At 34.6% G+C, this 68,618-nt stretch overlaps 6 protein-coding genes, 1 long non-coding RNA gene and 2 pseudogenes across 12 annotated transcripts; 4 read left to right on the top strand and 5 right to left on the bottom strand.

Annotated features, from left to right (window-relative positions):
* The first annotated feature begins 2,052 nt into the window (after positions 1-2,052).
* LOC120130894 (U-box domain-containing protein 4-like) lies at positions 2,053-7,360 on the top strand. 2 transcript variants are annotated; one of them, XM_039148045.1, is made up of 6 exons: positions 2,053-2,197; positions 3,265-3,449; positions 3,789-4,069; positions 4,575-4,691; positions 4,973-7,003; positions 7,083-7,360. In XM_039148045.1, exons 2-6 carry the CDS (start codon positions 3,440-3,442, stop codon positions 7,140-7,142), a joined length of 2,499 nt encoding a protein of 832 aa, XP_039003976.1. In that variant the 5' UTR covers positions 2,053-2,197; positions 3,265-3,439; the 3' UTR covers positions 7,143-7,360. The 2 variants fall into 2 exon arrangements, with proteins under 2 accessions (XP_039003976.1, XP_039003977.1); XM_039148046.1 differs by lacking the exon at positions 3,265-3,449.
* Positions 7,361-9,390: 2,030 nt separating this feature from the next.
* LOC120130896 (protein CONSERVED IN THE GREEN LINEAGE AND DIATOMS 27, chloroplastic-like) lies at positions 9,391-11,433 on the bottom strand. The gene is made up of 7 exons (XM_039148047.1): positions 11,028-11,433; positions 10,797-10,949; positions 10,658-10,735; positions 10,228-10,323; positions 10,049-10,084; positions 9,782-9,963; positions 9,391-9,687 (listed from the first exon to the last, which is right to left on the bottom strand). Exons 1-7 carry the CDS (start codon positions 11,256-11,258, stop codon positions 9,525-9,527), a joined length of 939 nt encoding a protein of 312 aa, XP_039003978.1. The 5' UTR covers positions 11,259-11,433; the 3' UTR covers positions 9,391-9,524.
* A 1,028-nt stretch (positions 11,434-12,461) lies between these two features.
* On the bottom strand, positions 12,462-15,370 carry LOC120130779. Of its 4 annotated transcripts, none has more exons than XR_005516862.1 (5): positions 15,159-15,370; positions 14,637-14,863; positions 13,605-14,185; positions 13,218-13,493; positions 12,462-13,103 (listed from the first exon to the last, which is right to left on the bottom strand). It is a non-coding gene; the product is annotated as an uncharacterized LOC120130779 (long non-coding RNA). The 4 variants fall into 4 exon arrangements; XR_005516864.1 differs by having other exon boundaries at positions 12,462-13,493; positions 13,605-13,929; positions 14,097-14,185; XR_005516861.1 differs by having other exon boundaries at positions 12,462-13,493.
* A 1,949-nt stretch (positions 15,371-17,319) lies between these two features.
* LOC120131026 lies at positions 17,320-18,449 on the bottom strand (annotated as a pseudogene).
* A 1,623-nt stretch (positions 18,450-20,072) lies between these two features.
* Positions 20,073-23,758, bottom strand: LOC120130778 (casein kinase II subunit alpha-2-like). The gene is made up of 10 exons (XM_039147937.1): positions 23,432-23,758; positions 23,064-23,193; positions 22,730-22,924; positions 22,382-22,539; positions 21,863-21,953; positions 21,676-21,741; positions 20,954-21,036; positions 20,705-20,768; positions 20,522-20,590; positions 20,073-20,352 (listed from the first exon to the last, which is right to left on the bottom strand). The coding sequence occupies exons 1-10, from the start codon at positions 23,668-23,670 to the stop codon at positions 20,293-20,295; spliced, it is 1,155 nt and encodes a 384-aa protein (XP_039003868.1). The 5' UTR covers positions 23,671-23,758; the 3' UTR covers positions 20,073-20,292.
* Positions 23,759-28,467: 4,709 nt separating this feature from the next.
* Positions 28,468-29,793, top strand: LOC120131024 (putative pectinesterase 11). The gene is made up of 4 exons (XM_039148136.1): positions 28,468-28,875; positions 28,960-29,148; positions 29,261-29,496; positions 29,607-29,793. The coding sequence occupies exons 1-4, from the start codon at positions 28,489-28,491 to the stop codon at positions 29,791-29,793; spliced, it is 999 nt and encodes a 332-aa protein (XP_039004067.1). The 5' UTR covers positions 28,468-28,488.
* Positions 29,794-41,598: 11,805 nt separating this feature from the next.
* LOC120130777 (BTB/POZ domain-containing protein SR1IP1-like) lies at positions 41,599-44,028 on the top strand. 2 transcript variants are annotated; one of them, XM_039147935.1, is made up of 5 exons: positions 41,599-41,858; positions 41,951-42,020; positions 42,118-42,732; positions 42,816-43,355; positions 43,430-44,028. In XM_039147935.1, the coding sequence occupies exons 1-5, from the start codon at positions 41,761-41,763 to the stop codon at positions 43,967-43,969; spliced, it is 1,863 nt and encodes a 620-aa protein (XP_039003866.1). In that variant the 5' UTR covers positions 41,599-41,760; the 3' UTR covers positions 43,970-44,028. The 2 variants fall into 2 exon arrangements, with proteins under 2 accessions (XP_039003866.1, XP_039003867.1); XM_039147936.1 differs by having other exon boundaries at positions 43,474-43,802.
* Positions 44,029-45,333: 1,305 nt separating this feature from the next.
* On the top strand, positions 45,334-46,583 carry LOC120131023 (annotated as a pseudogene).
* A 758-nt stretch (positions 46,584-47,341) lies between these two features.
* Positions 47,342-49,290, bottom strand: LOC120130823. The gene is made up of 2 exons (XM_039147979.1): positions 49,167-49,290; positions 47,342-48,750 (listed from the first exon to the last, which is right to left on the bottom strand). The coding sequence occupies exon 2, from the start codon at positions 48,741-48,743 to the stop codon at positions 47,661-47,663; it is 1,083 nt and encodes a 360-aa protein (XP_039003910.1). The 5' UTR covers positions 48,744-48,750; positions 49,167-49,290; the 3' UTR covers positions 47,342-47,660.
* Between the last annotated feature and the right edge of the window lie 19,328 nt (positions 49,291-68,618).

The following is a 68,618-nucleotide window of genomic DNA, read 5'->3' as shown; positions in this document are numbered from 1 at the left end:
GGTATCAATACTCCCTTGAGTACCGATACCAAAATTACTTTCGATGTTTTGAAAAATACCTCGGTATTGATACCCCTATTGGGAGTATCAATATTCTACCCTCAGTATCGAATACTCCCATGAGTACCGATACTAAATTTGCATTATAGAATCTGATCAAAACCTCAAATATCGATACTAGGCCCCGAGTGTCGATACTACCCGAGAAATATCGATACTCCTTGATGTGGAATCGATACTCTCCTTACAAACTCCTTTAAATTTTACCTTTGCACGACTAACAGTATCGGTACTATTCTTACAGCATCGATACCCTCTACCTAGAACATTCTGTTTCACTCATCTAAAACTCCTCATAACATGAAAGGTCTTTACTTTACACATAACTAACAATAAATCCCCATTTTGATGCTTTAAACCCCCAAGTGTACACAATTGACTCATACATACATACATACAAGCAATCAAACTACACATGCTGATCTACAAGCAGTAGAGGAATGTTAGAAGTGTCTTACCTTACACATAGGAGTTGTAAGAACAACCTCAAACTCACCCAATAACCTCTTTCTCCTTGTCATTTACCTTTGATCTTTCACCCACTTCTCTCACTAAAACAATCCATGAAATGAGTTACTAACCCAATTAGAAGCTTAAGAATGTTATAAACATGCTTCCTAGTCCTTAAAACGAATTGGAAATACTAAAGAAACCTAAAACCCAAAACCCACCTTAAACCCATACTTATGATTTTCCATGGCTAAAGCTTGCAAAAGAATACTTGGATGAAAGCTCAAAGGGTGAGGATTTCAATTCTTACCTTGGACTTCTTAGACAATGGATGAAACTCACAAAGTCCTCACTTTTGCTCAAGTTATGAAGAGGAAGAAGAAATAAAGTTTGAATGGAGGAAGGAAGAAGAAAAAGTGTTGTGAAAAAAAATATATGAGGAGTTTTCAGTCATGACATCACCAATCTTAATTGGAAATTAGCCTTTGAATAAATTTAGGGGTTATTTGCTCTCCTAGTCCTCCTTCTTTCTTACACACTTCAAAAACACCATTTTTTAAGCTTTAATGGGCTCAAGGTCAAACTTAAGCAAGCCAAACTTAACCCAACACATCTAAATGGTTCCTTGGCCTATTTTAACTCGTCGGAGTTTACCCGAAACTACTAACCCAAAAATTGTGGTGTTACACCTCTCCTCTCCAAAAAGAAAATTTCATCTTCGAAATTTACCTGAGTAGAACATATGTAGGTATTGAGGTTACATGTCCTCCTTAGTCTCTCAAGTTGTTTCTTCGGTTCAATGGTTCCTCCATAAGACCTTCACCAAAGGAATCTGCTTGTTTCTCAACTCCTAGACCTCTTGGTCTAAAATCCCCATCGGCTCTTCTTCGAAGGTCATGTCTTGACTTACTTCGATGTGCTCTTTGCTCTTATTTGATGCTAAGTATCAGTATATCACCCAGGCCTCTCTATAATCCAATGCCTTGAAAACCATTTATAGCGTTAGACCGTCTGTGCTTGCTAATTTTGTTATTTTCTTAACGGGCAACCGATGAGATAATTCTAGTTCAGGGCATGTATTTTGATTTTATAGAAAAGCTATTGATTTTCATGGCGTGTAAGAAATTGCATTATTTGAAAATGCTGGTTAATCTAAATAACCGAATGAGCAGATTTTTGCTTGCTTGTATTTCCCTCTAAAGTTCTATCATATGTTTTGTGGTGGTTCTTTAAATTAATAAATTCAAAACATGAAAGTGATAATTTAATTTGTATAAAGCATGCTATTAATTGTAATTTTATGATTATTTAATTGAGTACTTACGATGATTTAAAAATGAAATTAGAATATATAACTTACATATGAATATTCTCATTGGAAATGTTTTTGTTGAATTAGTAAAAAAAATGTGAGGATGTTTAATTATTTACTACGATTACTACTTGTGGCCGATCACAAAGGTATAATTAAAATAAATTCCGAAAATTCAAGTCAATATATTCATAAAGAAATTAAATAGTAAAAGAATTAACTAATCCCGAAATTAAAAAAAAAACCTGGAAAAGGGGTAAAATGTCTGAAGACCCAGCAACAGAATAACGAAATCTGGGACTTATTTATTAACATTCTTGGAAAGATTAGCGGACCACCGAAGAGAAAGAACCCAGAATTCAAAGCTGCATTAAGGTTCCGTTTCTTTTTTTCTTTTTCCTGTGGCTTTGGAATTTTTCTTTTTATTTTGTTAAGTTCAATTATCTTTTGTTGTCTATATACGAATTTGGGTTCTTGTTTACTTCTTTGGAGTTAGATAGTTTTGAAATGATAAGGAAACCCATTTGATCTAGTTACTTTCTTTACGATCATGTTGTTTCATGGTATGGGGTTGAAAGGTTAAAGGGTTTTTTGGATAATTGAGATTTTAAGGAGGAATTATGGAGTTGTAGGTTTAATTAATTACTTGTTTTTCGTTGCTGTTGGGAAATTCTGAAAAACAGCAGAAGTTTGTTATAAAAGAATTTGACTTAGGTGTGATGTTACTATACTGTTGGTAGGAACTTGGAAAGCACATAAATTATACGCTGTGCCATATAAATGATATAAGAAGCCACTTGAAGATGAGTTTTGGAAGTAATGATTCGGGTTAATTTGTCGGCTTCATTACTGCTGCACTAGTTTTAATCTAGTAGCATGTGGAATTTGAACATGGCTGCTGTAACGTTTTATGTTTGTTTTTGTAATTCTTGTTAAGGTCTTTATATCTTCGATTTGAAGCATGCTAATACTGGGTTTATATCATCGTATGGTGGTTCTACATCCTATTATTTTTGTTCCAATGGTGTCCTTTTTTATTCCAAAAGGTACATCTGATGTGCATTAACTTTTGATAGAAGTGCAAATGCTTACCCAAAATAAAAAATATATATATCAAAATAAAAAAAAATACTTTAGTGAAGAGGGACTCTGCCTGTAGTACTGAAGTTTATGAGGCATTGGAGTTTAGATGAATCCATTGAAGGAACAGTTACTTTCAATTATTCCCTAACCTTCATATATTTCATATAACCTTTGACAAGAATTTGGCTTCTTTAGTCAACTAACTCTCTCCTTGATGGTGGGGTGGGATGGCATCGTGTTATGTTTACTGCGGAGAGGTGGTTACTTTTTACTTTTTCTTTTAGGTTTGCATTTTGGTGGTCAATATTATATTTGACGGTTTAAATGTCGATTTATTTATTGTTTTTGTTCTTTATTAGGATTTCTAGTTGGTGAATATGAGATTTCAAATACTTGTCTGGTTCTTGTTATCAAGATAGTGTTCTACATAGGCTATCGTACTGGTGTTCAAAGGGTTTTCTTCAGTTTTATGGAATAATATGGTTTCCAAAGGATCCATAATCCATCATTGAGATTTTTGTTCTGTTGGAATTTATGAAACACGGTACGTGCTATGTCCTGAATTTATGTAGACTTTCCTGTTTCACTTTTTTCTTTTCATTTTGTCCTTATATCAGTTTTGTTATGAAAAATAGCTGTAGTATTGGTGGTGTTGCTGGCATATGCTCGAGTTCACTGATGATTTTGCTTTAGGTTAAATTGAAGGCTGAGAAAGAAATTATTTGTTGAACCAAAGTAATAAGGCTCCAACCTTCCTGTGTTTTCATGACAAAGAGATATCATATTGCTTTTTTGCTATGCATGATAGTTATTATTATTGCTGTTTTTGCCCTTCTCCTCTTTCTTACTTGTGATCTCTCTGACTTCTCTTTTGGTTACCCAGATCATATGCAGATATCTTTGTTAAACGCGCTTCTCAGTAACATTTCCTCATTTTTAGATTTGTCATCTTCTGAGAACATAAACTCGGAACCAGTTCAGAAGTATTACCAGGGAGCAGAAGAGATACTTAAGTTGTTGAAGCCAATTCTTAGCTCTATCCTTGATTCAGAAATATCTTCCGATGAAGTGCTTAGTAAGGCATTTGAAGGATTAAGTCTCAATATAGAAGAATTGAGGGAGCAATTCGAAAGCAGGCAACCCCTTTCGAGTAAAGTTTACTTTGTAAGTTACTAGTTACTTTAAGTTCACAACTTCACTTGGCAATTTCAGTCAGCTTACGGCTGGAAGAAGTGCCTAAGCTAACCTTTTAGCACTGGCATACCCCTGATATCATGAAGCTTTGATCAATTACTTGTCTGAAAGTTAATATTTTCTTATGAAATGTGTGTCGTAGATTATTGCTGTAAAATTAATGTTAATTCTCCTGTCAGACATTTTCTGCCCATATGGTCTACGGATGTCTGCATTTTCTTCTTACTTCTTATGGTTATCAGAACATAATCATGTTGGAATGAATAGCTTTTGGAATATATCTAGTCCCTTAAGCCCTGATTCTTGAATGTTTGCTCATATCTAGGTGGAAAATTGCTATAGGTGGGCGCTTTTTCTGAAAATAATATTATATATAAGAATAGATTTTTCTTATTAGCTAGTAGTCAAGTCAATTAGTGTTGGGCTTTAAGTAAATGCACTTGGATAACCATATTCTGTTCCACTTGGTCTCTAGGTTCTGCAAGTTGAGTCAGTAATATCAAAGATTCGGAATTCTAGCCTGGATGTATTCCAGTTCTTGAAGTCTTCCCATCAGCATCTGCCTGATGAATTGCGTTCAGAATCCGTTGAGGTAATTTATAACCCAAATTACTTGAGGTTTTATACTTTTATTTGAAGTTGTACTCTTCATGTTGTGTTGAAGTTTTATAAATACAGCATAATTATTGTATTCTCACAATTATTACCATATACCAAAAAAGCCATCTATTGGAGAGTGAATGTCATGTAAGTACACAGTTTTGAGATGTAAGAAAATATTTAGCTTTCATTTTGATTTGATTTCTTAGTTCAAAAAATGCTAAAGGACAATCCACATTTCAGGATGTTTTAACTATTGGCAATTGATTGCAGGAATGTGTACAGAAAATTAAGCATGTAGCATATGAGCAAGCATCATCTGTCATCAGGGAAGCCATACTGGATCAAGTGGATAGTGTTGGACCATCCTCGGACATGATAGTGAAAATTGCAGAGAACTTGAGCTTGAGGTCAAACCAGGAGATTCTGATAGAAGCTGTAGCCCTTGAAAAGTTGAAGGAGAATGCAGAACAAGCTGAAAATACTGCAGAAGCTGAGTTTATTGATAAAATAATTGTTCTTGTAACTCGCATGCATGATCGTTTTGTATTAATGAAACAATCTGCAACCAGTAGCCCGGTCCCAATACCTGCTGATTTCTGCTGCCCCCTTTCCCTAGAGCTAATGACTGATCCAGTGATTGTGGCATCTGGACAAACCTATGAACGGGCTTTCATTAAGAACTGGATTGGTCTTGGGCTCACTGTCTGCCCCAAGACACGGCAAACTTTGACTCATACCAATCTTATTCCTAATTATACAGTAAAGGCACTAATTGCAAACTGGTGTGAGTCAAACAATGTGAAGTTGCCTAATCGCATGAAGTCCATCAGTGTAAACCAGTCCTATCCACTTCTTGTGGCTGCAGAGTCTGGCTTGCCAAGGGATTCAAATAGTTTTGCTCCTAGAAGCAGCCAACCATTTTCACCTGAGTTATGGTCTAGAGGTCAAGCTGGTAAGAACCTAGTCACATCCAGTGGAATTCATCAGGAGGGAACCTCCCCACTGCATCCTCGTTCTGCCTCGGAGGGTTCCATGCCAGGTATAGCTGGAAATGGAGAGGGTCTGGATGTTGCAAGAACATCACCAAATAGTTCTGTAGACAGTTCAGAGTTGGAAAAAAGGTATAACAATTTCGTTGGAGAACCACCTGTGTCAGCTTCTAACAATGCAGGACAGTCATCTCAGAACCATACAAGATCTGTTTCAGCTTCTAGTGCACTTTCTAATTCAGATTCTCCTCGAGGAGCAGTTGGAGAGACCAATGAGACTTCTGAAACTCATCTCACAGCCTACAATAGTGATGTTTCTGGGGAGGTTAAATCTGACCCACAGCCTACAGTCAGCTCAGTCGTCCCACAGAGAGAACTTGAGTTTCCTCCTCGATTGGTAGAAGCACGATCTCGAAGCCAAACAATCTGGCATAGGCCATCAGAGAGGTTCATTCCAAGGATAGTTTCTTCATCTGGTGTTGAGAACAGGGCTGACCTTTCTGTCATTGAATCCCAGGTTAAGAAGTTGGTAGAGGACTTGAAGAGCACTTCAGTTGATAATCAAAGAGAGGCCACAACTCAACTCAGGTTACTTGCTAAACACAATATGGATAATCGGATTATAATATCAAACTTTGGGGCCATTACCTTGCTAGTTGATTTGCTTCGTTCACCGGATACAAAGATTCAGGAAAATGCTGTTACAGCACTTCTTAACTTATCAATTAATGATAACAACAAAACAGCTATTGCTGATGCCAATGCAATTGAGCCTCTGATTCATGTCCTTGAGACAGGAAGCCCTGAAGCCAAAGAAAACTCAGCTGCTACTCTCTTTAGCCTTTCGGTCATTGAGGATAACAAAGTCAAGATTGGAAGGTCTGGGGCAATCGAGCCTCTTGTTGATTTATTGGGGAATGGTACTCCTAGGGGAAAGAAAGATGCAGCTACCGCCTTGTTTAATCTGTCAATATTTCATGAAAACAAGGCCCGAATTGTGCAAGCCGGTGCTGTAAGACACCTTGTAGACTTGATGGACCCAGCAGCTGGAATGGTTGATAAGGCAGTTGCTGTTTTGGCTAATCTTGCTACAATTCCTGAAGGGAGGAATGCTATTGGGCAGGAGGGTGGGATTCCTGTGCTGGTCGAGGTGGTTGAGTTGGGTTCGGTGAGAGGGAAGGAAAATGCTGCTGCTGCTCTTTTACAACTCTGCACAACTAGTGGTAGGTTTTGCAGTATGGTGCTCCAAGAAGGAGCTGTTCCTCCACTAGTGGCCTTGTCCCAGTCCGGCACCCCAAGAGCTAGAGAGAAGGTATACTCTTGTCATTTCTGATAAAGCCATCTTTCTTTTACCTTTCTTGAAAGTTATCATAAGCTGCTGTTGGTTGCAGGCACAGGCACTTCTGACCTACTTCAGAAGCCAACGACATGGTGGTGCTGGGAGAGGCTGAAAGTAGGAAAACAGCATTCACGGCATTGGATCTAATATACAGGTTGCATACATTTGATGTTCCAAATATTGCATTTGGAAGGTTTGCTCCTTGGATTTACATTTTACAGGGTTTGTGTAGGAAATAAAAAAATTTAGTTTGTAGAGGATTTGATGGAGTCCTCTTGTGAAATGCTTCTTTTTTATATGTGCATTTGTGATTGTAAGAAGGGAATTTCATGAATGTCAGTCTCTGTCTGGTCTTCACAACGAGCATGGGGGGGGGGGGTAACAATACGAATGGACGAATAATGTCCTGGTTTATGCCCCATGGCTATTTATTTTTTTCGACTCCACTGTTTTTCAGCTTAAACTAGATATTCAGATTGATTCATAAGTCATGCATTTGCAGGCAGCCAACCAAGAAGCAGTCATTTTATGCCTCTCTGGAGTTCCATTTTGTTTGACGTATATGTTTCGAAAGTTATTTGACTGTGCAATATTTCAATGATCAATTTGACAAACAGCGTTAATTAATGTTCTTTAAGCAGTCTGAATTTTGTTTCCTTATTGTTTCATTTTGATTTCAGTTCAGATTCTTTAAAGCTTTTAAAATAGGTTTCATGTAATATTATCAAGTTTTCTTTCAATAATTTAGATTTTTTTTTTTATAATTTGAGAATGAAAAACGAATCCTCCAATCTTTATAATTTCCTCCAGGTTTCATGTAATATTATCAAGTTTTTATAATTTGAGAATGAAATGAAAAAGAGGGTGAGTATAAAGCCGGTGGGGTATTTTCCCCCAATGTAACAAACCAATAGGACGTGGCCACATCAGACGAGGAGATCGGGATGATGTTTTTCTAGGGGTCACCGGAAAGAAGTGAGGACTGAGGACCATTCAGTAATGCAATTAAAAATTATTTTTGGATTGAAGTTAACTTTGGAGTAATAAATAATGTTAAAAAATGGAGTATAACTTTCTAAAAATCTGTGTGAAAAATAAATTTCAATCCAAATATAAAAATTACAAACTTCATCATAAGATAAATATGAAAGGAATACGAATTTGCATTAATTAGAAATAATTTCTTGAAGTACATTAACAGATAGATTTCGAAAACTCATAAATAAAGGAAAATGAGATCAATTAGGACGATGACCATTTGGCTAATGCATGAGAGTCGAATGTATCGCACATCAACGAGGTGAACAACTTATTCAGAAGTTGTCACGCCTCAAGAAAAAACACACCACACCACAGAAATATCTATGTGACAATTAAGCGCTTATCAAACCAAATTAGAGGAATCACTCGCAATTGTCACATGTGGAAGTTGCAGATCAATTGTGAGTAGGATGCTAGCTGTGATTGCATTCGCCTCAACAATGGCAAGGTCACCGTGATCAAACGCAACATGTGCGTGACCAGCAAGAGCGAACCTAGTTGAATCTCGTGCGATTGCACTAATAATATTAAAAACTTTTATCCTTTTTAGTAGATTTAATTTATTATTATTTTCTATAGTTTTTTTTATATCAAATTAGCCCTCAAAATTGCTTAGGGATGTCATCTTAGCCCTCAAAGTCTAATTTGACTAATAAAACCGTTAGTATTCTACGTTGTTCGATACCAACAATCTACATGTCAACCAATATTACTGAAGTTACTTGATAATGACATGATATTCATAAAAAATTAATAATAAAATATTTACTAAATACAACAATTAGAAAAAATTCTAAAATTTTTATCTAATTTTTTAACCTCACTGAAATAAATAATAAAATTTTCAGAATTTTTTCATTGTAGTGTTTAGTAATTATTTTATCATAATCCTTTCACCCATGTACATAGAAGACTCACAATTCTTATAGTCAAAACGGTTGATGGACATCAAAGGCTAGGATGATGCCCTTAAATAACTTCGAAGACTAGAATGATACCATTAAATAACTTCGAGGGCTAGGATGATACAAAAAAACCGTAGAGACAAAAATGATAAATTGGATATATTACATGAGCAAAAATAACCCTTAAGTCAATATTAAATAATTAAATCATAAACTTTAACTTTTTAAAAATATTTTTTTCAATATAATTTTGAAAAGTAATGTTAAACTGTTCATAAGTTTGCATGTAAAAGTTGTCAACGTGATGTGTATAATCCTTGGAATTTTAAACTGGTTATAAGTTCACATGTTATAAACTTTATATACAGTAAAATCATGAATGGTCATGATGTTTGTGGATTTGTTTCTTTAAACTTTCTAAAAAGCATGAATAATTGCAGAAAATTTTGGCATTTACATGTTCTTTAGCTACAATGTTCAAAGCAAATTGACCATATAAAAATTCCAAGAACAACAAGTTCTCCATTCCCAGAATTCAACCAAGCCAACTACTTCATTAGATCTTCCCATTTGCAGTACTGCCCACCCGCTAACGCACGATAAAATCTATCCCTGCAGTACACTGGTCTTCCATCAGCAGCCTCTGCCGCTGCCGCTGCTAGATCGTCATCATCCTTAACCTCTATCGGCAGGCTAAGCAATTCTTCTTTCCTACAATACATATACATGGAAAGTGGTGTTGTAACATACCATGACAGTTTTAGAACTTAAGTTGAATCTTCATGTGTGACATCCATATACATACCTTAGATTGAACTTTGTGTTGGTTTTCAAAGCAAGAACACTTGATGATACATCCTTTGTGACAAATGCTGTTTTAAAGAAATCCTCCACCGGTGTAGCGAAGATAAATAGAAACACCGAGGTAACGAGTAAGGCCCCTGTTCCGACTAGTGTCTGTTTCAACAACTTGATAACTGGTTTAACCTGGAGGCCATCATGCATTTTCTCATGTCAAGCTTCCATGGCCTTGTTTTCATTCATAAAAATATGAATATGATATATATACTACCTTATAAGAGCCCAGCAACCGGTCACGAGCCAGGACCTGGAAAATGAAAAGGGATTTAAGATAGCATTAGTGGATAAAATTGTATCTGCGAAAGCTTTTGACGGTGTAATCTTAAAGTGTATGTTGAAAGAATTTTCTTTCTTTAGAAACCAAGAGCCGCCATTGACTTATGTACTAACCTCGGGTGGTTTTACCCACATTTGACCATCATACCAGCCAGTCTCTTCATATGGTATTACCGCTGATAGAAGCCTATCGCCAACATAACTCCATCCCTGCAACATGCTGAATAATACATCATTCATGTTTTCAAGATCACCGAAACTGATACCCGGAGGAGCTTTGTGGTTATGTGAGTTAAGTCGATTGTTTCGTTGTGTCATTTCCAAGAAGTTTTGTGGTGTTAAGATTGATGAAACTATCCGTATAGATTTTTAGTTAAATGGAATCGTGCTTTGGTTGTTTAAGCTAATTGACATATTAAATGTTTTTTAGATATGCATGGCACACACAATAATTCCCTGGAATGATTAACAAATGGTCATGGCTGAATCATTCTTAAGCACAACAGAAACAAAGAAGGTTAAAACTTAAAGAAGGCGATCATACCAGATAAATTCTTAATACAATCAGTGACACCAGGAAGAGAGTTCCTGTTCCAGCAGCAAGCACAAATCTTAAAGGTTCCTGCAAGGTGTGAATCAGAAAAGGGTCCGAATAAAATAAACAGTAATATTTTTGGACTTACCCTCGAAGGATTGAAGCTTGCAGCTGCTATTGGGGCTCCAAGAACCGTGAAAGTTACTAGCCACAGCCCTCCCAGACGAAGGAAAAATTGGCCTGGTCCCAGCTCTCCCCATGAATACAGAGGACCGTCTTTCAGAGACGAGTACTCATTCACCTATTTTCACCAAACAGATGATTGCATGTTCATATAAGAAATGCAATTTTGAAGAGTATATTAAGTTTGTGAACATACCGGCCTTTGCTCAAAAGGGACTTCGATCTCTAAGCCAGGTTCCCAGCTCCGGCCTTCAAAGCCACCGCTCATACCACCGTCCATCTCATCTTTTAAGGCCCTGACTGGAACCCCACGAGGCAGCTTCGGCCCTCCGTTGAACTTAGCTAAGGCAGAACCATAAATACTCCCAAGCTTAACATGCGCCGGAGTAGGAATATTTAGAGAACAATGAACATTTAATCTAAGCATCTATCTATCTATCTTTCTCAACCGAGTTCGATCCAGGGAGGCGAAGAGAAGAGCTCGCTCCAATAGATAATTGAGTTCATTTAAACAACTTTTAGTTCTACATAATTTGCGTGGAGCAGATGCAACCAGAGAATTACTTTGTTTTTTTTATGTTGTTTCTTTGATGGATTCTGAACAATAGGACCTATCTGAGAGTTACGTGGATGAAATCGGTAAATCGCCATTAAAAGTTCCAATATTTTTTGTGGCTGGAGACGTGAGAGTTGGGAAGGGTTGCTTCATACAACAAAACTGTGGCAGAAATTGACTTGCACGATGATCTTTCGTATATAGCTCGTGCCTCCACGAGCTAGAGTGTATTAAAATTGAGGCCATAGATCGAGAGGATGGCTTGGGCCCTTTCAAGAAAGAATAACTTTGGGTTGGGTTTTGCTCGAGCTGTAGCTTCGGCTCAGTCAGTTGAATTCTGGCATCAACACTCGTTCAAATCCAAATTGAATTTTCTGAAGTGGCTCAATGGAGAAATTATTTAATGGACATGTCATGCATGGTCCTAATCCATTAATACAACTCACATCAATATTTATTTACATATAAAATATCAATTAATTAAAACACTATATCTAAATAATCCGTCAAATTTACCAACATTCATATACTAGTAAAAGTGAAAATATTTCTATTTGAGTATTTTATCTTGATATAATTTTTACTATGATTTTTCTAAGCAATACTAGTAAAAGTCAAGTCTGTTCATGGCGGTTTCCATGAAGAAGCAATATCGAGATCTCGCAAAACTTGGGTAGCCTTATGAATTTAAGTCAATTCCTTCTTCAAGTGCACTGCTCTAACATTTCATTATTTTTTACTTTTTGGAGCCTCGAATCAGTTAAAAACATGTATCCAAAACAAAGCAAATAGAAAAAGGAAATTTTTAGAGAAATATTTATTACAAAGACGAGACACTGAAAAAGAAAAATACATGAATATTGGTAAATTTAACACATTACTTTTAGTTAGTGTTTTAATTAATTGATATTATGTGTAAATGACATGAAAATAAATATTGATGTGGATTGTTTTAATTACTTGGGACCATTAATAACATGATAGCAAAGGTTCACGAAATAATTTTTCGACTCATTGGTAATAGAGACAAATAACTACATTTACGTGGTGTTTGTGCATATTATCTTGTAATACTTTAAAAAAATCGGGATAACATAACAGACAATAAAACAAAGTTATGATTCTCTCAGTGAATCTTTCAAGCCCGAGGCTTTTGCAACTCTATTAATATAAATTCCTGTAAAAAAAATTTACCTTAACAATCAGAGGCCAACTGATGCATTGAGTCACCTTTAAGCTGCTGCTGCATCCTCTTATACTTCGAAGCTGAACTTGCAGAGCAGAACAAAATTTGTTTGTAAAACACATTCACTTTATTGAATAATACTTGCAATGGTATTCAAAAGCCATTGATACCAGCTGAATTCTCTTTGCTTGTATTTCTCATGTTAATATCTTGGGAGGTTATCGCTTTACCTTGGTTAATCTGCAACTTGACAACAAGTTCTTCCTTTTTAGCCTTTTGGCATACCATGCAAGTAGTAATTTGAAAGTCAAAGGTAACTTCTCTTTAAGCCTTCAGTTTAATCAGCGACTATTGACAGACTCCAGGAAAACCATCAACACTGGGATACGAAACATTCATAATTTGTGCCTGTTTTGATAAGGTTGCTTTCCACCCCGTTTCAAAACATACATGCAACCAGCCACCATGAATAATCCAACTGCAGTAAAAACTATCATTGTTGAGTTCTCAATGGTCCGGTAATATCCTCTCTGCAACATGAAGAACCTAGCCAGTAAGTTCATCAGAAAAAAATAGTATCATATATCATACTCCAAAATTTTCCACAAGATTTATTGAGGGGATCCCCAAGCTTGTTTTCCTACCCTCAAGTGATCCAAACTAGGGGCAAGCATAGCCGCATAGGCCCCAGGGAAAACACAATGCCTAAGTCATTCTTAGCTAATTTAAGACAGCAGCAGATGAAAGCAGGCTGCAGAGGTGTATTTTGTTTCATACTTCCATTTCCCATCTGCATGCAGATGAACACGGATGCATAAATTACTCAGGGACACACCTGTATTATAAGAAACAGAACTGCTGCATTTGCAGGAGTCAGAGAAAGGCTTATCATACCTCCACGCAACTCATTTGACACATACCTACGTAAACATGATCAAAGCAGAGTATTGAAACTAATTTCTACAAATAGAAGGCACTAAGAAAGAAAAAGTTACTCCTAAAACTTGTTAAAAGTAAAACATTTGTCGTACATGGTCCTCAATCTTGCAAGTGAAGGCACAATTAGGCCAATGCAGGCATGGAATAAAGAAAAATGGGTCACCAGAACTCCAATGTACAAGAACACTGAGGCCATGGCTGGAATAAATACTAGGGTCCCTAATTTATAAATTCACAAATAATTACAGGGGCAGCACAAACATATCTGATAATCATAAGCTATAATTGACAAAAGAAGAGACTGTGTGACAAATGCATACATTAGGCAATCCTCAGTCCAAAACGAAGCATCAATAAGCCAGGGAAACACTGTGCTTCCTAACATCCTTGCCCCCAGCACGCATGGATATATCAAACCTAGATACACTTGTCGATCATCAGACTAACCCACATATAAAAATCACCTTCAAACATTATACTTCAAAGAATCAAGCTTCCAAGAAGATAATTTGGAAACCTAAAGGGAAGAAACACAAAAACTGAGTACTAATCATATGCTGTTGAAACAACAGATACAATCTTACCACCAGTGTTGGGGCCCAAAGAATCCAGAAAACTGTAATGGAGAAATGAAGGCGAGCTTGTGCACATGTTAGTAGCAATATCCTTCTATCTGCAGAAGACAAGCACTTAATGACGTTCTTTTTCTTTTTTGGTAAGAGATGAAAACTAAGAGTCAATGGTAGGGTTTTCAGCAAAACCCAATCATCAACAATGTAGCACTCATATTAGTCAAGACAGAAAAAAAATGAACTTAAAGGAGAGGGAGATTCAGGAAAAACTCTAATCTACCACAAATGATTACGAGAATTTGATGATGTGACGCGCATCTATACTTATATCTTTAAGTGTTCGGTTACAAATAGGCTGATATCGAAAAGATGCTAAAATTGTGATTTTTAGAAAGTTCTACCGCTATGTGTTTGATGGATAAGACAAGAGACTTAATGGAACTATAAAATGCTTACTGTAGACACCTGTTAATGTCCGGCCTAAAAAATATTATTAATGTTATTATTATTATTATTATTAATATTTATTTACATTTATTTTGTAGGCCCAACCTGTTTTAAGCCCCAGACCCAGATTACATCAGCAATCCAATTGGGACCCGATCCAATAGCTCAACCCGACCCAAAGGGGATCCGACTCGAGCCCATGTGACAACCTAGTAGTTGTAGGGTTTTCGAAACCCTATTTCATACCAAATTAGTCGCTGCCGACTCTTCAACTCCCCAGCCGCCGAGTGCTGTCTGTGTCGATCATAGCCCATCTCTCGAACAATGACCACCTACAGTGCAAAACATCAAACCCAAAAACAAAAATTATCTAAATCCCACCAAATCCGGAATAATGTCAGAAAACCACTCCCTTCTTGTTATAGGTTTCATCATCTCACAGAAAAAAAATCAACCAAACACATATTATAAAACAAGGAGAGAAAAGAAAGGGGGAAGAGGATATCAAGGGGGTAACCAGATTCGAAAAAGAACAAAAAAATAGAAAAACAAAAAACAAAGAGCGGAGAGCGGAGAGATTCGAAAGAAACAGAAAAAGAAAGAAAAAAGAGGAGAGGAGAATCTTACCGGGGGTTCAAAGTCAGCCGGGAACACCAAAGGTCACCGGAGTCATCTTTTCCCGAGAGGTATTATCTTAGATCTAGGGTTTTCTGGTTGGTTTTCGGGGAATGGAACTTTAGATTAGGGCTCAGAGTGAAAGGGGAGGCCATTCCATCCCCAATGAAAGATTTGAGAGAACTAATCTCTCATTCTCTCTCTTCTCTCGGTTTTAAAGCAAACAAAATGAGGAAATGGCCTGGTTTTTTTTTATATATATACTAATCGAAACGCCGTCGTATATGGGGAGGGTTCAACGTGTTTTAGGATAAGGGCTAATAGCAACATTAGTCCTCATATCTTTGTAATTTCGCACACGTGTTTTAGTGTTTGAGGGTAAATCACAGTTTGGTCCTTGCCCTTTGTAATATCATGCGTGCTTTTCATAGTTTTGGGGAAAATCATAGTTCAGGCCCCTTTCTTTGTAATTATTATGCTTTAGTCACTGAATGTAACTTTACATTATTTATATTTTGTACCTTAAATTTTATTTTGTTTGTATTTTTGTCATTGTATGCTTACTGTTAGATTTCAGTTAAATATCAGTTATGAATGGTTGATTTATGGATTATTTCATTTTAGTCCCCAGCTGTAAATTATCTGTAAGTGATTATATTTAGACTTTAAGTTTTGAATTTTAGTCTTATTTCCATTATGGTCACTATTTCAGTTTTTTTTTCAAAATTTTATGGAGTAATATCATGCATGCCCCTTGTTATTTGATGTTCGATCCAATGCAAACCCATTTAATTATTAGTTTATTCGTTAATTGTTGTTTATTTTTCTTTAAGTATTGCTCTTACGTACGTGTTTTTAATTTATTTATTTATAGAATAATTATATTGTTCCATAATTTATAATTTATGTCTTCTTTTTTAATGTCTTTGTAGTAATTTTTATGACTTCTACTTTTTATACGTTACTGTCATTGAAATTTATGAAGGCTTAGAACTAGGGTAACGGAGTAGTGTTGTCTTAGTTTAGGTGTTAACCCATTTGACTTTATTCTTTCCCGTAGCTTGTTATCGTTGACTTCTGTGTATCATTCTCTTCAGGTTACCTCTTTTTTAAAATTTAATCGGGTCTTACTTTTTTGTCTTTATGCAGAGATTTTTACGCAATGATTTATTTGCAGGGATTACTTCCTATTACAGACGCGCATATAAAGACTGCATATAAAGTCTGTTCAACTATGTATTTATTTATTTATTTATTTATACATGCATTGCATTTTATCTTTATTTTTAAGTTTCTAATTGCCGGAGGTCTCCCACGGAAGCTGCTCTCAACTTGACGTTAGGGGCAACCTACTACCCTACCTCCCCCTTAACTCATTACATATGAGAATATGATTTTGTTGTTGTTGTTTCTTGTATCTTATTCTAGTATACTTACTTGGTGTATCTCATTAGAAGTAAAATTTTTCATATACTATTTTCAAGAACAACGATTTGTAGAATGGGCGTGGAAAGCACTGCTTGATCGAAGTAGTGCGATCTGATATGACATTCGAACAAAATATGAACTTGAAGTAAATCAATTTTATTTTTGCTAATTAATTCAATTTTTTCGAACAATGCGATGCATGTATCTAAATAGCAATTTATTTTATTTTATGCAAACGCCAATTTCCATTTATATTTAATCGTGTTTTTTAAATCAATGAGGAGGGAATATTTTTTATTGATAAGAAATAGACGAGATTGTTTTTCCGACGGATGTTGCAAATTTCGAGGTTTCTTTTTTAGTTAAAGAATTTTCCTAACAATATAAATAATTCGAAGCAACTCAATAAATATATCATATTTTAACTTTATATTCGATTCATGATTACCACTATTACGACAACGTGTAAGCGATCAAGTACCGATTTTCAGGCGTTGTGGGGTGCTTATCCTTCCCCACACGTAACCGACTCCCAAACCAATTAAAATGGATCTTTGACAACGCAAACCAATTTTTGTCTTAAAAAATGATTTTTTCTTAAAATTATTTTAAAATACGTTTTTAGGTATTCGACCTACCTAGCTCAAAGGTCGATGGCGACTCATTTTCAATATAATTTCAAATAATCCAAAATCATCAATTTTTCTAAATAAAAGTCATAATCGTTTTTTAAAATAATATTAAATTATTTTTTCGAAAAATGGTTATGAAACTTACCACCAAGGATATGCACATAAAAGGACAGCCGATAATCCTTAAATGTCATTGTCTTTGGAGTTCCATAATGATCTCGACATACAGATGATACCCACAATGGTGAGTAATGAAGCTGCAATGGAAGGAGATCCGATCCCTTTCTCCAAATTTCCATTCACCATCCAATTACAAATCACCTGACTTCCAATCAAAGATGCTGACTCGAAAAAAATCATCAACCGAAATGTTTCAATCAAAATATCTTGCCTATGACCCATCTGCAAAGGATAAAAGAAAATTTTCCATGCCATCATGTTCAATATTCCTTTTTTTTTCATCTTAGCAACCAAAGAAACTTTGCAAGAAAGAACCAAATCTTAGAGTCAACCTTGTCATGTTCAACAACAGCCCATGTCTCGAAACTGAAGGTAAATATTGATGTTGCCAAAGAAAAACATACATTTGCTATCCAAAAGCTAGGACTTGATGCAATCATCTTCCATATCCCAACAATAAGGTGCAAGATAAAAAAACACCAAACAAATTTTCTTTCGAACTCTGCATAAATATAGATTAAAAAAAGCTATAAAATTTTTCACAATTTATACAACCCATAAGTAACCCATAAATAACAATGGTTAATTCATTCAACAAAGGCATTAAAGTGGTTCAATAAACATGGAAACGTTTTACTCACACTAAATCAAAGACAGGACCTAAGAAGCTGCCGACGAAAAGAGCAGCTCCAAATCCAATAAGCAAAAACATCACCGTATCTTCCTTGCTTATTCCATAGTAAACCAGCTCAAACTCTCCGTACACCGACCATAATCTTTCAAACGCTAGAAATACGAAGACAGAGAGATCAAATCAACTCTCCTTTTTTTGCTTAAAATTAAAACACACACAATTAAAAAAAATTGATTCTTTATGTTTACCTGAAGCGAAGGAATAGATAAGGAGAAAGTAAAGTTGGAAGCGAAAAGTAGGGGAGGAGGATGAGGAGGAGGAGGTTGGGTGGTCGGAGAAAGGAAGAGATTTGGTAGGGGCGTGTTTGGAGAGATAGAAAGGGAAGAGAGAAAGTGAGAGGAAACCAGAAATGATTTCACAATTTTTCATAATTTTTTAACAGTATAAGTTATTAAGATAATATTTATTTATAATTTTTCTTAATTTATGTAACGTATAAACACATTATATATATATATAAATAATTGTTTGAACTCGAATCTTCTAAAAAAATAACATTTTCCTTTATCACTTAGATCAAACATAATATTTATAGAGATAAAAATGGAGGAACATGAGAAAATTATAAGAAAACAACTCCATCAAGGAAAATGAATTCACATGTCCAAATTCAACCAAAAACCACGAAGCTGAAAGCTGTACAAATGCAATGGTTTTATTGTTCTTATCTTTCTCTTCGCCCTAAATGTGAATCAGGAATGATTGTTTATGTTATTTTACTGATAAATGGAGTTCTTTTGTTTATGAAGAAGACGATGAGTGGAATAAAAATTAGATGACCGGATTTTTTACCGGATTAAAAACCGATTTTTTTAAAAAAATCGGTTTTTTTCCAACTGAAACCGGTTACATCATTCGGCCCTCCAAACCGTTTATGATTCGAATCGATTTTTTATAAACCGGTTTTTGGCTTAGTGATAAAACCGGATCGGTTTTTATCCTATCCAGATCAATTTTTATCCGATCTGGATCGGATTTAAATCCGACTATGTGCATCTCTACCTAGGTCCATCATAAATAAGTCATTTCTACTTTGGGGAATACGATAACCTTTAAGTTGAGCTATTAAGCCATTTCTACCCTGGAAAATCCTGTAACCTTTGTGTTGTCTGTTGTGTGACATAATGGAGGAATTAAAGCATTAGATGTTTGGAGGCCTGAGGTCAAGTGGCGATATATGCTCTTCGGGTACCGTAATGAGCATCGATATTAGTACTTGATAGATAAGGAAAAATTTGATCAATTTTTAGAACTTTTGTATATTAAAAAATTGGTTGAAAGGTACAGAAACCTCACCTTTTAACTAGGCCTGTAAATTAACTTAACGTTCTGCGAACCGTTCATGAATCGTGCGATGGGAAGTTCGTTTATGTGCGTTTATTTATTAAATGAACGAACATGAACAAGATTTTGTATTCGTTTAATTAAATGAATGAACATGAACATAGGTCTCGTTCGTTCATTTACGTTCGTGAACGTTCGGTTATGTTCGTTCGGTTATTTCGTTCAGTTATGTTCGTGTTCATTTATGTTCGAGTTCATTTATGTTCGTGTTCGTTTATGTTCGTTTATTTATTAAATGAACGAACATGAACATACTCCCGTTTGTGTGCGTTCTGTTCGTTTACATGTCTATTTTAACTTGAACAAATTTTAGGCTATTTTTATCATGTAATGTAACATAGTGCTTTCGGACTTTTAAAAAAAATTCTTAAAAGTTCTAAGTAATTTTTAAAAATATCATAACCATTAAAAATTATGCTTTAAGCCTGAAATTATAATAATTATTAATAACTATTAAAGTTCCAAGTAATTTTTAAAACTATAACCTTTATTAATGTAATTTTTCTACCTTAAGCCTAAAAGAGTTGATACTTTCATACTTGTATGTATCTGTATATGTAGAATATATAAGTGTTTTGACATTCTGTCATTTGAACTTTTAATTTACAGTAATATCTGAAACTAACATTTTTAAATAATGATACCATGTTTCAAATACATGAAATTCTGAAATAAACTGAATATATTTATGTTGCACATATGTTCATGTTCATGGACAAATACTATGACGAAAATCAAAAGTTAGAAGCCAAAAAAAAAAATTTATGCTCTCAAACAAAATAGGCTACTTTATGTAACATGAAGTAGGATAATTTTCCCAGCTGAGTCCGGGCTCTGCAGATATACAAATAAACCCAAAGAGAATGGGTTATTGCGTACGCATCCTGCAACTCTCAGCTGCCCTCACTTGAGAAAAGTAGGGATGGGCCTACACATAACCAAAGAATAAATATGATCAAGCAAAATGTAGAACCAAATTGATCATTCATGAAACACTATAGGCTTTGCCTGGCAGATTGCTACAATCTTAGTTTCAGTAATCATGGGTCAAACCCCGCAATCTTAACCACATATAATAAGCTTGTATTGATCTATACCATGGCTTCTTTTGCAGTTAGCCTTTCCTGATGATCATATCGAAGCAACTTATCCAGAAAATCAATAGCCTGCAAATCAAATGAGCTTAAAAATGAATATCGATTACTATTAGGTACCTAGGCAATGTAACGGAGTTTATTATATTCAATTGCAAGTCTCTTGCCTAAGGAAGAAAAAATTACCTCTGGCGAAACCAGATGCTGATTATCTGCATTAATGAATTTGGACCAGGGTTTTCGGCTGTGCCTGAACAACGTATCAATACGATAATGAGAAACCCATTCCACACTATAAATCTCAACCAGATGGATGTAATCTGTGTGGGAAACTGCATCACCTCGGACTGTGTCTCTATTGTTTACTGTAACCCATAGCTTTAGTTTATAATTTAATGCAAACTTGAATATCTGATAAGTTCATGCTTAATGTACCTTCCAACAAGAGCCTCGAGTTGAGGATCAAGCTCTAAATGATATTTGTTCAGATATGCATTCAATTCGTCAGTTCCTACCACCTGAAGTTACATTAATAGCAGTCAAAAGCTCTGTAGCATTCCCGGTAAACTGGTGATATAGTGTTCAGAAAACCCCCTCGGGGGGCGGGGGTGAAAATAGAACTTCCTGTTTGATAGTTAATGTAAAGTATTCCCTCGCTACCTATCTCCCATCAAGTGATAGTCGCAGAGAATAAATGTTTAAATCAAAACCTACAAAGAGTAGTGAATAAACCTATGTTGCTCCAACTCTTCATTTTTTCTTGAAGTACCCATGTCTGACATCTGCATCCAATTTATATCCGGACATGGATAATGGAGATATGATCCTTCAAATACACGATAATCTTGAAAAAACTTGAACACACCCATCTGTAACTGTAACACCCATACCCGAGTCCAAGAAACATAGAAATAAACAACCCTAGCAGGTGCTGAAAACGTTACAAAGTGATGCTCCAGATGTAGATTGTAAAAGTGAAGGTAGATAACTGAGATGGACGAGGTACAAAGACAGACTAATACATTATACCGATAGAAGTTAGAAAACGATACATTGTCTAAACCAAAATGTTAGTTTAACAAGAAAAGTGATGACAAAAGTTTAATCTTCAGCAACAATATTAAGAAAAAAATCGAAAAATTAACATAAGCACTTACCTTGGCAATTTTAACTAGTTGATCATTGTTGTCATGGCCATAGAAGAATGGTTCCTTCCGGAATATCTGCACAATAGAAAAGTATGACAAACAAATAAAACACTATAGCAATTCTATTATGCACCCAAAGTTAAATCTTTTAAATGAAAGTTTAGTACAGTCAAATTAGAATAATGCTGTTTCTCACCATTCCAGCAAACATGCAACCAAGGCTCCACATGTCCAAAGAATAATCATAGTCCTGTAAATCTACCAAAAGCTCCGGCCCTTTAAAGTACCTGAGACATAAGAAGAGACATTAAACTACCTAAAACTGAATCCAAATTGTACGTGCCCCATAAACTGAAAGAATTTCACAGAGCAATTAAATATAACACCATAGAAATCTGTTTATAGAGTTGCTTGGAATACATTTTAGGTTTTTTCATTTTCTAGAAAGTTTTTGTATTAAAAAATTGCATGATTCAAAGAATCTGAGCTCTTTGACATCAATCAAAGTTGAAGTCTTTAAAAATAAACCAAAGGCAGATTTATTCCTCAAGGAGTACAGTTAGTAATAAACCCCAAAAGAATATTATTTTCTTTTTCAAACATGGACTAATTCTGTTTTGAAGTTCTTGAAGAAGAAGAAAAAAAACTTGAAAATATATAAAGGCTATGAATGGGAAAGTTAGTAACATGATTCATGATGGCTTCAAAATATTACCTAGAAGCCACACGGACATTGTACTCTTTGTCAGGATGGTAAAACTCAGCAAGTCCCCAATCTATCAAACGAAGTTTGCGCAGCTCATGATCTATCATGACATTATGAGGCTTGACATCTCTGTGCATTATTCCTTGTGAATGACAGTAATCTAATGCCTACAAAGAAAATAAGTCTTTTCCTATCATCCTACGATGCAAACAGGCAAACAAGAATTCCTAAAAAAAGAATAATAATTTGGAATCCAATCAAGTATACAATAAGACTACAAACAATCACTTAACGAAAGTATCATGATCGAGCACAATTTTATAAATAAGGAACTTGAATGAGGGGGCGCAATTTCACCTTGAGAAGTTCATATATGTAGTAGCGAATGTCATAATCTGTCAACGTTGGATAGAGAACTTTGAAATCCGTATTGTTGACATACTCAAAAATCAAGCTAGGCGTCTTGGAGTACTGATCTCTAACAATATCAAGAAGTTTAACAATATTCGGACCACCACATAGATTCTGAAGGATTTTTATCTCTCTCTTAATCTGTCAATAGTAATAATAATAACAATAACAAAGGTTAGATCATTGACGATGGTGGCTAGGCCTTATGATTTTACAGCGTATAAATCTGCTCAAAGTCTCGATACTTGATCAAATCTGACAGATTACAATAACTAGTAACCTTCTTTTTCTTGACAGGCTTGAGGATCTTGATTATACAGCGCTCGTTGTTATTGACATTAATACCCTCGAAAACCTCACTGTATTTCCCCCTTCCAACTTTCCTAATAACCTCATAATCATCTTGATCCCTGAAACAGAACAGAAATAAAATAAAAACATATCAATTTATGATGATCAATACATAGAAATGCTTAAGTTTGGTTAGCATGATTAAGAAGAAACTTCTCTTAATTTAAGCTAATTAAAAAATCTTACATTCGTATCAGCTAATTGTGATTTGTGACTTAATTTAAAATCTAATTAATATCAACAACAAACCTAATCAACGATCAGAGATATTCGGAGGAATCAATTAAAAAAGATTACCCCCATTGAACAGCGAGGGACTCGTAATCCCAGTAATCCTTGGGACGAAGGACGTTGACGTCGGTATAAACGCGAGATTTGGACATCACTTTTCGGCGATTAGGGAAGGAGATCTTTTCGATCTCACGGTTATCGTAACAGTCGATGGCGAGCAGAGGGCGGGAAGCGAAGATGGAGCAAAATAACAAGAGGTGGAGTAAAATTGGAGGGATGATGGTGGTGCGTCGGGCATTATTCATTCATTCAAGCCAAGCCAAGCCAAGCCAGCCCATTTATTTGAATTAAATTCGGCTAAGCTTAGATTCGGGACCTTTAGTTTTGGAGAGAAACGGAGGGTAGCTGAAGGCTTTCGCGCGCTGAGCTGGGACCTAACTTCTTTGTGTTCGGGAAATGAAAATATCGGAGTGGAGTTTTGAAGCTGATTTTTTCTTCTTTTTGGTTGGTATTGGACATGGAAATGTGGGGTGTGAGGGGAGAATACGATGACATGGCAGGTTCTTATTGGATTGTAGGAAAATATTAAAATATTTTTGCTGGGTCAATTGTTGCGAACACACTCAAACTAACCCATATTCTAAATTAGTATCAAAATCTTCAAAACATTCTAATTGAGTAATCAAAATTTCGATACCATATCAATTCAATCCTTTCATCAATCAACATATTATGGCGACAACATTCTTATTGGCCATCTTTACAAATATATTAACAACTAAAACTATTTCTTAAAAGTTATGACATTGTCACGTTAATGTCTAACTCAACTCCCAAAGACACTTTAGTCGGTGTCCAAACATATCAAATCAATTTTTCGTGATAGATTTATGATCATTTTGTTACAAATTAAAATGTTAATGATCATTTTGTAAAACTTAAGTGGTGAAAAAAAAACCTTTAATGACTGGTAACGTTGTTTACCCATAGAAATTGGAGGGACGAATATGAAAAAACTCATTTCAACGAAAGAAGTAAATTTCTTTGATTTTAAAACTGAAACCAGCTCCCTGCTCCGAGTAGATGATAAATCGATGGAGATACCTTTCCCGCAAACACCTCCCACAGAACTTGTTTATAAGCACACTGCGATGCTTCTCTTGCAACCATCTTCTCTGGGCATCTAGATGCTTCATCAGCAACCTCTCGGCCATAACAAGATCCTGAAGGATTCCAAAAAAAAAAACTTGTATCAGACTTAGTTACCCAAAAAGATCGTACTCATATATCGTTCATTTTCTTCAAAGTGTCTTGTCAAATAATAGATAGGTAATACAGGCTGAAGCATGCGCCCAACATTGGAAAAAACTGCAAAAACCATTACCTGGATCTTTTGGCCGACATATTCCAACCACTCAAAGCAAAACCGAGGATGTTCAAACTTGTATTTTGATGGATGCATAAAACAAAGCAGTTATACAAACAACACGAGGAATCAATCAGGAGAGAGATCAGTAAATTATGTCTTTGATCTTAAAGAATGAGATAAACAGTCGAATAATCTGTAGCCCAAGTCCGAGCTCAATGTTCCTGGCTTCAGTAATTTAGGGAATTCTATCCTTAACTGTCAAGGGATACCAAAGTGTCTGCATAACTTGAGGTTTGCAGTCATAATCCCATATATTCCCTTGAAACCGGTGCATACCCGGTGGAACATAATCCCTGAATAGCCTTGGATGAGCAAAAAGAGCATCTTCAGGTGGCTGTAACAAAAAAAAAAAACAATTTAGGTTAAGTTCCTTGCACCGTAAATGTGAATGAAATGCTTACCCAGGCTCCCATACATAGAAACATTGCTGTAATATATAATCCCTTTACTCCATTTACTTTCTTTTCTTTCGTTTTCGCTCTAATGATTTCCATTTTAAATAATAAATTATCTACAAATGAAGGATAAGAAAATCAAGGCTTGCCTTATAAGTTGCAACATCTTGCCAACTGAGGTTATTCAATTCGAATTCAACAGGAACATAATCCACATCTTGTTGTCTCCTTAGTCGTGGCTGGCACTCCTCGGCTTCTGGATCCATTCCAAACACTTTTAAAAGAACACCATACACTTCTGGCATACCAAAACATAAGTATATTGCACCAAACATAGCCCAAAAGACAGACCTGGACATAAGAACAAAAATTCGTCGATAAATATGTGCGGTTAGTCAATTACAGATCTCACAAAGTCACCACCAAATGCATCGACTGTATGAGCTTTCAAGGTGCTTATGTGTGGTACATACATGCAGCATGTCATTACCTATCCAGCACTTAAAATGATTCTCATATGAAATCCACACATTTTTTGCCAGTAAACCAAGGCCTACTGGAATATAATAGCTATCAAAATACAAGGTTCAACTGTCAAAATATACTAGTAAAGTTGCATAACTATATATCATCCACTAAACCATAACAATACAAGATATCCATCAGTTTTCCTACCCATACACTGACATTTTTGTTATACTGTTGACACAGAATCACCGGTATTAGCAAAGTTCCATAACTTCTGAACTTTCGAATCTTCTCCGACCTGATGTTATTCTAGCCATGCATTTGCAGTTTCATCACTAGCAGCTAACAAGAAATTTAAAGAACGTCTAGTAAAGCAAACTGTCAAAATATACCAGTAAATTTGGTAGCTTCGTCACTAAAAGATAACAGAGAACAATGATGGAGTCCAATCCCTACTGCAGTCACCTTAATAGCACAGCAGTTCATATCATATGCTTTCAATTTGATTCAGGTTCTATTTTATATAAAACACACAACCAACATAGTGAAACATTTACCAAGTCCAACACTCAGTATGTAATACCCCAAACATCGGGTCAGTGACTATAGTGAAAGGATTTAAAATTTAGTAGATTAATTTAAATAAATTGAAAAGTACAAGGATTGATTTAGAAAATTGTGTTTAAGACTTATTATTAAGAATGGAAGAGACATTATGGTCTTTTAGAAAGAAATGAATTTAATATTCATTCTTTTAGGGATTTTTATTAAGGGATGAATAGGAGAAAGAGGATAAAGCTGAAAACTTTGATTCTCTACTTTTCTTCTTCTCATCCTTGTTGGGTTGGTTTTGAAGCCTTAAGTGATATAGAAACTTAAGGAAAACTTAAGAGTGAATAAAACTAAGAGATTAGTGATTTATTAGTGATTTAATAAAATGAGTTTTTAAGTTATTTAATGAAATATGGTCAGTTATTGGAGTTTAAAAGCATTTTTGACTTGTCAAAGATGTAAATAAGATATTTGGAGCCTTAGGAGTTAAGTGATGATGAGTTTATGGTAGGGTTGGAGATAAGAGTAAGAGATTTAGGTGAAATTTAGGTAAAAATCGAAGGGAAATAAGTAAAACAAGGTTAAATTGGAAGAAAGAGGATGAACACGGTGAACAGTATAGATACTGATGTGGAGGTATCGATGTCAAGAAGAAGGTATCGATACTGTAATTAAAAAATGAATTACAGAATACAAAAAATGGTATATATACTGAAGTGAGTATCAATACCATAGAAGAGAAGTATCGATATTGTAGGATGAGTATTGATATCATTCAGTCTGAAATTTTAAGTTATGATGAATTTTATTAGAATTCGAAAATAATAGTACTTTTGAGTATTATTATTTTGTATAAATGAATTTGAACCTAGTTGCGATGTAAGATTCATCAAACAACGATTTGTGTCGTGAATTTGGACATAGTTGCGATGCAAGATTCATCAAACAACGATTTGTGTCATGAATTTGGATGTATTTTGCACTCAACTTTCTATGAAACGAGGGAGCTTTTGCGATGAATTTAGGCGCATTTGCGGGCAAGATTCATCAAAAGCCAGTATTTTGGATTCTGCTGTTACTTTATTCAAAATGGGTAAGCCATAGTAAGCTTAGCCGAAATTCCATACAATTCAACAAAGTTTTGTTTGGACTTTTATGCTCCATAAAATAAGATTACCCAACAAATAAGGGATACACATCGGTTGGGGGAAATCCTCTTCGTATCTCTCTACTACCATAATTGGATCCTAAAATCTCCTGTCCCAAAAGTAGCAAAATATAACCTTAGCCCAAGTAGGGATGGTCATTATGCAAGTACTAGATGAGTTTTGACTCGAATCGATTGAGTTAAAAATTTTTTTTTTTTTTGAAATTTTGATTTGATTTTATCTAATATAATATTATAATTATTCTTTACGTATTTAAAGATAATCGTAACAATATCCCTTTATATTTTATTTTTCAATTAATTCTTTATTTTATCTTATATATATATACATATATACACGTCAAGTTGAATCGGTTTCAAAGTTAACCTAAAATTTCAGATCTGGTTTCAGGTCGGATGGGCCCTCTTACACTTGGGTTGAGAGTGTAAGTGGAGAACTTCAATTTTTAGATGACGTTCAGGTGAGCTAAAAATTCAAACCGACTCGACCCAACCCCTTACCATCTCTAAGCCCAAGCCTGTAAAATGACAACAGACATTTGGGCAGCCACCAGGCACCAACTTAAAGGTAAAGAAACCGATGGAGCCATGGTCAACTCGCCCATCAAAACAAATATTGCATACATGAAACTGGTCAACTTATCTTAAATTGACAATAACAAGGAACTTGAACCACAAAGTTTCATGCCAAGTGTACGTTTCATGCTAAGTGTAGGTTTCAAGCTAAACCAATACAGCATACGATTATCGTGAGCTGAATCCAACTTTTTCACCAAATTAACATTTATAACGTTCATTTCAAGCAGCCGAAACTACCAATCCTAGCTAGCTGCAAGAAAATCAAATGGCGGCCATGGTCCATCCAGTTCCTCCCTAAATTTCTACTCGCCGGTAACTTGTATTGTGGGCTAACCCTTGGCCTTTTTCTAATAAAACGCATACAGGGTTGCTTCAAAATCGGTGTACGTCACAGCTGACACTTCCATGGCAAGAGAACGACCCCTGATCATATGTATAAAAGAATAATATCCATCAAAATCTATGCATCAGAACCAGTGATCTTAGCATACTTCATATCTTCATTCACTGCTTCACGTTGATCTTATCTTCAATGGCTCCTGCTTATTCTAGCCACGTTTGCATATTTGTATCCACTTTCTTCACGTTCATTTTGGCAAGTTCTTATGCAAATGCTGCAGCGGTAACTTCGGCCGCCATACTCGTAACAGTCGACCAATCGGGGAACGGAGACTACGAGAAGATACAAGACGCCATCAATGCAGTGCCATCCGATAACAAAGAACTCGTTTTCATAAGGGTTAAGCCTGGCATCTATAAAGAAAAGATTGTTGTGCCTGCAGACAAGCCCTTCATTACCATAAGTGGCTCCAAGGAAAATGGCACCATAATAACTTGGAATGACAGTGGGGAGATATTTGAATCACCTACCTTCACTGTGTTGGCTTCAGATTTTGTTGGTCGATACCTCACAATTCAGGTATCTCATATTTTTAATAGAATATGCTGATTTTTCAATAGTTTGATGAACTTAAAATATTTTTATTTACTTTTTGATAAATAGAATACATTTGGACCCGGAGCTAAAGCAGTTGCGTTAAGGGTATCAGGAGATAGGGCAGCTTTCTTCGGATGCAGAATTTCATCTTATCAGGATACATTGCTAGATGATACTGGAAGACATTATTACAAAAGCTGTTACATTGAAGGAGCTGTTGACTTCATTTTCGGGAATGCCGCTTCTCTTTTTGAGGTAAGTAATTATAAATTCACTAATATATATACCATAATCTGTTACTTGCTAGACAATCAAGCTAAACCATCAACTTACTTACATCTGAATTTTGGTAACATTATTGTTCCAGATGTGTCATTTGCATTCACTCTCAGAAGGAGATGCAGCAATAACAGCCCAACGAAGGCAGTCTCCATCGGAAAACACAGGCTTCACTTTCTTGGGTTGCAAGATAACCGGCGTAAAGAGTGCAGTACTAGGAAGGCCATGGGGTGCATATTCGAGGGTGGTTTTTGCCCTAACTTATATGTCTGATGCCATACTTCCCCAAGGGTGGGATGACTGGGGAGACTCGTCCAAGCAAAGGTATAACAACAAAACTTCAGATAAAGACCAACCCCTTCATTTTCTTACATTATTAAGTGTAGAGTTCTGAGGTTGAACAAACTGTTTTCTGGGTTTTTTTAATACTACAGCACGGTGTTCTATCGAGAATATAAATGTTATGGACCTGGAGCCAATGCAGGGAAAAGGGTTGAATGGTCAGGGAAATTGAGGGATAATGAGGCAGAGCTTCTCTTGACAAAGAACATGATTGGTGGCAAGAGTTGGATTAGATCTATGCCAACCCGTTTCAAGAAAGCTTCGGCTAAACATGCTTGATGATCATCAAGAACATTAATTAAAGAAATACTTTGCTGATATAGTGATGTCAATGGCTTCAATGTTCTTGCACATCTACCAGTTAGATTTTCTTTAATCATATTACATTTATTCTTTTGTTTTTTGTAATTACTTCAAAATAATTGATTATAATTACTTCAATGTTCACGAGGGCTGAAAGAGAAGCTTAATTGCCAGTCATGATTTATGAAGTCTTGAATCAATGAAGAAACACTTTGAATCTCTATTATCTAATTCTCAGGTTCCAAATAATAGTGAGAGCCTCAAAAATTCCCTGGGTGTATTTAGTTGGGAGAATGTGAGATTCTCATGGGAATGTAATTCACATTCTCCCGTTTGGTTGTTCGGGAATGTCATTCTCGGTAATCTTACATTACCAATAGTGGATTTTTTGGGATATATTACTGGGAATGTCATTACCTCCATTTCCTTATGTATTGTTGGATTACCAGTGTTTTGGACTAAAATACCATTAAAAAATTATTTCAAAAATATTTTTATTCTGACATTGAATAATAAAAATTCTACGAAGGTTAAATTACAAATTTATCCTTAAACTATTTTAGATTTACAAAAAAAAATATAATTAAAATATTATATGAAGTTCAGTGGTTAAAATAAAATTTTACCCTTTCATTAAACCTTTTTATATTTTCAATTTTGTAAAAAAATATATATATAAATTTTATGAATTTAAATTTTTTAAAGAAAATATATAAATATTTTTCAACTTGTTAAAAAAACAAATATATAATAAGGATAATTTGGTCAAATATACATTCTAATAATATTTTATTCCTTTAACCAAACACAATAATCTTACATTCCTGCTAAACCAACCAAACACAAAATACAACATTCCCAGTAATCTTATTATCTGGTAATTTTTTATTTTCGCTGATAATCTTATATTCCGTGAACCAAACGCACTTAAAGTTGAGTATCCAAAACCGAACATATCTCAATAGCCTTGCAAAACCCTAGATCCAATTGGCAAAATAGTATCGCACGACACCATCACATGTAGCCATACCAAGATCGATTCGACGAGCACCACCCGAACTAACTTTGAATCATCCAACGAGTCCACAATTTGCAGGTCTTGCACATCCTTGCCAAATAATGCGATTGGCCACTGCGTGGACAACTTCTTTGTCTTTTCTAATTTTTTTCCCTTAAGTTATATATAATTTTTACGTATCTATAATATATTTTTATATTATTAATATGTAAATATATATTATTATTATTATATCATATATCTATATCTCATACGTATTTAATTTAAGATGTATTCTTTCACTTTTTTAGTTATTATTATTTATCATATTTATTTTTCTTCATATATATATATATATATATATTTTTAATTTTCATTAATTTATTAATTTATATATTTACTTTTCATTTTATTATTTTTTATACTTTTATTTTTTGTATTTAATTTTTAAATGTTTTAAAATCATAATTTATATTTATTCTTTTAATTACATATTTATTTATTTTATTCATATTGTATTTTATTTATTATTTCTTTATTTTGGTACTTGTAATATTTTTATTTCACTTTGGCCCATTAGACCTGTATCATTTATTTTTTTACAATCTTAATTTATTATATTTTATAGTAACAGAACTCAAAGGTAAATAATTTGAATTTTTCCTTTAAATTTCGGGTCAAACTTTAATTTTATTCATTAAGACAACTCTTAACTGTGTTGATACCAAAAGGGTGATGTGATAGTACTCATCCTTACTCACATGTAATCAACTTCTGAACCCTTTCATGTGAATCGCTTATAAGACATAAATTTGGTTAAAGATAAAATTTGTATCCGACCTTACTTAATTCAAAAGATTAGTTGTAACTCCAAAAAAATATAATTCATTTTAAGTTGAAATGTAATCTCAAAAATGACAATTGTGACATAACTAAAGTGATAATTTCAAATTATCTCCGTCCTAAAATAATATTCTTTATTAACTTTTTAAAAGTTAAAATTTTTAACCATGATTATCTTAAATGTTTTAAAAGATTAAATTTTATTAAACATATATTTTAATATTACTTAATTAATTTTTTAAATATATTTTTATATTTCTACCAATAATAATTTCTTAATAATAAATAGTCAAATTTTAAAATAAATAATAAAAATAATTTAAGTGGGACATAGTCAAAATTTACCGTATTTTTATGATATTGGATTGCTGAATCGTTCATGTTTTGTTTTGGAGTTGGCCGAACAGTCTAATCACTTGATCACGTGGTAGCTTTTTTCCTGGGGCATTCCTCTACTCGTAGCCTTTTAGACCCTAAAATCAAACAAATAACATAAGGCCATGGTGTTGGGATCAAAGGTTGCATTCTAGACTTGCCTGGCTTTATTATGGGATTGGGCAGTGTTTTGAAAATTGGATAGGTCGGTTCAACCGAAAATTGTTGACTGATCCGATTCATTCTATATCGATTAAATTATTATTAGTGAATCGGAAAGAATCGTTAAACCGGCTGTGAATCATTCGAACTGTATCGGACTGTGAACCAGTTGAAAATGGTATTTTGTTTTTTTTTCTTAAAAAAATTAAATCAAACAGCGTCGTTTGTTAAACGAGCCGAGTCAAACTCAAAATATAATATTGAAACTTGAACTCAAAAAGGCTCGAACTCAAAAAAAAATTAGAAACTCGATTGAAGCCTGAAATTCGAGCTCGATTGAAGCGAAAGAATAGTTCGCTTTGTACTCACCAAAATGCTCTATGATTTTGAATGTCAAATTACCTCTATTATTTATAGAAGTCAGTTGGGATGTTCTTCTATGTTTTTTAGCCACGTGGGATTGTTTTGTTTTCATATTTTTACTCTTTAGACTTTTGTGATGCTCTTCTATGTTTCTTAGCCATGTGAGATTTTTAAAAAAAAATTAAACCAAACGGCATCGTTTGTTTTGATTATTTTAGCCCCAAATTTATTTTTTTTATTATAGTTATATAATTATATTTATTATTTAATATGTTTTACCTTAAATATTATGTTGTAGTTGATTTGAATCATTTTGTTTCACTTGATTTTATGGTTTTTAACTTATATATGTTATGACTTGCTTTGAATATGACTTCTGGTATAAAAAAACTGTTTTTTATTAAATGTTTTGGTATTTTTATTTAATTATTTAAATAATTAATTAATTATGACGTCGTCCAATTCTTCCGACTGACTGGTACAACCGGTTGAACCAATGAACCGGTAGCACGGTCGATTCGCTGACCGATTCGGTTCTGAAAACCATGGGATTGGGCAGTGAATTTTACATGTACGGATGTTTTAAGAAACATGACAAATACCCACAAAGGTATTGCACAATAGATGTTGGAATTTTTCTCGTCTTTCATAAAATGGCCTCATCTCCTTCATCATTGTGTTTTCTATCTTCTTCTTTTATCATACAGATGTTAATTATTGCTGAAATTTCACTATTTTCTTCTTATTATAAAATAGTTTTTATCGTTTATTTTTAATGATTCCCCATTAGTTTCTTAGTGTTTGAAATTCTTGATAATTTAATGGTACAAAACTAATGGACAGACGATTATACGGTCGGATAGATCACCAACGAGGCTAGGGCTGGATAATGATCAACCAAAATATTTTAGATTTCACACACCATCTTCTCCTTTCCCTTCTCAATTTATACCTTAAAACATTTTACTGCATCTCGAAATATTAACTACAACATCTAAACGAGGAATATTTAATCGAGTCGAATCAGAAAATAATCAAATTAACTGAGTTGATAAATATTATTTATCATTCAACTTTATTGATTTCTTTTAGTTAAGTAGGTTACATTTATTCAAGTTTTTGTTTAATTCAATTGTAATTATTTATAATGCTATCGTAATGATATATTTTAATTTAAACAATTCTCCTTACCCTTATACGACAGTGACGGATTCAGAAATTTAAAAAATGGAGGTCCAAAAATTTTAATACCTATTTTTTTTTCAAATTTCAATAAAATAGGTATGCAAATTATTTATTTTTTTTTTCTTTTTCCCTTACAATATTGAGTTATATTTAATCATTTATCCAAAATAATGGATATGCACTTAGTCCCCTAGGAAGCCGAGTGGCCAAGTGCATCCGCCCCTCTAATACTATATACATATATTTATTCATATATTTTTACATGTATAAGTAAGATATGTAATGTTATTTAATAAATCAAATATCATATGTTAGTATATTTATAATGTTATTTTTAAAGTATGTTTTAGGATAAAATATCAATGTGAGTATAAAAAGATTCAAGGAATTGATGCAAATAACGGTAGTTGGAGGACCAAACTAACTAAAATATAAAATCGATAGATTAAATTGAAAAGAGAAATTTGTTGTAAAAAAAAGGAGTTGAAGTTATACACCGTAGTTGAGGAGCACGTGATTCAAGTTTAATTAAAAATAGACTTAAAACAAAATATGAAATGAAGAAACAATAAAATCAAAGAACAAATGACAAAACAATCAAAGTATTTAATTAGAATTAAAATCCAAAACAACATAGTTTTAATACTCCGTTTTTAGTTGTTCAGACTTTTAAAATTCAAACATAACTTAAATTTGAAATCAAAACGATTGGTTGGAGTTAACTTGATTAACTCGAACAACTTAATTCGAATAACATAAAATTTTAAAATCAAATTAAATTTGATCACCTAATTCCCATTATTTGATGGAATTATGTTTAAATCCATAGAAAAATATAAAAGTATAGGTTAACACATGATAAAATTATAGTTTGATCTCTTAATATGATAAAAATATAATGTAATCCTCATAAAAATTGTAAAATTATAAATCAAAACACAAAGATAAAATTATATTTCGACTCCATTGAAAAGTTAAAATTTCAATTTCAACCCCAACTAACTCTTTTTTTTTTTTTGGCTTCACCGTTGCATTCTAATGAAACTAACGATTACAATGAAAGGCCAATCCGACGCTCAAAGAATACAAGCAATTATGATGAATGAAATGGAAGACAATAATGGTTGTGAAATTTCATTTTGTAGGGAAGAAACCTGGTCCATTGGATTGAATATCTTCTTCTTTTTCATTATTCATCTTGACTTTTCTTCTTGACCAGCTGCAAGAAAGTAACCCAATCTTCCAATTTGCATGATGATGACAACCCCAACTATAAGGATAGTTTATACATATTTCCCTTTTTTAATCGAGTCGAGTCGACCATCATCTATTTGCCATTATGTCATAGTAAATCAATAATGTCTTAATCATTCATCGCCCATACGACCCCTGTTTTCACACTCTCTTATTGACGCCTTCACTTTGAGTTTGCAGTAACTCTGCATGAGGCAAGGAAATTCTGACAACTGATCTGTTGGGCACTGCTTAATGCTTCAGTTTATGACTTTCAGGAATTCCAAATTAAATGTGTATAATTTTTTTGATTTGATGGGTCGAGTCTGTTATTTAATCTATTATAAAACCGTGCACGTGGGATGGGGACAACCCTTGATGACTAGCGGTGTTGGCCAGCGAGGGTCCATTTCCTTTTGAGAGGTTCACCATTATTTGTGGCTCAAAGTTGAAGCAAATTTTTTTCCCAGTGGAATTAAAGTGAATATGGAGACAGTGATAGCTTGAGGTGAGAGGTCCCAGATCATACATGTGTTGGGACGATGGCGTTTATATGAACAGATTTTACTTTGTTTTTTCAGTAAAAATCTCAATCCTTAAATTATACTTAAAACTATCTGTGTTTAACATTTAAATATGATAGCTATTAGCCAGGCTCGACGGACGGTAAATTGCCTGCAACTAAATCCAAAATCCCTATTAATGTTAGTATAACCAGGAAATCCAATGCATGGGCCCGGGAATAGCTGTGAAATATAAACCCCATTAAGGTACTGGGTACCTAATCTTACGATTGATTGGAGATGGACTGATTATTTATCTGTCCAATAAACTATCGACGTTAAGAAGGGGACCCTTTAATTGCGTACAGTTGATGCACATCACTGATGGATAGGTACAAAAGGTGATGTTTTCCATTCATTTTTAAGTGACTTGTTTATTGAGAAAATAACTGCACAACTGTTTCAGCTTGCCAAATTGAAACTGCGTGGGGACAGATTGATAACACAGCATTTATCTCATATGGTAAAGACAATAAATCTTGAATTTGAAGTTTGAATCTTAACATTTACGTTACGGAGTCGTTTAAAGATTCAAAAAAATTGGAGAGTAGTTTAGTATGTTAATTGTGTAAATGTGAAATGTAAATCAAGAGAGAAGTTGGGAGATTGGAACTTCTGTGGATGGGAATATGTGTATGTACCACTCGGAATCTCTCAACCTTTAGCCGCCAAGGAAACTGAAGACATCTATCTCATCTCTTTAACCCCAAAATAACAACCCTTAAATTTCCACACCACATGCTGTAAATCTTCTTCTATTCGCCTCATTTCATTCCACTAATACCCAAATTGCCACTCTTAAAGACTGTCCTTCTAGTTCACTTTGTGAGGCCTAGTTTTGGGAATTCACAAGTCCTGATGATTGTTTGTTAGGCTGAAGTTAGATAATGCGGTTCTTATTACGAGAGCTTCAGCTTCAGCTTGTATTTCAGCTTCTCATTTAAGCATTTAATGTTGAAAAATAAACAAGTGACCAAGCCATTTTCAGTGGCAGCCAACAATTTTGTCAAAAAGGGTTGGCTATTTGTTGAAAATCAACAATGGTAAAATCTTAATTTTAGTCATTGTAATTTAGGGTATTTACAAATTAGTCTTTAAGCTTCAACTATAAATACCCTAGCTCATTTAGCTTCAAAACCATCCAAAAACATTCTAGCTTTCTTCCAATACTAGAGAGATTTTAGAGAGTTTCTTGAGAGTTGTTTTCTCCTTTTTATCTAGAGAGAATTATCATTGTTTTCTCCTTGGTAGATCGAGAGAGGTTGTAATTCCTATTTTCTCATAGTGAAATTCTTCTACCGTTGCCCGTGGTTTTTACCCTATATTATTCAGGGGTTTTCCACGTAAATTTTATGTCTCTTTTATCTTCATTTTTATTTTCTCAAAATATCAGTTGCGATTTTGTTCTATCCGATAGCCGTCTTCCGCAACAATTGGTATCAGAGCTAGATTAGAGTGTGTAATATCTGCTTATTGTCTTTGTGGTTGCCACCAAAAGGTGGATTCTCCAACATAAGAAAGTAAGAAGTTATTACACATTCTTTGAAGGTTTCAGAGAACAATTCACGATAGTGAAATAGTGGGAGCTATCCGTAAACGAAGCAATGACAACGAAATTTGATATTGAAAAGTTCAATGGGAGAAATTTCTCATTGTGGAAATTGAAGATGAAGGCCATCCTAAGGAAAGACGGGTGTCTAGCGGCTATCAATGAAAGGCCGGTGGATTTCGCAGATGACATCAAATGGAACGAGATGGACGGGAATGCTATGGCAAACTTTCATATAGCATTAGCAGATGAAGTATTGTCAAGCATCGAGGAGAAGAAGACAGCTAAGGAGATATGAGATTATCTCATCAAATTGTACGAGGCCACATCGCCGCACAATAAAATTTTCCTTAAGAGGAAATTGTACACTCTCCGTATGCCAGAATCTACTTCAGTGACGGAGCACTTAAATACACTGAACACCTTATTTTCTCAGCTTACATCCTTAAGTTGTAAAATAGGAGAACAAGAACGTGCTGAACTTCTACTTCAAAGTCTACCGGATTCGTACGATCAACTCATCATCAACTTGACAAACAGTAATGTCACCATTCTAGTCTTCGATGACGTTGCAGCTGATGTTCTACAAGAAGAAAATCGGCGCAAGAACAAGGAAGACAGATAAGTAAATCTGCAACAAGCAGAAGCGTTGAAAACGATGAGAGGGAGATCAACAGAACGTGGCCAAAGCAGCAGTCATAAACATGGTAGATCGAAGTCGAGGAGCAAGAAGAATTTAAAGTGCTACCACTGTGGAAAGAAGGGTCACTTGAAGAAGGATTGTTGGAGTCTAAATAAAAAACTCCAATCTACAAGGCAATACCGCAAACACTTCAGATGATGGAGATGCTCTATGCTGTGAAGCGTCAACCACCGTGGAAGGCAGAAAAAGATTTGCAGATATATGGCTCATTGATTCGGGAGCGACATATCACATGACCTCAAGAAGAGAATGGTTCCATCATTATGAACCTGTCTCAGGAGGATCTGTGTATAGTTGCAATGATCATGCCTTAGAGATCGTTGGTGTGGGAACCATCAAATTGAAGATGTATGATGGAACAATTAAAGTTATTCGAGATGTGCGGCACGTGAAAGTCTGAAGAAAAATTTATTATCCTACAGATTGTTGGATAATAATGCTAGCAAGATTGAAACACGGAAAGGAATCATGAAGGTGTTCCGTGGAGCGCTTGTGGTGCTGAAAGGTGAAAAGATAACTACAAACTTGTACATGCTGAAGGGAGAGACATTGCTAGAAGCAGAAGCCTCTGTTGCCTCATGTAGTTCAGATTCTGCAATGTTATGGCATAAGAAACTTGGACACATGTCAGAACAAGGAATGAAAGTCCTTGTGGAGAAAAAGCTACTTCCAGGCTTAACAAATGTATCACTTCCTTTGTGTGAGCATTGCATAACAAGTAAGCAGCACCGGTTTAAATTCAACACATCAAATTCTAGAGGCAAAAGTGTTCTAGAAATGGTTCACTCTGACGTATGACAAGCACCAGTAACGTCCCTAGGTGGAACAAAATACTTTGCCTCATTTATTGATGACTACTCCAGGAGATGTTGGGTGCACCCTATTAAGAAGAAGTCAGACGTGTTTTCAACTTTCAAAAACTTCAAAGCGCGGGTGGAACTTGATTCTGGAAATAAGATCAAGTGTTTCAGAACAGATAATGGAGGAGAATACACAAGCGAATAATTTGATGACTTTTGCAGGAAAGAAGGCATCAAAAGACAGTTCATAGTGGCGAACACTCCTCAACAAAATGGAGTGGCAGAGCGGATGAACAGAACCTTGTTAGAAAGAACAAGAGCAATGTTGAGGGACGTAGGCCTAGAAAAATCACTCTGGGCAGAAGCAGTCAATATCGCCTGTTATTTGGTGAATCGAGCTCCATCAACTGCAATAGAGCTGAAGACACCAATGGAGATGTGGACTGGTAAACCAGTTGATTATTCAAACCTCCATGTATTTGGAAGTATTGTGTACGTGATGTACAACGCCCAAGAAATATCAAAGCTGGATCCAAAATCCAGAAAATGCAAATTCTTGAGGTATGCTGATGGAGTAAAGGGGTATCATTTGTGGGATCCCACTGCCCGCAAAGTGATCATTAGCAGGGATGTTATCTTTGTAGAAGATAAGCTACAAAGAAAAGAAGACAATGACAGCACTGAAAAGTTAGAGACTACACAAATACATGTAGAAAAGGAGTTTGAACAAGGAGATTCTTCTGAAGCAGAACCAGCACATGATGAACAGGAACCAGAGAGTTCTGAAGCTCCAACAACTCGTCAATCAGATCGTGTGAGAAGACGTCCCAATTGGCACTCAGATTATGTTATAGAAGGTAATGTTGCATAATGTCTTTTAACAGAGGACGGTGAGCCATCAACATATCAGGAGGCAATAAACAGCTCAGATGCTTCACTGTGGATGATGGCGATGCAAGAAGAAATCGAAGCCCTTCATAAAAATAATACATGGGACCTTGTGCCACTACCACAAGGAAGGAAGCCAATTGGTAACAAATGGGTTTTCAAAATCAAGCGAAATGGTGACGATCAAGTGGAGAGGTATCGTGCAAGACTGGTGGTCAAAGGATATGCTCAGAAAGAATGTATTAATTTCAATGAAATTTTTTCTCCTGTGGTTCGACTAACAACAGTTCGAGTAGTCTTGGCAATGTGTGCTACATTGAATTTACATCTGGAACAGCTAGATGTTAAAACAGCTTTTCTTCATGGAAATCTTGAAGAAGAGATTTATATGCTCCAGCCTGAAGGTTTTGAAGAAGACGAAAAGAAGAACTTGGTTTGCAGGTTGAACAAATATCTGTACGATCTAAAGCGCCGAGGTGTTGGTATATGAGATTTGATTCCTTCATTATGTGCCTTGGATACAACAGACTTAATGCAGACCCTTGTGCTTATTTCAAGAGGTCTGGTGATAACGATTTTGTTATATTGTTGTTGTATGTGGATGACATGTTGGTTGCAGGACCCAACAAAGATCATATTGAAGAATTGAAGGCACAACTGGCTAGGGAATTTGAAAAGAAGGACTTGGGATCAGCAAACAAGATTCTAGGGATGCAAATTCACCGAGACAGAAGTAATAGGAAGATTTGGATTTCACAAAAGAATTACTTGAAGAAAACCTTGTCACGATTTAGCATGCAAGATTGTAAGTCAATTTCTACCCCTCTTCCTATTAACTTCAAATTATCCTCCAGTATGAGTCCTAGCAGTGAAGAAGAGAGGATGGAGATGTCTCGAGTACCGTATGCATCAGCAGTGGGAAGTTTAATGTTCGTTATGATATGCACAAGACCAGACATTGCACAAGCAGTGGGAGTGGTTAGTCGGTACATGGCGAATCCAGGCAAAGAGCATTGGAATACAGTAAAGAGGATCCTAAGATACATCAAAGGGACCTCAAATGTTGCATTATGTTACGGAGGATCAAACTTACTAATCAATGGGTATGTAGATTCTGACTATGTAGGGGATTTGGATACAAGCAAATCTACAACAGGATATGTGTTCAAAGTTGCTGATGGAGCTGTAAGCTGGGTTTCTAAGTTGCAGTCAGTTGTGGCTACATCCACAACGGAAGCAGAATATGTAGCAGCTACACAAGCCAGTAAAGAAGCAATTTGGTTGAAGATGTTATTGGAGGAGCTTGGGCATAATCAAGAGTATGTCTCTCTGTTTTGTGACAGTCAAAGCGCCTTGCATCTAGCAAGGAATCCAGCATTTCATTCAAGGATAAAACACATACGAGTTCAGTACCACTTCATTCGTGAAAAGGTGGAAGAAGGAACAGTGGATATGCAGAAGATCCATACCAAAGACAACATAGCAGATTTCATGACAAAGGCGATCAACGCTGATAAATTTACTTGGTGTCGATCCTCTTGTGGCCTGTCAGAGACATAAGTAACATGATGGTACAAGGTAGAAAGAATTGTGTGAAGATATGATTGTTCCAATCAAATCTTCAAGTGGAAGATTGTTGAAAAATAAACAAGTGGCCAAGCCACTTTCGGTGGCAGCCACCAATTTTGTCAAAAAGGGTCGGCTATTTGTTGAAAATCAACAATGGTAAAATCTTAATTTTAGTCATTGTAATTTAGGGTATTTACAAATTAGTCCTTAAGCTTCAACTATAAATACCCTAGCTCATTTAGCTTCAAAACCATCCAAAAGTATTCTAGCTTTCTTCCAATACTAGAGAGATTTTAGAGAGTTTCTTGAGAGTTGTTTTCTCCTTTTTATCTATAGAGAATTATCATTGTTTTCTCTTTGGTATATCGAGAGAGGTTGTAATTTCTATTTTCTCATAGTGAAATTCTTCTACCGTTGCCCGTGGTTTTTACCCTATATTATTCAGGGGTTTTCCACGTAAATTTTGTGTCTCTTTTATCTTAATTTTTATTTTATCAAATTATCAATTACGATTTTGCTCTATCCAATACCCGTCTTCCGCAACATTTAAGGTGCCAAAAACAGACAAAACAGTGAAGGAAATGACATGTTTCTGTTGTTTCATTAAAACCTTGTAAAAGCTATAAGCGTCATGTCAGAATTTCTCTGTGCCTAGATTCTCATCATCTATGGTGTAATGGAGGTACAGATAAGATCATTACAAAATTGCTTCCATGGTGGATCTTGAGAAGGAAGAAACCGCACACATCAGTCTTAACATGTCATCTAAAAAGGAGCTTCTTTCCACAGCCATGAAGAGAACCAGCGAGTGGTATCATTAATATTATCCCCTTTTTTCCATTAAAAGGTATTGATTTGTACGAGTTTGGCTGCTTAAGTTGATAACTTGATCCTTTTTTCAAGGATTTTCTCACAGGAGATTCCCAGTGATGTCACAGTTCAAGTTGGAGGAGTTTCTTTTTCACTGCATAAGGTAAACCTATGACTCTATTTTCCAAGTTAGCATCTAGATTTTGTTGAATTTGATTGAATTGTGCCATTTTTTAACTTATTTCCGACGTGAATTCCAGTTTCCATTGGTCTCCAAGAGTGGTTACATAAGGAAATTCATATCAGAATCCAATGATGCTGATCTTTCAGTCATAGAAATCCCCAATGTTCCGGGTGGAGCAGATTCATTTGAACTCGCGGCTAAGTTCTGTTATGGGATAAATTTCGAGTTAAGCACTGAAAACATTGCGATGCTAAGATGTGCCTCCGAGTATCTCGAGATGACCGAGGACTATGCGGTCGGTAACCTTGTGGGAAGAACTGAAGCCTACTTGAATGAAGTGGCACTTAAGAGCCTAGCTGGAGCTGTTTCTGTGTTGCATATGTCTGAAAGCCTCCTCCCAATTGCAGAGGAGGTTAAATTGGTGAGCCTGTGCATAGATGCGATCTCTCTTTTAGCTTGCAAAGAGAGCCACTTCTGCATGTCTAGCAGGTCTGATAGTGTCAATGGTAGTGCCAATTCTTCGACAATCGCTTGCTCAAAACCTATAGTCGATTGGTGGGCTGAAGATTTAACTGTTCTTCGGATCGACATCTTCCAACGGGTTCTGATTGCAATGATAGCAAGAGGTTTTAAACAATATGCACTTGGTCCAGTGCTTATGCTTTATGCACAAAAAGCTCTTAGAGGTTTGGTGAGACCCCGTACCGGCATAATTGATTTGTTTACCGGTTAATATGCTTGATGTCTAAAAGTGCAGACTCCTTTTTCGTGCAGGAAGTATTCGGAAAGGGGAGGAAGAAAATCGAGCCGCGACAAGAATACGAGAAAAGGGTTGTGTTGGAAACCATAGTGAGCCTTCTGCCTAGGGAGAAAAACGCAATGTCCGTAAGCTTTCTATCCATGTTGCTTCGTGCAGCGATATATCTAGAAACAACCGTTGCTTGTCGACTTGATTTGGAAAAAAGGATGGCCTTGCAATTAGGACAGGCTGTTTTAGATGATCTCTTGATACCTGCATATTCTTTTACCGGAGACACATTGTTTGATGTCGACACCATTCAGCGTATCTTGACGAACTACATCGAATATGATACCGAGGGCAGCCATTTTGGCTACAAAGAAGAAGATGAGTACATTTCTCCCCCACCAAGTGACTTAAAAAGGGTGGGAAAGCTAATGGAGAGCTACCTAGCTGAAATAGCATCCGACTGTAATCTATCCGTCTCGAAATTCATCGGTCTCGCCGAACTCGTTCCGGAACAATCGAGAGTAACAGAGGATGGGGTGTACAGAGCCATAGATATCTACCTCAAGGTACATATTTTTTGTGATATTTTTTATAACAAGGTATATATAATCCTTTATAAATGCAGTCATTTTAATCATAGGCTCATCCCACTATAAGTGAGTTGGAGAGGAAGAAAGTTTGCAGCTTAATGGATTGCCAGAAACTCTCACGGGAGGCCTGCGCTCATGCAGCTCAGAACGACCGTCTTCCGGTCCAGACGGTGGTTCAAGTGCTTTACTACGAGCAGCAACGCCTTCGAGATGTTATGAACGGAAGCGTATCCAGCGGAGATTCCCCTGCTGTCATCTCTTCCAGGGTAAATTTATACCCTACTGATATCCACCCAGTTTCAGGTGAAGTTTCCAGCTTGAAAAGAGAGAATGAGGACCTGAAACTAGAACTGGTGAAAATGAAAATGAGATTGAAAGAGATAGAAATATCAACATCAGCAAAATCGGGAGTAAGCAGTCCTATGGGAAGCATTACGCCATCATCTGATAAGCCTCCTTTGCCTCGAAAATCATTCATGAATTCGGTTTCAAAGAAACTCGGACGGCTTTATCCTTTTGTCGGAGTTTCAGGTTCCGGTGGCAAAGCTCGAACAAGACCCGCCAAAGATAGGAGGCACTCCATATCTTGACACTACCATTTACCATTTTCTCAAGTGTTCAACGTCTGTGTTACTTATAAGGCTTGAGACAACGTCTAGCTCTCTTTCTTCTTCTTCTGCATGGTATTGTTGTAAATATTATCGTCTTTATGGAGGTTCTTGCCACTTGAAAGGCTACTTCTCTGAAACTCTGATCAAGACATAGCATAGCCCTGATTTTGGTGGATGAACGCATACACAAAAGCTGAATTCCATGTCTACTTAAACTATATTAAATTGTTTACAATTTGAATCATCCCGTGCTCTATTGATATCATTTTATTTTATAAAAATATTTGAAAATAAAGAATAACCTATAAAAACTACATGTAACCTAATCATATATGAACCTCAATTTTGTGAAAGGGTATACATAAAACTTCTATTTAATTCAATTTTAAGAAATTAAGAATTGTTATCAACATGTAATCGTTTTACATAAATATTATATGCATAAATAATTATATCTATCTAATATAAAAATAAATTAATATATTTATTTTTTAAATAATTATAATTAATTAAAATTAAAGTTTTATTAAATCAAAATTAAAATTTCAGCGCATAATTATGAAAAATCAAATTTTATCTATAATTTTACAAATTTAATCAAATTAATTATCATATCTTCATCATCACTTGTATAAATACGTTTGAAATGTAAAAACATCTTATTTTCGGCCAAAATTTCACATTTAAAGAGTAATTATTGACTTAAAGCAAGAAGCAAAAAATACAATACTTTTTACGTTTGAGAAACTCGTTAGAAAAATTCGTTTGGAGAAGCATTCTCAAATAAAAGCCACTCAATATATTTAAATATTAAATATTTAAATGCATTCAAATTTACTTATTTCTTCTCACGATAACCATATAAACTAAGTTAAGATCCAAGAGAACCTGTTAGTAACACATTTTTAAAGCAATTACACAAATTAACTGAAATGAATTCGTAATTTTACGATGTTTAACATACATGCGACAGATTTTTCAATCTTGTCTCTCAATCCCCCGAATTTATTGATTGGTTCTTCTACGTGTTGGATACTGGGTCACCTTTTTATGGGGATAGTCGAAATCCAAGTCGTTGGGCAACGAGGGGAGCAGTTTGAGTTGAGGAGACTAAGGCGGCCATTGACAAAGCCAAATAAAAGCACCCATACTTCATTGAAGCTCCCCCACCATTTTGTCTATTATTTTAAATGAGTTAAAGTCACTCTTTCTTTGCTGGTAAAAGAAGATTCCTCACAAACCACTTTGAAACTTCTCTCTCTCTATATATATAAAACACTTTGCATCTTCTCTTTGCTAGCTTTTATCATTTATGCCCTTTGTTTCTCAGTTTTCTTATCAAAATGGGTCGGTTCATCAACCTTGCGGTTCTCCTGTCACTTTCTCTTACTTTCTGTTTGTTTCCAGACACAATCTCAGGTCAACCAAGACCAAATTACTACGCCAGTTATTGCTCCAATGTTGAATCCATTGATAGAAAAGAAGTGACCAAGAAATTCAAGAAAACTTTCGTCACAGTTCCTGCAACTCTCCGTCTCTTCTTCCATTATTGCTTTGTCCAGGGTTTTTTTCAACCCTTTTCTCCATTTTGCTTAAAATTTCAACCTATGATCAAAGTTGCATTGCATTGTATTGTTTCTCACAGGGATGTGATGCTTCGGTTATGATTGCATCATCCGGTGGCAACAAAGCCGAAAAGGATCACCCTGATAACCTGTCATTAGCCGGAGACGGATTCAACACCGTGATCAAAGCTAAAGCGGCTGTCGATGCGGTTCCGGGTTGCAGAAACAAGGTCTCTTGTGCTGATATCATGGCAATGGCTACTCGTGATGCTATTGCTCTGGTATTGTTCCTATACATCACCGTGATTGTTGGCATTGTTTGCAGATTACGTAAATGAATATGATGTGTTTTGTATACTTTCAGTCTGGTGGTCCTTCTTATGCTGTTGAATTGGGAAGACTAGATGGGTTAAATTCAACAGCTGCTAGTGTTAATGGAAAGCTTCCTCAGTCATTTTTCAACTTGAATCAGCTTAACTCGCTGTTTGCAGGGAATGGACTCAGCCAAGCAGACATGATTGCTCTTTCAGGCTTCACCAGACTGGAATGTCTAAATTTCGAACATAACGTTAGTCCGAGAAATAAAACAGTAAAATGAACATTTTGTTGTTGTTTTTGTTTTTGACAGCGGCACACACGGTTGGATTCTCTCATTGCAGCAAGTTTTCAAACAGAATATACGGTTTTGACCGTCAAAATACAGTGGACCCGGCGATGAACCGGACCAATGCTACGCAGCTTCAACAAATGTGTCCCCAAAATGTGGATCCAACGATACCCATCAACATGGACCCCGATACACCCAGGATATTTGACAATGTCTACTTCAAGAACTTGCAGAAAGGGCAAGGTCTGTTCACCTCAGACCAGATTTTGTTCACGGACCTCAGGTCTAGACCGACCGTGAACGCCTGGGCCACCGTCTCACAGGCTTTGAACCAAGCTTTTGTTACTGCTATAACTAAGCTGGGTCGGGTTGGTGTCAAGACCGGAACATTCGTACAAATTGTGCTGCCTTTAAGCTTTAACTGAGAAAATGGATGTTATGGTTGAGAATAAACCGAGAGAGTCAGATACATAAGAGTACAATACATATGGTCCAACCTGACTATAAAATTCTTTGCTGGGGTCTACAATCCATTTTTCTACCATGTTTGAGATATATATTAATCGGACTCTTCGTTTTTTTCTTGAAAGCATTTGTGTTTGACATATACGGACAGCGGACAGCATAGGTGTCGATGTCTACACACTGTTAACGCAGAATAGTTCAAACACATTGAGATCGGTCTGTATTGTCGCAAAGCAAAGAGGGTGATGTTCAAGACATGTCTTAAAAGTAGCATTTATGATCCAAATAAGTGCATACCTAACATTACAAAAGGAAAAAGTAACAAAACTCATCAAATCAATCAAACATCAGTTGCACTATGATCTTCCAGCTCACTGCAATAATTAGTTCCATGTTTCTCCATATCTGATCCAATTCATATGGATTAACCTGCAACTCACTCCTTCTGCAAGAGACTAACTACCGGGAAGTATCGGTATAATACTCTATCAATCATCACTGTATTTTAGTAGAATCTCATCCAAATCAAGAACCAGCCAAGTATTCGACATACAAACATAGAAGCACTAATATCCGAGCAAAGTATTCATCGAACATAAGATATCGTTACCTAATCAATCTCGATGAAAGGATGTCAAAAGAAAAACTATATTTGCAGAAAACAAGAAGTAGCCGTCACAGGACAAATTCAACAGCAGCAAGCCAGAAAAATCAAAGATACGCATTATTATTATGAAAACAAGTGTTCCTTAAAACGAAGCTATAGATATCGGGTAGAGATAGTTGCTAGCCCAAGTATAAATATAGTTGGATTTCACCTAGTTGAGATATCACACCTCCGGATAAATCAGAGCCATGACATATTTACAATACAACCAGCTTTATCCGAAACTCTAGTAACCTTTTTACTTATTTACTTCATCTATTCTATAAAAATGGGATGCTCGATACCGATGTTAGTGTGAACGTCAAAATTGAACTAACTCAAAATTGCCATGCCTGGAATCTGGTTGAACTTGAATCATGAACCCAATTAACTTTGGTTCTCATTCTTCTGCAGACACACCTTCTCGAGTTGTGTTGACCAGTCTACTCCAAGAATCAAGGGATTCATCTCCATCGCAACTTGAAAGTCTAACATCGATGCCGAAATGGGTCCACTTCGATTTGGTACATATCTCACAGGCTGCATCCCATTAAAATAGGCCATGGACTGATTCTGGCCTCGGTTAATAACTTTCTGTCTGGACCTTGTACCAGCCAGTTTCAAACAAGGTTTTATCAATGTCTTCATGTAAACATCGATGCTATTGTTTAACAAATCGACACAATCTACTGAGATATTCAATCCCTCCGTCTCCAACTTCTTTTCCAACCTCTTCCTCAAAGAACCAGTATCAGGTAGTTCACCCCGGCAATAACAAGTCTCGGAAGCAGATGCCAATCCATTCCATAGTACTTTTTGCATTCCTTTAGCATTCAAATTGATGCCAAGTGGAGCTCTCACGGGACTCCTACTGTAAATGCTTGGACTTCCTGTAGCTTGATCAACTTCTTCTCCATCCTCAACAGAGCCAAGCGGTCTGCTACCCAAAGTAAACAACTCTGTAGCACTCTGCTGTTCTTGACCTTTAGGAACTGCATCTTCACAGGCAGTATTATGGCTCTTCCCATGAGGCCCTAGAGGACTTGGGCGGTCCCTCAACTTGCGATCTCGAAGATTCGGAGTCCTACTCTTACGAGGAGATTGAGGAAAATCTTTGCACAGTGACTGAAGAATACTTCTTTGATTCCCATTTGACACTTTAACACTCAAAGACCCTTCGGATTTGTTCGCTATCGGTGGAGGAGTCTTTGAAAGCGAAGCATTCCTAATAATTGATCTGAGGAGATCATTATGAAGACGAGCATTTTCTCTCCCTATTGTACTGATACACAGCTTATCGAACTCGGATTTGCAAATCTTAAGACTCAAAAATATAGTAAGCAGATGGAAGTACATCTCCGCTTTTATACGCCCAATCTTCCTTACAACCTGGGATTTCATCTCTAAAGTGTCTACTCTACAAAAATTCCGACCGGCCGGCATTTCAGTTTCTGAGTTCATCACCATCATCCGAGATCTAAAATTTCAGTCAAAAATGGAAAACCATCAATATACATGAAACATCAACTTAAATCTCAATAAATAAATAATCATCAAAAACCCTAATGTCATGTCATCAATTAACATTGCAAGGCAAATTGGGATCAAAAACAGTTTTTACTGAAATAATCCAATTCAAGCAAAATTAACAAAACCCAGATAGGAAAAAGAATACACCAAACAGTAAAATTAACTTCATTTAACCAATCATTCAATCAAAAACAAAAAACAAACAGAAATCCAGAGCTAAAAATCTACAAAATTAAAGCCTGCCAATCTCAAATCAAAGCAAACGCTAAAAGAAGCATGAACTAATTCCATACACTAAAATATCCCGCTTTATTCATGAAACCCCAGAACAAAAACAACTAACAGACAGAAGGAAAAACCCACCTCAAATAACGAACTACGAAATTGAATTCAATTAATCACTGAATGAGGGAAAGTAGAAAGAAAAGTGATTAGGGCATGAAGCAAGCAAGCAAGCGAAGGGTTGGGTCTTTTTTTTTTTGGAAGCTTCTTTTGGAGTCTTCAAGGTCAATGTAGCACGTGCGGTATTTAAAACGAGTTTAAAGTGTGAACTAGTGCTGCTTAGCTTTGTTTTTCGTTTAGCGTTGGGCTTGTCCGATCATGTAGGTTTGCCGTCAGTCAGTTATTTTTGTCCAAATATAATTATCGAAAATCAAACATTAATCGATCTTTAATGAAAAGAGTAGATAATCAACCCATCATTATATGATTAGGAAAGTAATTTACTCCATTTAGTTCCGTCTGTTATTTTAGTTACTTAGTTCAATCCAACTAATTTAACTAAAAATCATATCAATATGGATCAATCTCATCTATTAAGACCGTTTTCCCTCTATTTCTTTTAAGGATTAACTAAAGATGAATTCATTACACGGTTGCTTAAACCGCTAATATTTCATTACAAAGCATGAAATAAAATTAAAAATAACGAGTTTATAACCTATGAATAATCATATAATAATTCTGTAATTTTTAATAGTTAAAGACTTAATAAAACAACGCTCTATAATTAAAGGATTATTTTACAATTTTTAATAATCATGAGATTTAATAAAATAATATCTTATAGTTCAAGAATTCATTTGCATACTCTTAAAATATAATAATAATGATAATTTAAAATGTATTACATTTCTTTGAATTCTATAAATCAAACCTTAAACATGATTAAAAAATGAAATTAGAGTTTCAACGGATATGAATTAAAATTATTAAAATATTTAAAAAAAAATAAATTGTGACTATCTATATATTTTTAAAATATTTTTTAGAAATATTGAAAATTATTAAAATAGAACTTAATTTATAATTGAGGGGTAAATGAGATTATTTGATTAATTTAATATATCACTTTATTCCTTTAATAACAGTTAAAATTGTTGTATCTATTTCATAAAAAAGTAAAGTTTAAAAAAAAATCTACAACGATAAACGAATGAGCACCACTAACGATGAGTATCATTAATTTAATTTATAAATATTTAAAATTCTAAACGACTCAACATATAATTATAAATTAATTAAAATTTTAAAGGAATAAAATATTAATTACATTATTTTTCATAATCTTTTTGGGTAAACTATATCAGTGACCACCTAACTATAACCACTTTTCATTTTGACCACCATGTTTGAATTTTTGTCAATCAAATCACCCAAATAAAATGAGCAACCAAATAAAATAAAAACATTAAGTTTAGAGGTTACCCATTCCTTTTTCATGTGTGGCTAGAGCATCTTGAATATCATCATCTTCATCACCATTGCTCCCACACACCTACAAGAGACATTTAAGTAGATTTTGGTATCCAAATTGCTTTGGATCCTTAAACATTAGTTTCAATGCCTCTTGTTCCTTTTGGAACCCATACTTGTCTAATTTTAAATCATTTTCCTTTCTTTAAAGGACAAGTATGTTCCTTATGACCATGATAATGACAATGTGAACATATTGTCATTATTGAACTAGATTAATTATTTAAAATGATATCTTTTTCTTTTGTTAAACATTCAAGTTTAACTTTCAAATCGAAATTTTCTTTTTCAATACTTTCAAATTTCATTTTTGAAAGCTCTAAATCCTTCTTCAAGATTTCATTTTGATTTTCAAAATCCATTTTTGTTTCTAGAAGAAGTTTGTTTAATTTGAAAATTTCTTTTTCAAAGTTTTCAGATTTTATTTTTGAAAGCTCTAACTCATTTCTCAACATTTCATTTTGATTTTCCAAGTCTATTTTAGCTTTCAAAAGAAGATCATTTTTAGAAATAAATTTATAAATCAATTTATTGTATTTGGAGTTCATGGTCTCAAACTCCGAAAATAATTCATCATAAGCATCTTGTAACTCAATAAAAGATTTTGAATTTAATCTATTTGAGTTAGAAGATACCTTTGGCTCTGTGAGAGCTAATAGAGACATCACCTTTATTGGTTCTTTTTCTTCCTTGTTTCTATAGATATCCTCAAGCTTATCCCACATCTCATTGGCATTTGAACAGGAAGAAACTCCTTTATATACATTAGGATCAATTGCACAACACAACATGTGCATAGCCTTTGTATTTTGTTGAGCTTTCTTCCGTTCTTGATCACTCCACTTCTTTGCCTTCTTTGTAGGAGAAGAATATCCTTTCTCAATCATCATCCAAGCTTTCATATCAAATGCTTGGATAAATATCATCATAAGCTTCTTCCAACGACGATAATTTGTTCCATTGAAGTGTGGAAGCACGTCAATTGGTCTGGATTCTTCAATGGAGAATTGTTGAGTTAATCGATCGACGGAATCGGCCAAGAGGGGGTGAATTGGCAATTAAAAATTTCGTGGAAGCTTTTGCAGAAAAATTGAAAGTAATTGCACAACGATTTACAGTGGTTCGACTTTCTCAAACAAAGTCTACGTCCACTACCTTAGCTATCCACACTAAGGATTTTCCAACAAATTCACTAATTTGTTCTTTCTTTTGAGGCCAAAGAGATAACCTTACAAAATCCCTCAAGAGTATACCCCAACTCTTGAGAACACTCTTTTTCCCAAAGAGAAGATTACAAATTTGCAAACTTACAAGAAAACCTCACAATGTAAGATGTTTGTACAATTCTAGAACAAGAAAAGAACACTCAAAGATAATTACAAATGAGCACAAATGGTGTTCTTGAAAGCAAAATGAATATTGAAAGGAAAATTGGCTTGATTTGCACAAACTTGGTGTTTGATGCTTTCTCTCTTGTTTCTCTATGATTTCTTATTGATCAAGGGCTTCAGAACTTGTTTAAATACACCTTGAATCACTTCTGAACGTTGGGGATAATTAATGAATATAATATAGCCGTTTTAGTGTGAAAACAATTAATAAAACAGCTTGGAGCGTGGGGGGAATCGGTTCCCCCTCATAGGGAATCGGTTCCCTAAGTGTAAAATTCAAATATTTCGACCGTTGAACAGGGGGGGAATCGGTACCCCCTATGGGGGAATCGGTTCCCTCCGAGCATTCTGGAAATCTCAGAGCCAAACCGTTCAGGGGGGAATCGGTACCCCCTTGGGGGGGAATCGGTTCCCTCTGAGCAATCTGGAATTTTTGACTTTGAAATGGTTCGAAATACTTTGAAAGATTATTTTGAAATTGTTTTAAGATTAAAACTTAATTTTACACTTAAGTAAAGATTAAAAATGATTTTTGAAATATTTTGAGTAATGTTTTGATATTCGAATAATTATATCGAATATACTTAGAAAATCATTTTGGAAAATCTTAAAATTCATTTAACTTAATTTGTTATATCGAAATATCAAAATGTTTTCAACAATCTCCCCCTTTTTGATATAACAAAACATTTTAGTAATTTTAAGATTTTGAAATCAAGTTTTGAAATTACTCCCCCTTACTTTAACACTTCTCCCATTTATCATTTTAAAAACGCACTTAAAACTTAAAACACACTTCTCCCCCTTTTTGTTAAATCAAAAAGATTCAAATAAACGTGAAGAATATTAAGCAAATTGATTAGGTATATGTATGCATAAGCTGCTAAGATCACAATTAAGAGAAACATTAGCCATTAGTTCCGTAATCAATATTCATAAATAATGTGATATGGCAAAATTGGTCATATTGCTAATAATGATGTAAATGATGCAATAACGAATAAAACACACCAAACATATAAGTTCACACCATCAATAAATCCAAAATCCAACAATCCACAAAATCAAACAATTCAAAATGTTGAAACAATATTCATTTTGTTCAAAGTTTTTAAGCTAGACACAAAATCAAGCATCCGGATCTGTAGGAGGAAAACGGGCTCGCATAGCAGCCATTTCGTGAGTGAGTTCATTAATACGAGCGTTGGTTGCTTCATTATTTGCACGCATTTCCCGAAGAATTTCTAATTGTTGAGCTCCCATTGTGGATAAATGGGACTCTATAGAAATAAAGCGCGAATCCATGGTCGCATATCGGTAATCAAATGTCTCCATAAAAGATTGAAAATATGGAGGCATTTGAGTCGATTGTTGTGCTTGCTCTTCGGGCTGCTCCTCGGCCTACTCAGGTTCAGCTTCAGCTTCATCGATGTCTCGCATTAGTTGCTCAAGCTCGAGATCTTCGTCAGCTTCGGGTGGAGCTCGTGAAGAACTAGCTCCCGGAGTAGTTGCAGAAGATCGAACCCATTCCCCGGTTTCCTTATCCTTAATCCATCCCGCTCTCGATAAGGAAAGAAGGTTAATTTGTTTCTTAAGAGGAAAAGCGGCATCTAGACCAACTCGAAGCTCGGCTTTAGAAAAGAGATTACTAAGGATACAACCGTAAACTAGTGAAGAACAGAGTTTCTTATTTGGCACTAGGTTAACGGTTTCAACGATCTCAGCAAAGATAATCTCAGAAAGGTTTATTTTTATGTTGTGTTCAAAACAATGCAACCACCAAAGGTCTAAAGCTCTAAGAGTAGAATAACGACCCCCGGATGGTCGAAACCACCAAGTGATCATGAGATGAAGAAAACGCTCATGAAGATCTAGAACACTTGCACTATCATTCCGTTTATATCGTGAGCCTAAAACTTGTTTTTCGTTTGATAAACCTTCATTATCCAAGCCTAAGGCATTGGCTATGTAATCCGGATCAAGATGGAAATATTGACCTAGGAGGTAGGAACGTACTCCTATGGTTTTGGTTTTGTCACGATTTTTGATACAAACGGCATTACAGTAGAAGATACGAACAAGTTGATGATAGACAATGGGTTCAAGTTCGAAAAGTTTATCAAATTTTCATTCGTGCAAGATAGGGAGATATTTAAAGTTAATATCAACCATAGTTTGAAGAGATGGGATACGTTCTTCCCTAATCTTATACGAGTCAAAATATTGGTAAAACCAATAACGATAATCTTTAGGACCCGGTTGATTGAAACAAGAATTTTGGATAGTCAAGTTAGGATCAAGATTTGGAATAGGATTTTGAGGAATAGGAGGAGGATTTGGTTGACGACTAGAACGACTAGATGAAGACCTAGCACGTTTAGGATTGGACATGGTTTAGGAAATCGGAATAGAATTGATAACCTGCAATTTTAAAAACAAATGTATGCAATTCAATTAATCCCAAAACTCAATTGAGTCCTCAATATTTCAAGGTTCTCTAAATCAATCCTAATGGGCAAAGTTTTTGAAAAACTTTTGAAAAATATGGTTTTGAGAAACAATATATGTATAGTTTTCATAACAACAACATAATTTAATCAAAACACAATAATTTGAAAATTAACATTTTTTTATTTTGAAAATTTAAAAAAAAAATTGGAAAATTCTTGTGTTTTTTATGAAATTAGTTGTAACAACTAGTTTTTAATCACTAAACAATCAATGCCCGATCACTATTTTAACCTAGAACTAATTAAAACTAATCCTATGTTCAAAATCAATGTAATAGAGAGTTTAGAAAAATTTACCTTGAAAGATGAAGATTGAGGGGATTTTGATGTTGTTTGCACGATTTTAATGATTCCAACAGGTTTAGAAGATGATATTTGAAGCAAATTCCGATTAATATCGTTGATTTGAGGCAAAAATGGAGATTTGAGAGATTTAGAGGTGAAGAACGGCGGAAGAAGAAGAAAAGGAGGGTTTTGGGGTTTTTGGGGGTGTTCTGCCCGATTTAACAGAACCCCAGGGGGGTATCGATTCCCCTGTGGGGGGAATCGGTTCCCCTTCAAAGGGGGAATCGGTTCCCTCATGGGGGGATCGATTCCCTCTGCACCAAAATGCTAAAATCCGACTTTTAAGCACATAAAATGCTAAATTAATCTTTTCTAGTGGTATAGGCAACTCATATATTGAAAAATAATCATGTTCAAACAATTAAATTAATCTTTAAACATTATTTGAACATAAAATTAATTTTCACTAAGAATCATAAACTCCACCTAACTAATAGCAAGAATGCAATCAAAAATTATTATTATAAGCATTTTTCAGTATTTATTAAAAGTTCTAAATTATTTTAAACACTAAGTGAAGATAGGTTAGTTAAACCAAATTCTCTTCTAAGTGTCCAAAACCTTTCCTTGTCTAAGGGTTTTGTAAAGATATCCGCTAATTGATGCAAAGTATCAACATATTCTAGAACTACATCTTCCTTAGTGACATGGTCTCTAATGAAGTGATGTCTTATTTCAATGTGCTTAGTTCTAGAGTGTTGGATGGGATTTTTAGTGAGACAAATAGCACTAGTATTGTCACACTTGATAGGAATGGTACCTACTTCAATTCCATAATCAAAAAGTTGTTGTTTCATCCATAAAACTTGTGCACAACAACTACCGGCTGAAATGTATTCTGCTTCAGTGGTAGATAATGCCACATAATTTTGTTTCTTTGAAAACCAAGAAATCAGCATATTTCCAAGGAATTGGCAAGTACCGGAGGTGCTTTTCCTATCTAATTTGCATCCTCCATAATCCGCATCAGAAAAGGCATGCAAGCTAAAGCTAGAGTCTCTAGGATACCAAAGTCCTAAACTAGGAGTGTCCTTAAGGTATCTAAAGATTCTCTTAACAGCTAGTAAATGTGATTCTTTAGGACATGATTGAAACCTAGCACACAAGCAAACACTAAATGTAACACCCCCAACCCGTATCCAACCCGGATACGAGTCCGAAGTGTCACATTGACTTTTCAAACCTTGACTCTTAAGAAAAATCCCGGGAAATTTAAAACTTTATTTAAAACAAAATACAGACTTTATCAGAGTGCTCGTACTTAATGACTTATTACATGCCAACACTTTATACATAACCAAATACATACTTTGTCAAATATTTCTGATCTGATCTTTTGGTAAGGAAAACTGACCTGTCTTGCTCCGCATCACTCTTTACTCTTCTCGAAACCTACGTGTGAAACAATCACACGCTAAGTCGAAGACTTAGTGAGGCATAACAACTTATAATGCACTTTAAAACATATATCGATACATGCATGTTCTGTTCTATCATGTTATAGCAATTCCATGCATTTTTCATATCGTATAAAATCATATCAGATTAATTGCAGTAAATACATACATACACATAATTATGTATTCATATAACTCATTTCATTTCATATCCATCTATATAAATATATATTCTCAAGATTTATCCTAATATAAATCATATAGCACTCTTATAATTCATATTCATATTCATCTAGGGCAGACTTATAAACACATCTCACTTCTATTATTTCTTTATATATATATATAATCTAATCTGTTTACTTAATTCAATTTCATATAACTCCTATAATCTTCTCATATAACTTCATAAATTTCTATCATACAACCCATGTATTATAGTTTTATTTAAACATATGAATCTTTCCCATCTAGCTTATCTTATATGTTCATCTTATCATTTATGTTCAAATCTCCTAGTTAGTGTACTATTCTCACTTCATCCTATAGATCAATATTATCCAGCTTATTTCACTTATCATATAATAATAATTATATTTTACTATGATCACATAGTTTATATCTCCTATAATTCATAACCTTTCTTATGTAATTACTTATACTTTCTCACCTAACACATAAAAGAACAAATCAATCCATATAATCAAGCATACATACATGCATATTCAATTCATACCTTTAATCATGCATTCATGTGTAACACTTCAGGAAATAGACTCATCGCACATCATATACTATTGAATATACACTCACCTGGGCCTCGTTGTTTGAATCAATCCTAATCCTTAGTTTGTTCCGGAACAAGCTTTCATTCTATATCTACATAATAATACATTAATACTTATCAGTATACTGATTGATATATTCGAAACTATCACTCCTTAGTCTCAAAGAAAAGCCAATTTCATCTTTTAATGAAGGTATGCATCGATGCACTACACCATGCATCGATGCATAAATCCTATTCGATGTTTGTATTTAATGGGGATGCATCGATGCACTCCTTATGCATCGATGCATAAATCCTATTCGATGTTTTCTATTTAAATTCATGCATCGATGCACTGCATGTGCATCGATGCACCTTAAACAATTTCTGGTATTTATCATTGATGCATCGGTGCACAATGAATGTGCATCGATGCACATTGCCCAGAACTGATATTTTAGCACGTAAATCATCAACTCTTCCCTTAATTCTTCTATTTTAAGCCCCTATTTTGACATTAAACTCAACTACTATAACTTGAACCAACTTATATCCATGTAAATCATCTTTAACCTCAAAATCCTATCTTCTTTATGAGATTCAAGAATCATACCAAATTTTCTACATGTTCTAAATCCAATTCTAACACTTAATACTTCTTAATTAAGCTGATGACAAGTCAAATCCAACTTTAGAACTTCAAAAACCTTTCTATAACAAAAGTTCATTTATAAACCCTTAATAGAAATTCATTTCTAATTCTATCTCTTTGGTGTTTTAAGCTGATATAAGCTTTCCTTAAGCTTATATAACCCTCAAAGACTTAAATCCAACTTAAAACTTTCAAGAAATCATAAGCTAAATCAAACTTACCTTTGCTTTTGGCTTCCACGTGAAGAAGAAGAAGAAAGGAGAAGAGAATTCTGGAGAATTCTCTCCCTCTCCACGTGTATATAATTCCTTTTTTTTCTTAAATGATCAAATGACCATTTTACCCTTTATTTCCTTTAATAATTATTGAATAACCTTCATCATATTTCCAAGAAGTCATTGAACTATTCAATTATCCTACTTTAGTCACCAAATTCTGAAACTTTACAATTTGGTCACTAACCCGGTAATGCGGATGTTACAAATCTCCCCTCCTTTTTAAAAAAATTCGTCCTCGAATTTTTACTGAACATATCAATAAGAACATATCTTCTAATGTTCTCATACTACCTCTTTCACTTAATCTCTCATTCCTTTATTTCTTCAGTTGCCTTTTTCCTTTATACATTCATGTACTGACACTTATCATATAAACAGTAACTAGTAACTTTAATCCATTTATGGCTTCTCTCTCCTTCCTTTATGCATTTTCCTTTGACTATTTCTAAAATTTCATATAAGGTCACTAATCACATAGACGGTAACATCAATTTTCATCAATTAACATCATAAATTCATCTTTAAATACTTTATAATAACCAAATTCATTTTCCATCATCATTTAACCAAGAATACGACCTTAAATCTTCTTAAATATGATTCAACCTACACTTTAAAGAATCTTTTTCACATCACCTTGCACACTTGTCTTATTTTTATATCAAAATTGTCATCTGTACTTCCATACTTATCGTATCTGATCTTTTAAATCAATCTTTTTCATTTCTTTATCATTTCTTATACTTGTATTTTCCTTCCTGAAGGTTCCATGCAAATACTTATCTCTGTTTCTACATCATAGCTATTTGCTCAGAATATACAACCATATTCAAATTCACATCATAATCAATTAACTCAACTCTATCTTTTTCTTCAATCTTATAACTCTATCACATTTACTCTGACAGCTAGTCAATAACATATGTTCAATCTAGGATACAAACCCTAATCAACCAAACACATACATCCTTTCAAATCGAAATTATCTTAAAATTCGCTTACTCAACTTATCAATTTCACCTCTATTCTCATACATCCTGAAATTTATTTTGCTCAAACTCAACATTCTGACTTCATGTGTCTTATAATCTGATCATCGATATACACATTCTCAAACTCTTCTTATCAATCCTCAGCTTTACTTAAATATACAAATTCTTACTTCCTTTTCCTTTACTATACCACATTACTATGATCCAAATATGCAACTATATCCAGATCCATTGCAGATCTGGTTATCATATCCTGACAATATCTTATAATCTTATAATTCCAGTACATTTTTATCACATACTCTAGTTAGCCAACGCTAACTTGTCCGTCTTAACTGCAAACCCTTATCATATAAACGCTCTGGCTTATACACAATGTTATCCCTTCATTTCGAACTCATAAGCTCTGACTTATACATCTTATACGCTTGTCACTGATGCACTTATCCTTGAGTTCTTCTATACGTACTCATCACGTCATTAGATCTTTTTAACATTCTTATGGTGACACCTGTTCACCATATTCTATCTTATCCACATAATAGCAAAACTACTCTATATCGTTTTTTCCGATTCCAAACGATGAAAACTTTCTATCATTATTCAGATATGATTTCAGCTTTCTGAAATCAACTTTTGATCTTACTAGGCATTTCCTGAGGTGTCCGCTCTTCATCCTGCCTGGCCAGGGCAGGTGAATAGCTATCACAATCAGGAATATCACCTTTCACTTACTTCGAAATTATCACGATCAGATTTCTACTGTATTAAATTATTCTTATTCTATTAGCAAGACAACATATTCCTTACACTATCAGATCAGAAATTATTTTTTTTTCAATCTATGTTGGCATGTACACCTTTTATGACACTTTGGACTTCGGTTTATGCCGAGAATCGGCTAAACCATAGCTCTGATACCATTAAATGTAACACCCCCAACCCGTATCCGACCCGGATACGAGTCCGAAGTGTCACATTGACTTTTCAAACCTTGACTCTTAAGAAAAATCCCGGGAAATTTAAAACTTTATTTAAAACAAAATACAGACTTTATCAGAGTGCTCGTACTTAATTACTTATTACATGCCAACACTTTATACATAACCAAATACATACTTTGTCAAATATTTCTGATCTGATCTTTTGGTAAGGAAAACTGACCTGTCTTGCTCCGCATCACTCTTTACTCTTCTCGAAACCTACGTGTGAAACAATCACACGCTAAGTCGAAGACTTAGTGAGGCATAACAACTTATAATGCACTTTAAAACATATATCGATACATGCATGTTCTGTTCTATCATGTTATAGCAATTCCATGCATTTTTCATATCGTATAAAATCATATCAGATTAATTATAGTGAATACATACATACACATAATTATGTATTCATATAACTCATTTCATTTCATATCCATCTATATAATATATATTCTCAAGATTTATCCTAATATAAATCATATAGAACTCTTATAATTCATATTCATATTCATCTAGGGCAGACTTATAAACACATCTCACTTCTATTATTTCTTTATATACATATATATAATCTAATCTGTTTACTTAATTCAATTTCATATAATTCCTATAATCTTCTCATATAACTTCATAAATTTCTATCATACAACCCATGTATTATAGTTTTATTTAAACATATGAATCTTTCCCATCTAGCTTATCTTATATGTTCATCTTATCATTTATGTTCAAATCTCCTAGTTAGTGTACTATTCTCACTTCATCCTATAGATCAATATTATCCAGCTTATTTCACTTATCATATAATAATAATTATATTTTACTATGATCACATAGTTTATATCTCCTATAATTCATAACATTTCTTATGTAATTACTTATACTTTCTCACCTAACACATAAAAGAACAGATCAATCCATATAATCAAGCATACATACATGCATATTCAATTCATGCCTTTAATCATGCATTCATGTGTAACACTTCAGGAAATAGACTCATCGCAAGTCTTATTCTCATCGCACATCATATACTATTGAATATACACTCACCTGGGCCTCGTTGTTTGAATCAATCCTAATCCTTAGTTTGTTCCGGAACAAGCTTTCATTCTATATCTACATAATAATACATTAATACTTATCAGTATACTGATTGATATATTTGAAACTATCACTCCTTAGTCTCAAAGAAAAGCCAATTTCATCTTTTAATGAAGGTATGCATCGATGCACTACACCATGCATCGATGCATAAATCCTATTCGATGTTTGTATTTAATGGGATGCATCGATGCACTCCTTATGCATCGATGTATAAATCCTATTCGATGTTTTCTATTTAAATTCATGCATCGATGCACTGCATGTGCATCGATGCACCTTAAACAATTTCTGGTATTTATCATTGATGCATCGGTGCACAATGAATGTGCATCGATGCACATTGCCCAGAACTGACATTTTAGCACGTAAATCATCAACTCTTCCCTTAATTCTTCTATTTTAAGCCCCTATTTTGACATTAAACTCAACTACTATAACTTGAACCAACTTATATCCATGTAAATCATCTTTAACCTCAAAATCCTATCTTCTTTATGAGATTCAAGAATCATACCAAATTTTCTATATGTTCTAAATCCAATTCTAACACTTAATACTTCTTAATTAAGCTGATGACAAGTCAAATCCAACTTTAGAACTTCAAAAACCTTTCTATAATAAAAGTTCATTTATAAACCCTTAATATATAGAAATTCATTTCTAATTCTATCTCTTTGGTGTTTTAAGCTGATATAAGCTTTCCTTAAGCTTATATAACCCTCAAAGACTCAAATCCAACTTAAAACTTTCAAGAAATCATAAGCTAAATCAAACTTACCTTTGCTCTTGGCTTCCACGTGAAGAAGAAGAAGAAAGGAGAAGAGAATTCTGGAGAATTCTCTCCCTCTCCACGTGTATATAATTCCTTTTTTTTCTTAAATGATCAAATGACCATTTTACCCTTTATTTCCTTTAATAATTACTGAATAATCTTCATCATATTTCCAAGAAGTCATTGAACTATTCAATTATCCTACTTTAGTCACCAAATTCTGAAACTTTACAATTTGGTCACTAACCCGGTAATGCGGATGTTACACTAAACATAATATCCGGTCTACTTGTGGTTAGATAAAGCAAAGAGCCAATCATTGACCTATATAATTTAACATCTACACATTTACCTCCTTCATCTAAGTCAAGCTTTGTTGAAGAGCTCATTGGAGTGTTATGAGGTTTCCCATTTTCCAGTCCAAACTTCTTGAGCATATCTTTGACGTACTTAGCTTGATTAATGAAGATGCCATCTTTTCTTTGCTTGATTTGGAGTCCCAAGAAAAATGAGAGCTCCCCCATCATGCTTATCTCAAACTCACTTTGCATTAGCTTAGAAAATTCTTGGCAAAGAACATCATTAGTAGAACCAAATATTATATCATCAACGTAAATTTGAACTACTAATAAATCTTTACCTTTTCTCTTTAAAAACAATGTAGTGTCAACATTTCCTTTTAAAAAGCCTTTTTCAATTAAAAAATTTGACAATATTTCATACCAAGCTCTAGTAGCTTGTTTTAAACCATAAAGAGCTTTTGTCAATTTTAAAACATGATCCGGAAAATTTGAATCTTCAAAACCTGGAGGTTGTTCCACGTACACTTCTTCTTTTATAAAACCATTTAAAAATGCACTTTTAACATCCATTTGATATAATTTAAATTCATTGAAACATGCAAATGCTAATAACATTCTAATTGCTTCCATCCTAGCTACGGGAGCGTATGTTTCATCATAGTCTATGCCCTCTTCTTGAGTATAGCCTTGAGCAACAAGTCTAGCCTTGTTCCTCACTATATTACCACTTTCATCAAGTTTATTTCTAAAAACCCATCTAGTACCTACAGTAGATTTATTACTAGGCCTTTCAACTAATGTCCATACTTTACTTCTCTCAAATTGATTTAATTCTTCTTGCATAGCCATAATCCAATGTTCATCTTTTAATGCTTCTTTGATGTTTTTAGGCTCTATGCATGAAATAAATGCAACATAATTACAGATATTTCTAAGAGAAGATCGAGTAGTTACCCGTTTTGATGGATCACCTATAATTTCACCATCATTGACATAGTTATACTCTCTTGGAAAAGATACTTCCCTTTCTTCACTGGTTGAATTCTCGAGGGGATCATGAGTTTCCTCATCTTTTGTTTCTTCCTTTGATGATGATTCTCCAACGTCATGTCTAACGTCATTTGCTTGTATAATACCTACATCATCATTAACAGAAGAATCCTTCCTCGGAAGGGGATTATCATCGAAAACAACATGTATAGACTCTTCTACAACTAAAGTTCTTTTATTAAATACACGATAAGCTTTAGAATTTAAGGAATAACCCAGAAAAATTCCTTCATCACTTTTAGCATCAAATTTGCCAAGGTTTTCTTTGCCGTTGTTTAAAACAAAACATTTACATCCAAAAGGATGAAAATAGCTAATGTTAGGCTTTTTATTTTTGAGAATTTCATATGGAGTTTTCTTTAAAATTGGCCTAATCATTACTCGATTTACAGCATAACAAGCGGTATTTGTGGCTTCCGCCCAAAAATATTTTGGCAAATTATTTTCACAAAGCATGGTTCTAGCCATTTCTTCTAAAGTTCGATTTTTCCTCTCAACAACTCCATTTTGTTGAGGGGTTCTAGGTGCTGAAAAATTATGGCTAATACCATTAGAATTACAAAACTCAATAAATCCAAGATTTTCAAATTCAGTTCCATGATCACTTCTAACACTAGTGATAGAGTAACCTTTTTCATTTTGGATTATTTTTGAAAATGTGATGAAATTTTCTAATGCTTCATCTTTAGTACTTAAGAATAGAACCCAAGTGTATCTAGAATAGTCATCTACCAAGACAAATGCATATTGTTTTCCTCCCAAGCTAGTAGTTCTAGTTGGCCCAAAAAGATCTAAATGGATCAATTGTAATACTCTACTAGTTGATACATCATTAATAGATTTAAAAGAAACTCGTTTTTGTTTCCTTTAGCACAAGCATCACAGATTTTATCATTATCAAATTTAAGCTTAGGCAACCCTCTTACTAAGTCTCCTTGAATTAACCGTTGCAAAACACTCATACTAGCATGACCTAGTCTCCTATGCCATAACCAACTATCATGCTCATCCTTAGCAACTAGGCATAAATTAGTCATATCAATAGAATCTAAATGCACCATGTAAATGTTTCCTATTCTATGACCAACAAGCATAATCCGATTAGATGCAATGTCAATGACTTTACAACCATTAATTTCAAATAAGACATTGAATCCTTTATCGCATAATTGACTAATACTCAATAGATTATGCTTTAATCCATTCACATATAAAACATTCTTAATTTGTATGGAAGAGGTATTACCTATTGTACCAATACCTTCAATGTGACCTTTTGAATTGTCTCCAAAAGTCACTTCTCCTCCATTTTTGGCGTTAAGCTCAATGAACCGGCTTTTGTCTCCGGTCATATGTCTTGAGCATCCACTATCAAGGTACCATGAATTTGAATTTGTTTCCCGTGCCTTGTAGCAATGCTCCTTTCCCTACAAACATAGATTAATTTTTGATTTTTTGTACCCAAATTCTTTTGGGTCCATATTCATTAGTTTCCAAAATCCTAGTCCCCTTAGGTATCCATTTGTGTAGGATATTTTTATCTTTAGTAGTAATGAGTTCTTTAGGAACCCACATACTTCTAATGATTTTTCCATTAGAGGTTCTTTGGGGACCCCTATGATTGTAGTTTCTAAAACTTTTTCTAACAAAGTTGGATTTTGAATTTCCACCTTTTTCAAAATGTTTTGTTCCAACTTTATCAAAAGAAGTTTTAAGATCATCAATTTTCTTTTGATGATCATCATTGATCTTTGAAAGTAAATTTTGCAAATCTAAATTTTTCTTTTCAAACTCTTCTAGTTTGATTTGCAAATCTTTGATTTTACTTTCAAGATCGTTGTTGGTTTTGGATATGAGTTTGTTTTCATTTTTCAAATTTGAAACATCATTTTTATATTTTAAAAACAATTTCTCATAATCCGAAGCCAACCCATTGTACTCCTCAAATAACTCATCATAAGATAGATCATCAAAATCGGATGAGTTAGAGGTTACCTTAGAATCTTCCCCGAATGCCATCAAGCACAAGTTTGCTACTTCTTGTTCCTCTTCATCGAAACTTTCTTCATCGCTCCATGTAGCCACATGAGCCTTGTGCTTATTCTTTGATTGACCCTTTTTCTTAAATTGTGGGCAATCATATTTGACATGCCCCGGCTTTTTGCATTCATAGCAAATGATTGGGTCCTTCTCTTTTGGTTCATTTTTGAGACCTTCGTTTCGTTTGAATTTTCTTCCTTGGTAAGGTCTCATCATTTTTCTGAACCGTTTGGCAAACAATGCCATTTCCTCGTCATCATCATCATTATTAGAATCACTCTCATCTTTTGTGGATTTGAGAGCAACTCTAATATTTTTTCTTCTCCTTTTCCTTTGGTGTCTCTTCAACTTTATCAAGGTCCACCTCATCTTCAAGCATCATCTCATGAGTGAGGAGTGAACCGATAAGTTCTTCAAGAGTTAAGGACGATAGGTCCTTAGACTCGATGATTACCGTCTTCTTTGATTGTCATGATTTTGGGAGGGAGTAGACTAACTTCCTCACAAGCTTTTCATTTGAGATGATCTCTCCATATGATTTGAGACCATTGACAATCGTTGAAAATCTATCCGTCATAGCTTTGATGTCTTCATTTGGTTTTATCCTGAAATTTTCATAGCTATGCGTTAGAATACTAATTTTGATTTCTTTACCTCATCTGTACCTTCATGTGTGACTTGAAGCTTGTCCCATATTTCTTTGGCGGTTGTACACGATGACTTCCGTATTCATCTGGTCCAAGAGCACAAAAAATAATATGGATGGCTTTGGAGTTGAGCTGGAACATTCTTGTCTCTCCTTCACTCCACAACCTTGGATGAGTGAGAGGTTTGATGTATCCTTCTTCTACAGCATTCCATGCTCCCATTTCACTGGCTTGAATGAAGTACATCATTCTATTCTTCCAATAGGCATAGTTAGCTCTATTGAAGAAAGGAGGCTTGTTGACGGGCATCGAATCGAGACCGGAGTCGAAGTTTGAAGCGGAGGCCATTGATGACTTTAATAATCGATATAACTCTTCCCGAATCGACTCAAGAGGCGATTAAACCTTCAAATGAGTTAGGCTATGATACCAATTGTTGAGTTAATCGATCGACGGAATCGGCCAAGAGGGGGGTGAATTGGCAATTAAAAATTTCGTGGAAGCTTTTGCAGAAAAATTGAAAGTAATTACACATCGATTTACAGTTGTTCGACTTTCTCAAACAAAGTCTACGTCCACTACCTTAGCTATCCACACTAAGGATTTTCCAACAAATTCACTAATTTGTTCTTTCTTTTGAGGCCAAAGAGATAACCTTACAAAATCCCTCAAGAGTATACCCCAACTCTTGAGAACACTCTTTTTCCCAAAGAGAAGATTACAAATTTGCAAACTTACAAGAAAACCTCACAAGGTAAGATGTTTGCACAATTCTAGAACAAGAAAAGAACACTCAAAGATAATTACAAATGAGCACAAATGGTGTTCTTGAAAGCAAAATGAATATTGAAAGGAAAATTGGCTTGATTTGCACAAACTTGGTGTTTGATGCTTTCTCTCTTGTTTCTCTATGATTTCTTATTGATCAAGGGCTTCAGAACTTGTTTAAATACACCTTGAATCACTTCTGAACGTTGGGGATAATTAATAAAGATAATATAGCCGTTTTACTGTGAAAACAATTAATAAAACAGCTTGGAGCGTGGGGGGAATCGGTTCCCCCTCATAGGGAATCGATTCCCTAAGTGTAAAATTCAAATATTTCGACCGTTGAACAGGGGGAATCGGTACCCCCTATGGGGGAATCGGTTCCCTCCGAGCATTCTGGAAATCTCGGAGCCAAACCGTTCAGGGGGGAATCGGTACCCCCTTGGGGGGAATCGGTTCCCTCTGAGCAATCTGGAATTTTTGACTTTGAAATGGTTCGAATACTTTGAAAGATTATTTTGAAATTGTTTTAAGATTAAAACTTAATTTTACACTTAAGTAAGGATTAAAAATGATTTTTGAAATATTTTGAGTAATGTTTTGATATTCGAATAATTATATCGAATATACTTAGAAAATCATTTTGGAACATCTTAAAATTCATTTAACTTAATTTGTTATATCGAAATATCAAAAAGTTTTCAACAAGAATGAACCGGAAATGGACGCCATCTTTATCGATTTAACTCTTCCCAAATCTACTCAAGAGGCGGTTAAACCTTCAAATGAATCAAGCTCTAATGCTAATTGTTGAGTTAATCGATTGATGGAATCGGCCAAGAGGAAGGTGAATTGGCAATTAAAATTTTAGTGGAAGCTTTTGCAGAAAATTGAAAGTAATTGCACAGCGATTTAGAGTGGTTCGACTTTCTCAACTAAAGTCTACGTCCACTAGCTTAGCTATCCACACTAAGGATTTTCCAACAAATTCACTAATTTGTTCTTTCTTTTGAGGCCAAAGAGATAACCTTACAACTCCCTCAAGAATATACCTCAATTCTTGAGAACACTCTTTCTCAAAGAGAAGATTACAAATTTGCAAACTTACAAGGAAATCCTCACAAGGTAGATTGTTTGCACAATTCTAGAATAAAGAAAAGAACACTCAAAAATGAATACAATTGAGTACAAGTAGTGTTCTTGAAAGCAAAATGAATATTGAATGAAAAATAGGCTTGAAATGCTCAAACTTGAGGTTTGATGCTTTCTCTTTGATTCTCTCTTAATTCTTGATTCTTGTTGTTTCTTGTTGTTGATCAATGACTTCTAAGCTTGTTTAAATACTCCTTCAATTGATTCTGAACGTTGGGGATGATTAGTGGAGTCAATGGAGCCGTTTAAGTGTGAAATCAATTAATAAAATAGCTTGGAGCGTGGGCGGAATCGGTACCCCTCATGGGGAATTGATTCCCTAAGTGTAAAATTCAAATATTTCGACCGTTGAATAGGGGGAATCGGTACCCCCTTGGGGGAATCAGTTCCCTCTGGACAATCTGGAATTTTTGGCTTTGAAACGGTTCGAAATACTTTGTAAAATTGTTTTGAGATTATTTTAATATTAAAACTTAATTTTACACTTGAGTAAGGATTAAAAATGAAATTTGAAAGATTTAGAGTAATATTTTGATATTCGAATAATTATATCGAATATACTTAGAAAATCTTTTGTAAAATCTTAAAATTCATTTAACTTAATTTGTTATATCGAAATATCAAAATGTTTTCAACACATGGTTTAGTGACTATTTAAAGATCCTACAAAATTAGTCCATTAATTATGAAGCGGTCCTAGAATTTTTTAATGTTTACTTAATAAAGACAATTTAATTAGTTTTATGTTTCGATGTGCTGCATTGATAGTCTGTTACGGTGTACGACGTGCACTATAAACTCATCCATTCAGAAAATATAAAAAAATGTTTACTATTTTCTAATTTATTTCCAGTATTACTTTTTAGTAATTCCTTAGTTTTCTTAGTTCAGTTTAAATGATT

This window comes from Hibiscus syriacus, unplaced genomic scaffold (assembly GCF_006381635.1).
Source record: "Hibiscus syriacus cultivar Baekdansim isolate YM2019G1 unplaced genomic scaffold, ASM638163v2 tig00110548_pilon, whole genome shotgun sequence".
Lineage (NCBI taxonomy): Eukaryota > Viridiplantae > Streptophyta > Magnoliopsida > Malvales > Malvaceae > Hibiscus > Hibiscus syriacus.
This window is presented reverse-complemented; position numbering and strand designations above follow the sequence as displayed.

Coding starts and splice junctions, on each gene's coding strand:
- LOC120130894 (XM_039148045.1), top strand. Junction 4,070..4,574: donor TTTCGAGTAAAGTTTACTTT/GTAAGTTACTAG, acceptor CTTGGTCTCTAG/GTTCTGCAAGTTGAGTCAGT. Junction 7,004..7,082: donor CCCCAAGAGCTAGAGAGAAG/GTATACTCTTGT, acceptor TGTTGGTTGCAG/GCACAGGCACTTCTGACCTA.
- LOC120130896 (XM_039148047.1), bottom strand. CDS start 11,258: ATGCTTAGATTAAATGTTCATTGTTCTCTAAATATTCCTACTCCGGCG. Junction 9,964..10,048: donor GGTTGCTGGGCTCTTATAAG/GTAGTATATATA, acceptor GATGGCCTCCAG/GTTAAACCAGTTATCAAGTT. Junction 9,688..9,781: donor AACACAAAGTTCAATCTAAG/GTATGTATATGG, acceptor TATGTATTGTAG/GAAAGAAGAATTGCTTAGCC.
- LOC120130778 (XM_039147937.1), bottom strand. CDS start 23,670: ATGAATAATGCCCGACGCACCACCATCATCCCTCCAATTTTACTCCAC. Junction 20,769..20,953: donor CTCGAGGCTCTTGTTGGAAG/GTACATTAAGCA, acceptor TACGTTGTTCAG/GCACAGCCGAAAACCCTGGT. Junction 20,353..20,521: donor TAACTGCAAAAGAAGCCATG/GTATAGATCAAT, acceptor GGTTATGTGTAG/GCCCATCCCTACTTTTCTCA.
- LOC120131024 (XM_039148136.1), top strand. CDS start 28,489: ATGGCTCCTGCTTATTCTAGCCACGTTTGCATATTTGTATCCACTTTC. Junction 28,876..28,959: donor GTCGATACCTCACAATTCAG/GTATCTCATATT, acceptor TTTGATAAATAG/AATACATTTGGACCCGGAGC. Junction 29,497..29,606: donor GGAGACTCGTCCAAGCAAAG/GTATAACAACAA, acceptor TTAATACTACAG/CACGGTGTTCTATCGAGAAT.
- LOC120130777 (XM_039147935.1), top strand. CDS start 41,761: ATGGTGGATCTTGAGAAGGAAGAAACCGCACACATCAGTCTTAACATG. Junction 42,021..42,117: donor TTTCTTTTTCACTGCATAAG/GTAAACCTATGA, acceptor CGTGAATTCCAG/TTTCCATTGGTCTCCAAGAG. Junction 42,733..42,815: donor AAAAAGCTCTTAGAGGTTTG/GTGAGACCCCGT, acceptor TTTTTCGTGCAG/GAAGTATTCGGAAAGGGGAG.
- LOC120130823 (XM_039147979.1), bottom strand. CDS start 48,743: ATGATGGTGATGAACTCAGAAACTGAAATGCCGGCCGGTCGGAATTTT.